Raw genomic sequence first — 72,089 nt, 5'->3', positions numbered from 1 at the left:
CTATCCCCTGTTATAGCACATACTTGTTGGACCAATCCTGACACTGACAGTGGCTGGAAGTGAATTGGTGGGTTCCAATCCCATATTATCACTTGTGATGTATACAGAGTTTGCCGTGTGACCTACAGCAGTACACACATAGAATACTATAAGCATTACTACTGCTCAACAATACATCACTACAAGATAGCTATTTCCACTATATGCATTGATTACATTGTAATTCTTACAGAACAGGTACTACATACACATACATACTACATGTTATACATACCTTCTTAGTAATCAGAGGTGTTATTGACTAGTATAATACTCATTTTTGGTTCATCTTTCAGAGTTTTGTACTGTCCTACAGATAGATACAGATGGTTTGAATGTGTGACAAGGCAACCTTTTATAGTTACAGATCAGTAACATGTGCTATCCTGATAACCAATTGGTGTTCCTAAGTAGCTAATTACATGCACATCAGCTGCGCTGCTACTGCCTTAGCCAATACCATGGCTACAGTGGAGTATGATTGAGTACTCCACTATGGCATTGTCCCTTTGCCTTGCTTGTGAGGAAGACAGCGTGGAAGTGTTGTTTGGAATCTATTGCAACAGCTGTATGGAGACGAACACTAATATATTATGTGTAATGACTAGAGGATTTGGTCTAAATGTGAGTACTGTTGTTATATTTCTGAACATTGCTACTTGTGCAGGGTTTGCCTGTACCTAATACTGCTGCATATGTTTCAGTCTGGCCAGGTTGTTTGACCAGCTCAAGGCTGCACAGCTATGCATATAATGTTAGGGTGTTTACAGTGTGCTTACCAGACATATTTAGTTTGACGTTACTGTGTATCAGACTGTGCTGATAATCAGTACTTGGTAACACTTCCTGGTGTACGAACCTTTCAAACCTCTGAAACGGGATTAGTTCATACAAACCCTGTTACATCAGCAGTTGTTCAATTGTATAACAGCAACTATTTCACATAAGGCCATGTTAGTGTGTCTGTGTCCAGGTATGTTACGGTTTCAGCAGATGTTGTACAGTAGGTGAATAAATGATTATGGTATGACAGTTTGTATTGATGTAATTATTTTGGTTGTGGGGTAAATGTTGGTGGGTGTACATAGCACATGCAGGTGTGTAAGAACCCCTTTTATAAAACGTCTATATGTGTGTAGGTGTTCTTTCCCTATGTGAACACCTATCCCTTAGTGGACTAATACTATGGTAATTGCAGGCTGATTCATTAAGTCACTGTTAAATGCTTCCTGTATAGCCTGCAGGTACTGTTAGTCCTTGAATCATTTTGGCAATACATTGGAAGTAATAAAGTTTTAGAAAATGAAAGCTGTCTGTGTATTTCTGTCATGGATATTTGCAGTCATTGCAGTTGTGTTGGTGACTGTGTCCATAGAACATATTTGTAATAGTGTATTGACATATACTCTTCATGTGTTATGTTCATATTGTTTGGGGGGAGGAATGTGTGATTGCTATGCTCCATGTTATACTCAGATAGTTATGTTCATATTATTTGGGGGGCAGAATGTGTGATTGCTATGGTCCATGTTATACTCAGATATAAACACTTCGGATGCTGTCTAGTATGTATGTGTGTGTGTGTCTATATATATATATATATATATATATATATATATATATATATATATATATATATGTGTGTATGTGTATATATATATATATATATATATATATTTTTTTTTTTTTTTTTTTTTGCATATGTTTATCTGTACCTCCATAGATGTGTAGATGTTTTTAACCTATCTATATATCTACATATATATGTAGACCTGTATATATCGACATGTCTCTATGTATCTCTCTATATATCTATATATCTACATATCTATATATGAGCATGCACCTTTAATTGGGTACAAGGAGGGTTGTCCTATTATTTCAACACATTCCTCCCTTTTGTGCTTTAACCTGTCTGCATACACAACTGGGATAGGTACATCCCAGGTAGCTTAGTGTAAGGTTACTCTGAGGATGGAGTACATGATTGCGGGTTTTACTCCAAGAAGTTGTTATTATTTTACCTCTCAGAGTAGGCACAGGTAGGGAAAGTGTGAATAATGCACATTTACGTGGCTGTAAGCAGGTTTGCCTGTGGTCTGCGCAATGTTAGGCAAAGGTTAAACCTGTGAAGTGCTTTTCCGTTTACTGTGTTTCAGCACCGCTTACCATCGCGCAAACCCGCTTACAACTGTTTAAGAGTGCTTTAATCGACCTGCATCCAACAGCCCTTATTCTGGCCCTCAAAATAACCTAACAGCCCTTGAACCCAGGACTATGAACACCACAGTCACTGACTTTACCACTAAGGCATCTGAGATATGTACAAATGTTATGGTGTTCAGAATATACATTGTACTATAGACATTCTTCACTACTGAAAACAAATGTGAAAGTCAGTTGGTGTACATATGTCTGATACATGTTAATGTTCATATGTTTGTGAAATTAGGTGTTGCAATGTGACATGACAGGGTGTATTATGAATGAGAAAGGTTCTTGTTTTGTGTCCTTTTTATATTGTCCCCATACTCCATGTATACCCCTCCAGTTCAGTTATTGAACATCTGACACAGCCCTCTTTGATGCATGATTGCATTACCCATCATTCCACCCCCACCCCAATCTTCACATACACAACAACCACCCCTTCTATGGTGAATTAGGTTAATAATAATTGTTATAATACCAGAACTGCATGTGTTTTGTGTACACTCCATTTCCTTTGGACTGCTTCTGTGTTACGATGTGTGTTCATAGATGTTTATATATATTGCTATTGATGTAACTGTATAATATATATATATATATATATATGTATATATATATATATATATATATCAATGTGCAGACATCACTGACATGTATACATATATATATATATATATATATATATATATATATATATATATATATAGATATATTTCATATTAATTTGTAACAGTAATACATATGTAGACTGGAATGTGTTGGTTCACAAACTACAGTACATTACAATGTACTGTACATATGTACACAAAGTGACTCCCATTTGTGATCATTACAGTGAAATGCATATGGTATAAGGTATAGTCTCAAGACCATGAAACATGTATACACCTTGGATGGCTTAGTGGTAAGTCCCATGACTATAGTGTGCATCGTCCATGTTTCAACACCTGTGATGCTTTACAAATGTTTTTTACTCCAGAATAAGGCTCATTTAAGCAGCTGTAAGTATGTTTAAAAGTGTTTGTGTGACATTATAGCAGCGGTTAAACACAGTTAAATAAACTTTGTAACGTATAACCTGTGCACGCAAACACGGCCACATCTGCTAACTATTCAGGCTATATACATGTTAGTGAAGTAACATCTCACTATGTGCTGACATAACATTATATTCTCTGTTGACTGTACTCTCCAGCACACATGGGTTTATATGGGTGTTTCGAATGTTTATTATACAGACGATTACTACGTATATATGCAAGCTGTGGTTAAGGTATACTTTTGAACATGATAAACATCCCTGCCTTTATCAGGATTGGAACCTCGAATGCACAGATACTATGTGGATGCAGTAACCATTACACTGTTGACATTAACATTGCTTCCGCCTATTTCCTATTTAGATGATTTCTATGTGTAAGCTAGGCTAAGCAAAGGATGGAGGCCCCCAAACTCACTGAGCTTCACTTACTCTTGAAATAACATATAACAAATGTACTGTGAGACCATACATTACATTCCTAACTACATTAGACATAGCCCCTCACTGATACACTTCAAGGGAAACCTTGTTGTGTGAATGGGTAACAGGATATATACCCCTGGGATCATGTGTCCCAGAACCATACAGCCAGGGGGTGGGGGAGCATGTCCAGATTGATAGCTGTGAGACCTGTTGGGGGAATTGAATGGTGTTGAATTGTCACATTAACATGCCCTCTTTAGATCACTAAGTACCCCTATCACCCTCCAGAACCCCAGTCTTTAACAGCTTCAAGCAAATCTGCCTGGAATTGCTTCATTGGCTATGCTTGACAGAGGCTCAGTTACTTCCTCAATGGTGTGGGGAAAGCCAACACACTGTAGCTATGCTTCTAATTGCCCTTGGGCAGATAGGTAGTATGCTATCTGTGAACCTCTAATGTGCAGGCCATCACAACCATAATATGTGAATAAACAGACCTTCAGATCACAATATACAGTGAGAAATCACCATGTAGTCAGGAAACAGTTAAGTACAGCAAGAACATACAGAACACTGATACTTAGTCACTCCAAAAGCCTATCTTGGAAGCTAGAAGACTTGTATAAATTTAAGGCTTTCTAATGTTTACCAGTAGGTTACCTACAGGAGAGAGGAAAAACAAGCACATATGGGGAACATGCATGCAACAATACCATACCGGCCTATGTGTCAGCCTTAGGCTTTGGAATACTGGCCACGGCTATTGGCACCCCCATGGTGCCTTATTTAGGAGAGTCTCAAAGGTGAATACTAGCTCTGTAAACAGCACAATAGCAGATTCAATAAGGGCTATGCTACTCAACACCAGGGGTTCTGATCACAACATGCATGCACTCACAGCACTCCTCAGGATGGACAACATCAACAACTGTGCAGTAACCGAGATCTGTCTTAAGGCTCCTGAGAGCACACCAGCACTGCCAGACTACAACCCATACCACACATTTCAGCCACAGAACATGGTCTGACACAGACATGGAGGGGCTGTATCCATATTCATCAGGGATACCTACACCTCCAGGTTAGTGAGGCAGCATGATACCTCTGAGATCATCCATGTGCAGCTAACATCAGCCACAACTGCAATATAAACTGTGGCCTGCTATGGATCACCCTCCATGACCCAGGACCACCACTCCACCTACCTGGAGACAGTGGAGAACAAGACAGTCCTAATGCACACCCTGGCATTGGTCGATGTCAACTACCATACCATTTACTGGGAAACTTACTCCGGTACTCACTTCCAGGCCCAGCGCTTCCTGGAATTTATCACCTCATATGCCCTGTATCAGGTGGTAACCTCCCTATTGTGGGGTGGAAACTACTAGAATTGGTCATCACCAACATGGGCAATAGGTGCACCACAGCGGAGGTTATCCGGCCACTGGTTAGATCTGACCATAAACTATTCACTGTTTCCACACCCAAGCATCTCCCTCACCCATGGATACCACAGTGTATACCTTTCCTACAGCTAAATTTACACTACTAGTGACAGGAGTGGGAGGTTTCACAGCCCCCATGCTAAGGGGAAACACTGCTCAAGATACAGACAGATTTACAAATGCAGTCTATAAGCACATACACAGATGTATGGATCATGCCATCACTGGTAAACAAAGACGCACTCCTCCTAGACAAGGACACCGGTCTGGTGGACCTCTGCAATAAACAGGCTATACTACAGAAGTAGGACTGTGTTCCAGACAAACAGCAAATCCCACGTAGGGCAGACATCTGTGACAACTATTAGTATGATACGTAGGTCCCTCATGACATCATCCAAGGCTAACATCAGCAGGAGAATACGCAAGGATTCAAAAGATAACCACAAAGCCTTCTTTGGCTATGTGAAGGATCTACGTGGTGACACACAGATTTGAACTGTGCCGGTGAAATATCGCACAAAATATGCTGACCCTACTGATATCACCAACATCCCTGCAGATACATTCAGTGTATACTTCACCCCCTAAAGAGCCCACAACACTACCCGAAAGGTACGGTATCCCACACATCAGAGACACATAGGTGGAAATGGCCCTCTCTAACAGCAGAGCACAGCATCAATGGAGGCAGATCTTGTCCAAGACTGCATCTTCCAAACTGTACAAGACAACCTGACCCCCCACCTAATTAAGCTGTCCTACCTTAGCCTCTCCACAGGCTACATTTCCATACAATGGCACGTGGCAACAGTTATTCCACTCCATCAAGGTGGAATCACAACTGACCATGGTAACTACCACCCCATAAGCCTGACTAGCCTGGTCTGCCATAGTATGGTCCACATCCTCATGGCACTCATTAACAAAGACATTGGTAACCTCCGAACACGTGACCCAACCCAGGTCAGTTTGGCTGAGTGCAGTTCATACCTACTGAACCTGTTTGACGTCTTACATACAGTCACCAAGACATTACATAATGGGGGAGGTGGTTCACACATATTACCTGGACCTTGACAAGGCTTTTGACATCATGCCCCACTTAGGAATTATTGATAAACACACCAGCCTGTACATACACCCATACATTACAGGTTGTGTTGCCAACGGGCTTACACACAGAACCCAAATGGTACGACTACCAGTCTCCAGGTCCAACTCCTGACCAGTCATGGCTGATGTCCCACAGGACTCAGTCCTGGGAGCCCTACTGTTTGGCATATACATCTCAGAGGTACAGGGAAACACAGGTGGACTACGGCAGACCATGTTTGGCAATGACTGCGAACTGGGAGCCATGATTGATAGTCCAGCTGACACAGACATCCCTCAAGGGACCTCACAGAGAACGTCACAGGATGTCAACATCATGGCCTCCAGCTAAGTGCCACTAACTGCATGGTCATTTCATTGTGGAATTGGCACCTACATATTAACACATAAGTGGCAGCCACTTTAATACAGATGAGGTAATGGGGTATCTGGGGACTAAGGTAGATAGTGATCTCTAGGAAATACAACACCAAAGCACCAAGGTGCAAGGAAGGCACCAGTACAAAACTTGCTTCACCACAAAAACGAAAAAACAGGAATCCAGTAAAAAGGTTTATTTCTCTCTCTAGCCGCCACCAACAGCCTTCAAGGAGTAACAATTAATACATACCCACAGTATATATATATACACACCATCAATTAACAATTAAACAATTAAACAATTAATGCACTCAAAATTTAAAACCATACAACACTTTTTAAAGAAAGCTCTTCCAGCAAAATTCTACATTCAAACGTTTCGGTGCCAAAGTATCATATTTTAGTATAAAAATAGCTTCTTTTTTTAAAAGCAGACATTTAATCTTGTCTTTATCATAATCACAGACAAAACCTGTTGTAAAACAGTTGCTTTTAAACCCACAGGGTTACCATTATGATATTCTTTAAAATGTTGAGCCACAGGACTCTCATCCCTATTATTCCGAATGTCTCAAATGTTCCAGTAATCTCACTTTAAACATTCTTTTGTCCAATATAAAATTTTTCACAATCACACTTTATTACATAAACTACCCCATCCGTTCTACAATTATATACACCGTTAGCTTAAAAAGGAATATTATTAATATAGGGAAATACATTTTCTGTGTAGCAACATATACTACATTTCCCACAAGGCTTAAAGCCTATTTCCTGAATCTGCAAGGGCATTCTATTTACAGGTCTAGAAAACCTAGTATGAACTAACAAATCTTTAACATTTCTTCCCCTCTTGTAGGAAAAAACTACCTTCTTGTTAGCTAGACCTGTTAATTCTTCAAAATTCCTTAGAAACTCCCAAAATATAAAAACAATGCCTAATGTCCCTGCTACAATATTATATGTAGAAACTACAAAAATTTTTCTAACTCTACATTATTACACACCCCATTATATTGCCTATTCCTAAAAAATCTCCTATATCTATTCTTATTATATCTAATATTAAATACCTTTTGGATATCTTTATCAATTACTCTAATATCATACTTTCTAGTGATAAACATGTTTCTTGTTTGTTCAATTTCCTTCAAAAATTACTTTCATCATTACATAATCTAGAAATTCTTAGAAACTCTCCATATGGTAAAGAGTCCATAGTTTGTGTAGGGTGACAGCTAGTGCCCATTAAAAATTCATTAAATGTACCAAACTTCCTATGAATACTAGTAATGATATTCATTCCTATTTGTCCACATAAATTGATATCCAAAAAAGAAACTTTCGGACCATATTGTAAACCATCAAAAATTATGCCAAATCTATTAACTTGAATTTCCTCCACAAAGGTATGTAATAAATGAAAACCATCTTCACATAAAAATACTAAATCGTCTATGTATCTAAAATAAAGCTTAACATGATTTTTAAAAAACAATTTATTATAAATACATTCCTTTTCTACTAAGCCCATAAAGATATTAGCATACATGGGTGCAAATGGTGCACCCATGGCTGTACCTTGAATCTGGTGAAAAACTTGATCTTCAAAGAAAAAATAATTATTCTCTAGGCAGAATTTCACCAAATCTAATATATAATGTGTAAATGGAGTATTACCCATCTGAAGCAATATTGCCTCTAATCCAAAAACATGTTGAATATTTGTATATAAACTTTGTACATCTAATGTTATCCAATACATATTCTCATGCCATATAATGTGTTTAATTTTATTCAAAAAATCAAATGAATCCTGTATATAGGAAGGGAGTTGTTTAGCTTCTTTTAACAGAATGCCATGCAAAATAACTCCTAAATTGTGCAGAAAATATTTACAAGCTGAGACTATGGGACGTCCAGGTGGAGTAACATTATCTTTGTGAATCTTTGGTAAACAATAAAAATACGCTGGACTTGTATTCTCACATGATAATTTGTTCTTAACATCCTTCTCACACCAGTAACCAAGTCTACAGCCCCTTTGAATTAATGCAGCATAATTTATCTTTGCTTTCCCTATCAAATTAATACTAACTTTTTTATATACTGTTTCAACTGTTAATAAATCAAGGCACATTTTTAAATATTGAGTGTAATGCATTATTACTATTTTATTACCTTTGTCGGAAGGCTTAATAATCAATTCTTTTTGTTTAGAGAAATTAATCAAAGCTAACCATTCTTTTTTAGCTAAATTATATTGAACCTGCTTTAAATCAAAATTCCTAAACATCATATCATATTCAAAATCAATCATAGACTGAAATTTCTTAATGCCCTCATGACTAGAGGGTGGCATAAACTGACTGTTATAGTTCACTGCAGAAGTATCAATTTTACAATAGGCATTCAAATCACTATTACAAGAAACAAAAGACTCATCTGAATCTATATCAGAAAAATACTCATCACTACTAAAAGTATTATTATTACAAGTGTTGTTGGCACTTAGTGATCTCCCCTTTGACAATCATATCTCCACAGCAGTTAGGACATCCTTCTATGTAGGCCATCTAATTACTAAAGGATTCCCATCTAGACATACTGGGGTTATAGTTACCCTTTACTCATCACTCATCAGGCCCATCATAGGGTATAATAACCCATGTGGGATGTACCTCAGAAGACACTTTCAACAGCTGGGAGGTCCATGAATGTACCTCACCAAGGGAAATACTGGCCTCCAACATATGGCCTATGCAGCCAGACTGAATAAACTCCTTCTTTACTCAGTGGCATCTCGTTTACCCAGAGATGATCTCCGCTGGCCAACACAGCCATGTCAAACTCAGGCTTGATGGATATGCTCCACCTATGGGAATCCATGTCACAGTGATCCACACACTGTAGTGAGCTGAACCTTGCCACAACAATAACTGGAAGATGCTGGAGGGACAGCTTCCTGTTACAGACACTCCCCATTCTTTGGAACAACATCCCTAACTACATTTTACAGAGTCCCTCACTAACACTCTGCAAGAGAAACATGGAAGAGTGGATGGGGAACACTAGATGCACCTCAGGGATCCCGCCATTGGCTCTGCTCCACAGAGGGACAGTTAATGAATCAATGAGGTGGAAAAAGCTGACACATTTTGGCTGGGCTTATGAATGGCCTCTGGCAGTTGACCAAGTACCTACCTATGAATCTATACATACAGTATCTGCATATGCTGATAGCTTAATTTACTGTTCATGTGTTGACTTACCTTGTGCCAATGGCAGTTGTGTGTGCAATAGCTGAGGGCTGCCTATGTTGGATGCACACAATAGACTGCCTATACATGACAATTTACAGGTAGTCTTGTGTGTGTGCCATCCATTTTTACTGTGTGTGCAGGTTGAGAAAGGTGTCAGTCCCTTGGTGCCTACACTGTCAGTGTGTGTGCTATACGTTCCCTCTTTGTCAAGGCATGGGCATACTGGGCACGCCTCCATCTGCCTACTGGGGCTGGCTCAGGGTGTTCGTGGTCTGAGTACCTCTGTGCCTGTGGGGCCTTTGGCAATGGTGGTGGGCTGTGAGGGCCTTCACCATTCTGTCCCTGCTGCAGCTGTTTCCACAGGACTATATTGTGTAGCATGGCACACATTATGAAGATGTGGGCACATGTGCCTGGAGAGTACTTCAAGGCTCCACCAGATATGTTCAAGCAACAGAACTGTGATTTCAGCATCCCAAACACATGCTCTATGATGATTCTGGTTTGTGCATGTACCTCATTATGGTTAGGGGTTCATACTAGGTTCATACTAGGGGAGGGCATTTCAACCCTAGCCCACAGTTCCAGCCCCACACCTTGTGGCTTACGCCACCCTTTAGTATGGGGAACTGCTGCCATTCTTTTGCTGTCCCCTGGTAAGAGCATGACACTGAGGTAAATCTGGGGGTCCAGATTGATCTCCCATCCATTGGTCAAGATTTCTCTTGAGGTGCTCACATATGTTCACATATACCGGATTTTATTCCACAGCATAGGGTGTCTTGGTGATCCCCATCTCTCCAGCACGTCTCTAATACGTAATAGAGAGGAGGTTTCTCCCGCCTGTGTTGTGGCTGACGGATCTAGATTTTTTTTTGAGGTGTATTCATCAAAATCAAATCTTTGCTTTTGGCCTTGTGTTGTAGGCAAAAAGGTCACTTGAGCAGAGTGGCGCACTGAATAGAGCTGGAGTTCTTCATTCGGGCAGCATAGTCAGGAGATGTTTGATCCCTTTTATCGTTTGGTGCTTTTGTTTTGTGGCCTCTCCAGCTGCTATGGCATTCCTGCATGGGTGTGTGTGCATTTCTAATGGGAGTCATCATCCATGGTTCCAGTGCATAGCCAGCATCCCCCATCAGGTGGCCATTTGGGATGTCCCCCCGGCAAATAACTGATACAGCTGTGAGGCATGCCAGATGTGGGAGTTGTGATAGCTTCCAGGGCTGCCAGCACACACAGCCACGATAATGCCCTGGGCATTGCATACAACCTAGCAGTTAATGAAGGGGTATCCCTTTTGGTTTATGTAGTGCCTACCCTGCTCACCGGGTGGTGACTTGATGTGTATGTGCGTGCAGTTTATTGCACCCAGTACCTCCGGGTATTCTGCCACACAGTGGAAGAGACGCATATTGCTGGCCAACTCCTCCTGCATTTGGGGGAAGTATATGTGCTCACTGGCATGTGGTAACATGGCATCCAGGAACTGGTGTAGTACCCTGGATGCTGATGCCTGTGAGATCCTCATGGTATCGCCAGTTAGTCTTTGAAAGGTACCTGTAGCTAGTATTCCCAGGCTTACACATACCTTCATATCCACTGGGATGGGTCCCCCTCTGTTTTTTCTGGCTCTGAGGCATGGCCGGTACAGCTCCACAAGTTGCTGTAGGATGTCCCTGTCCACCCTGTAAAGCTCTACTATCTCCAGATCATGTAGCCCCTGGTAGGTTACCCTGGGTCTGAACACTCTCCTCCTCCTCTGGTGCCTGAGGTGGTTGTGTGCATCATCCTCCACACCACCTTCAGTCTCCAACACATGCTGGTGGATCAAAGCTATGGCAGCCCCTAACATGTACATAATAAAAGTTCCCCGTCTGTATACACCACTGGTGGAGAGTGTATGGGAATACACAAATGTGTGTGAGGTGCTTTCACACTTTATAATATTGTGCTATGGATGCTGCTGATGTCAGTGGGTGTGTATGAGCTATTCCAGCTGCAGAGTGTCTTAATTATGGGTTTTGCAATGTGTACTGCAAGTGTGGGGCCTTTACTGTAGAGATCTACTTGCCTGCCTTGATTAATCTGTTGCCCTTTAATGCACTTTTAGACCTGGATCCCCTCCCATTATCAGGCATGCATCCACCTGTCGTCTTTCTTGTTTTGTACTTTCCCTACCCAGTCATGGCAAAATGTGCCTTGTAGCTAATATACTGCAAATCGGCTTTGTTCTGCTTTGACACTTTACTGTTTTCATTGCAGTACAGCCCCTCCCCTTTCCTTTTCTGCAGGTAGCTGCTTGCAGCCTTGTTAGCTGTTGTCCATGGCCCAATGTAGGCTCCTAGGTGTTAATTAGTCATTAGTACTCGAATTTCACTGCTGCAGCATTTCCTTATTTCTTTCCTATATCCTTCCTGTTTCAGCTGCAGTGCGCACTGCACATACCCGTTTACCGGGTTTACGCGCATTTTCATCTCCGTTCACATGCATACTCGGTTACCTTGTGTACTCTCAGCTAAGCATAGCTATGGCCAGTTTAACACACCCCTATCCTGCAGCTTTGCCTAGCTAGGAGCAAACTGGTTTAGCAATGCTCCAATGTGCTTACAGCAATGGCGACACTCCCCTCTCTTGATGTCATCTTTATCTCAAGGGCACACCTCGGTGTTATAATGCTATGCTGTGAGGTGCATCCTTACACCAGCGGGGAATCTGTGATTCACTATTACTCCTCTCATTTGCATGGCATTGCCTACTAATTCTTAGCTACTGTGCATAACACTGTCACTGCCTCTTAGCAACCCTTACCCCATAGAATGGTGTAGCATGCCTGCCATTGACTATTATGGGGAAATGATATGTGTTTCATTGCGGTTTTATTCTATATTTTTATATATTCCTTGCGATCCCCTTTGCACACCGCTGCCCTGCGCTTCCACGTCGCGATACTGCGACTATATATATATATATATATATATATATATATATATATATATATATTAAATGTTAATTTTATATTTTGTACATGTTTTTTCATGTCAATGGCTACATATTTAGCCATTGGCGTATATTAACAGTATAATATATGTGTTTGGGCGGCTGTCATGCCTCCGATTTTATGTTTGCAAAAATGTAAACCGTTTTCTACGGTTTACATTTCTGCATGCTTACACTATGCCTGCACCACTTTCTGAATCGCTACATACCTTCATTTGCATGCTACATTGCTGCACATGGGGTAATTATCATACAAGTCTCAGGAGTTGTGCAGGAGTAGCATACACAGGTAGTGCACTTGGAAACAGCTCGTACGTGAATTGCTCGGCGGCCATATTTGGTGTTAGAACGCCGATGCTAAGCCTGCACCTGGGGCAAGCCTCATGAATCCCTGGGATTATCTGCTCTTTGACAAAATTGCTATCTTCAGTAGTACTGTTGGAAAAACTTACTGTACTGTTGCATACTACCCCCTTGCCAGACTCTCATCTTAGGCACAGTCTTTGAAAAGTATTGTCCCACTGCAAGGATTTTTATTTAAATATTTTTTTTTTCTAAAAGCTTTAATTAGTGAGTGAGATATTTATCTGTATTGGCATTGATGTTTGTAGCACCAGCATTATTGTGAGCAAATTGGTCTTTGGTTTACAAAGGGCTTTGGAAATCTCTAATCTTGCAGTACTATCTCCAGAATTCATAACAAAGGCTTGAACAGTGACTCTGGCATTGATTTTGCTAAATGGGGTGAGTATTTCAACTGAGATTGAGCCATGTGTGAGTTTTATAGAGTATTAGATTCAAATCCTTTAATATGTCCATGTGGTGAACAATACTAGTAAACAACAAAACACTAAAGAAACAAATGCGGTTGTAATTCTGTGCATTAGGTCAAATAAAACAATATAAACAGAAAAAGGAAGATAAGATATAGTTTATTTTAAATAATGGAGTGTTTTCATCATCACAGTAAACTAGACTTCATCAGAACCAAGCCGTATTAATTATATTGCTGTTAAATATAGCTCCCTATTGAAATGTTGGCACTCGTAACACTGAATACTGACAGACTGAAAAAAGATAAAAAAAAATCCAGGGGAACAGTGAATCTCAAACGTATCTCTTCTTCTTGAAACTTTTTTTTGCAGGATAGCAAGCCCGCTGCACCTCCAATGTGAAAGCATGTCCCCATGTCCCCCTAAACTCAGCTCTGAGATCACCATTCCTCAAAGAAAAAGGAATATTTCATGAAATGGCAATCTCAGACTTAGTACTGGTAAGTCTGTTTTTTTTGGCAATTCAGCCTCCACGTTTCAAGACTCCTTATAGCAGGTCCCGACATTTCAAATGGTTACTGTTAAATATTCAATTAAAAAAATCATATGTCCACAAACAACTAGTTGGACTGCTGCACATCAATGTAAATGTGATCTTTAATTTTGAAGTGAAAAGAAGAAACTTATTAACTATTTGCCAGACAGACATGTTTTGTTCATGAATGCCTGTATGGTGAATGCTTAAATAGAGAAGTGGCTTAGGATAGGATTCAGTTGGTGAAGGAAGTCAGGAAGAAAATAAATGAAATAAGGGTTTGATTTTGGGTAACGGGGGCTGTAATATTTAAGTACAAGGGAGCAGACCCTCACTGTCTTTGGTGCAGCTGTTGATATGCATGATACAATTGCCAGTGTCCAAATGACTGACAAGTCAGGTCAAATGAGATACTGAGGAATGGACAGTGTAGGTAATTATAGATAGAAAGGAGAGTTTTTCAAAGTTGAGCTGTGTTAGTGGTGATTTAGTGGTGATTAGGCTACAGTTTATGAAAGAGGTAAAGGGCCAAGTAAATGGTCACTGGTTAAAGAAGCAGATATTGCTGGAAGTGGGAGATTAGGTAGCTGATGGCTGGAGTGACAGAAAGGAGAGGGAACTGTTATTGTGGTTTCTCTTAGTGGGCAGATTGAGCAGTTATGGCTTATTATTAGTTATGCAGCTTTTGATAGGTGATATAATAAATCATACAGTTAATTGTTTACATGAATATTTGGAGAATGACTTACCCCTCATCCATATCAGTCATATCCCATAGAGCACATCACTAATTGTAGACATATCTTCAGTGAAAAGGCAGGTGAACTCCCAATTTAAGCCATGAAACTACATGACAGTTGAGTGAGGGAGCCAGTTCCAATGTTTTCAGGATGGTGGCAGTGTGGTCTCAACCACAAGGTAAAGCAGAAGCAAGATGTGCATGACATCTATACACTGATATCACAACATCATGTTAGGATGTACCATGGAGGGGAATTAGTTACAACAACTGCTATGACATCTATACACTGATATCACAACATCATGTTAGGATGTACCATGGAGGGGAATTAGTTACAACAACTGCTATGACATCTATACACTGATATCACAACATCATGTTAGGATGTACCATGGAGGGGAATTAGTTACAACAACTGCTATGACATCTATACACTGATATCACAACATCATGTTAGGATGTACCATGGAGGGGAATTAGTTACAACAACTGCTATGACATCTATACACTGATATCACAACATCATGTTAGGATGTACCATGGAGGGGAATTAGTTACAACAACTGCTATGACATCTATACACTGATATCACAACATCATGTTAGGATGTACCATGGAGGGGAATTAGTTACAACAACTGCTATGACATCTATACACTGATATCACGACATCATGTTAGGATGTACCATGGAGGGGAATTAGTTACAACAACTGCTATGACATCTATACACTGATATCACAACATCATGTTAGGATGTACCATGGAGGGGAATTAGTTACAACAACTGCTATGACATCTATGCACTGTTATCACAACATCATGTTAGGATGTACCAAGGAGGGGAATTAGTTACAACAACTGCTATGACATCTATACACTGATATCACGACATCATGTTAGGATGTACCATGGAGGGGAATTAGTTACAACAACTGCTATGACATCTATACACTGATATCACAACATCATGTTAGGATGTACCATGGAGGGGAATTAGTTACAACAACTGCTATGACATCTATACACTGATATCACAACATCATGTTAGGATGTACCATGGAGGGGAATTAGTTACAACAACTGCTATGACATCTATACACTGATATCACAACATTATGTTAGGATGTACCATGGAGGTTTATTAGTTAGAACAACTGCTATGACATCTATACACTGATATCACAACATTATGTTAGGATGTACCATGGAGGTTTATTAGTTACAACAACTGCTATGACATCTATACACTGATATCACGACATCATGTTAGGATGTACCATGGAGGGGAATTAGTTACAACAACTGCTATGACATCTATACACTGATATCACGACATCATGTTAGGATGTACCATGAAGGGGAATTAGTTACAACTGCTATGACATCTATACACTGATATCACGACATCATGTTAGGATGTACCATGGAGGGGAATTAGTTACAACAACTGCTATGACATCTATACACTGATATCACGACATCATGTTAGGATGTACCATGGAGGGGAATTAGTTACAACAACTGCTATGACATCTATACACTGATATCACGACATCATGTTAGGATATACCATGGAGGGGAATTAGTTACAACAACTGCTATGACATCTATACACTGATATCACAACATCATGTTAGGATGTACCATGGAGGGGAATTAGTTACAACAACTGCTATGACATCTATACACTGATATCACAACATCATGTTAGGATGTACCATGGAGGGGAATTAGTTACAACAACTGCTATGACATCTATACACTGATATCACAACATCATGTTAGGATGTACCATGGAGGGGAATTAGTTACAACAACTGCTATGACATCTATACACTGATATCACGACATCATGTTAGGATGTACCATGGAGGGGAATTAGTTACAACAACTGCTATGACATCTATACACTGATATCACGACATCATGTTAGGATGTACCATGGAGGGGGAATTAGTTACAACAACTGCTATGACATCTATACACTGATATCACAACATTATGTTAGGATGTACCATGGAGGTTTATTAGTTACAACAACTGCTATGACATCTATACACTGATATCACAACATCATGTTAGGATGTACCATGGAGGGGAATTAGTTACAACAACTGCTATGACATCTATACACTGATATCACAACATCATGTTAGGATGTACCATGGAGGGGAATTAGTTACAACAACTGCTATGACATCTGTACACTGATATCACGACATCATGTTAGGATGTACCATGGAGGGGAATTAATTACAACAACTGCTATGACATCTATACACTGATATCACGACATCATGCTAGGATGTACCATGGAGGGGAATTAGTTACAACTGTTATGACATCTATACACTGATATCACGACATCATGTTAGGATGTACCATGGAGGGGAATTAGTTACAACAACTGCTATGATATCTATACACTGATATCTCAACATCATGTTAGGATGTACCATGGAGGGGAATTAGTTACAACAACTGCTATGACATCTATGCACTGATATCACGACATCATGTTAGGATGTACCATGGAGGGGAATTAGTTACAACAACTGCTATGACATCTATACACTGATATCACAACATCATGTTAGGATGTACCATGGAGGGGAATTAGTTACAACAACTGCTATGACATCTATACACTGATATCACAACATCATGTTAGGATGTACCATGGGAGGGAATTAGTTACAACAACTGCTATGACATCTATACACTGATATCACAACATTATGTTAGGATGTACCATGGAGGGGAATTAGTTACAACAACTGCTATGACATCTATACACTGATATCACAACATCATGTTAGGATGTACCATGGAGGGGAATTAGTTACAACTGCTACACAGTGGTACATATTTAAAACAAATTTATAAGGGGAAAAGAAGGACACCAAAACAAGAAAAGAAGTGTAGTGGGGCAGCTCAGTGGAGGCTTGAGGAGGGAAGTGAGAGATGGCAGTGCTGGTGTGGGAAACCAGTTAGGCATGCAGACAAAAATACAAAAAAAAAAAATAATAATAATGATGATGAGAGGTAGGTTTCCATGAAACTAATGATGTAGGACAGCTAGTCAGGGAGGTTATCTGATGCTGCACCTGTTCAGTTATAGTATGTGAGTTACTAACTCTTATCTGTAGAATAATTGAGTGAAATATGGACACCTACAAAATTACTGGTAGCATTAGAGAAAGAAAACTCATAAGATGGAAAAAAGTTACTGAACGCCTCCTATTAGTAATAGCTGCAGCTAGGGAGTTCAGAGGATAACCAGAAAACTCACAGAATGGTTGAAATGTGGTACTTCAAACTTAAGATTTCTTGATGAATTATTATGATTGAGGGTACTCCCCAAGCACAGCTGTCACACTTGGTAAACATTTAAATGATAACTGCAACCATGGAACTCAGGGAACCATGCAAAGGTGCAATATTACACTATCATATTAGTTGATGACTAAGAATGGTTAAGTATTTTCCTCGGCTGACAGAAAAGAAGATAAACAATGAAAGGAGACAAGGATCGATTTGGGCATTTAATACTCTAAACAAGGCACATTTCTAGTAATATATATATATATATATATATATATATATATATATATATATATATATATATATATAGGAATGGGAAAAGCACTGGCTAAAGAGATGTGAGATTGTATTTGGACCTCACAAGGAAAGGAAAAAAAGAATTATGGTTGGATTATGGCAGCAATCCAGGTTTTCCTTATGAGGAGGAGGAGCTTGTCATACCTTGCCGGCAAATGTGCACATAGACGTGCAGGAAGGCGGGCCAGGGTTCTTGCTTCCTCTGGGGCTACAAGAGCATAACAGGGCAATGATGGTAGGAAATACAGGCATAAGAGAAGAGAGGAGTTCCTTTAGATGACAGATGGGTCCAACTCCCCCTTTTGGGGAGGGGGTGGATGACTGGCAGTGACACTCCTCAATCAGGTTTGAATTGCTGAAATTCTGGTTAGAGTGTTATCCTGATAAGACCATTGCAGAAAAATTAATTGAAGATTTCAAGTGGGGGTTCTCTGTTAGATCACTGTCCAGGGATGTGAGCATGTGAGCAATAATTTAAGGTCAGTGAATGGTAAAGAGGATATTGTGCAGCTTCTGTTAGATAAAATGTGGGGGTCTGGTAGATTATTTGGCTCACTGTGTTTCCTATTTATCAAAAATATAGGATTTCTCCTTTAGGGTCAGTTCTCAAAAATCAGCTGCTAGAATATCAATTGATATATGACTTCTCCTTTCTAGAGGCGTTATCAGTTAATAACCACATTGACAAACAAGAGGCAAATGTGCAGTACACATTAGTGGATGATGTTGTAAGAGTGATCTGTACCTTCCAAGACACATGGTTGGTAAAGTGAGACATTGAGTCAGTTTTTTTTTATGCATTAGACAGGATTTTATTTAACATTCATTTACTAGGAAGGTCCAACTGGGACAGAGCCCATTTTCAGTGAAGGCCCAGGGAGAAAAGCTCCATGATGACTAACCTGCGCTGGGGATGTATCTCTGGGTTAGTTTTTATTTTGGAAAAACCATGCCCATAGATTTCTCGATAGCATGTGTGAATTTAGAAATGTGTGTTTTAGGCCTCCATTAGAGTTGGGAACAAAAAGTTTCGGGGCAAAGGGAAGTGCATTACTTAGATGATTTCTTGAAGATGGGTGAAGCAAAGAGGAGTATGCAAGGTTTCTCAATGTTTTTCAGACCTGCGTGAGGTGTTGGGGGTGCCACTGGTGAAAGATAAACAAGAAAGAGCAGATAAAGTGTTAATATGTCTAGGTTTTGTTTGTAGATGTGTCAGTAGGCCATTTTTGCCTCCTATAAAATAAATTGACCAAGTTGTGGGAGAAAATTGACAACACAATGTGAAGGTAAAAGTGAAAGTGAGAGAGGTGAAAGAGTTGTTTGGTTTGTTAAGTTTTGATTGTAGAGCAGATGGCCCAGGCAAAACATTTAACACATCCTTAGCAAATCATTTACAAGGTCATAAAAAGAAGCATTGCTTGGTTAGTTTGCTCAGAAGAGTTAAAGAGGACTTGTTGATTTTCTGTCCCAAAGAATCCCTTGCCTGTGGAATAGACTCCCTATCCATGTCAAGCAAAGTACCTCTCTAGCCATCTTTAAGAGGAACCTGGATGACTGGATAGTAAACAGAAAATATACTTCTGGGATCCCACCTGTATCCCTGCTGAACAGGAGAAACAGATGCTGACTTTGAGGGAACATGGGTGGAATTTTTGGCTAGGCTTATAAGGGCCTCCGGGCCAATAGCCTAGTATCATCCTATGAACCTATGATTATGTTTTTTGTGAGTTTTAATGGATTGCCTATATGACAGGAAGATTGGCTTCATCAGATGATTTGCTGCTCAGTAGAGATGCTGCAGTGGGATTAGGCATGCAGGGTTACTTTAAAGGTAAATGTTTTTGGTGGCTTGTTCACGGGATTGGTCTGAGTCAGGAAGAATGCACATTACCTTTTTGGAATTGATGGCAATTTGAACTGCAGTGGTAGTGTTGCAAGGGGAGTTTCCATGAAGCAGTGGTACAAGAGTTGTTAAGAAAGTCAACAAGGATTCGTGCAAGCCTCATATTGTTAAAGCAGCTGGTATTACTTTAACTTAATATTGACATCACAATTTCTGCAAAGCATGTGCCTGAGAGATTAAATATAATTTCTAATAGCTTGACTCACTTTCAGTTTTGCAGGTTTCAGGCAATAGTCCTACAGACAGAAGAGTTTCCAACTGTGGTCTCAGAAGATGTTTGGAAGATTGGAAATTTATAGTCAGATAGTTTATTCAGCCATCCTGGTCTGAATCCACCAAGATGTGTTAACGGACTGCAATGTCATCTTTCAGAGCTTTTGTGGGTAAGTTGTTTTGCAGGATAGGAGCTGGTCAGTTTGCTTGGTTTCTACATCTATGGTGCATGTATGTGGAAAGATGCCTCATTAAGAATCATAAAGGTACATTTACCTGCTCTAGGTACAGATGCATGGTATGTGGAGAATTTGGATTCTACTAAGCCTTGGTCAATTGTGAAAATGTTAAAAGGACAGGAAAGAGTTAAGGGCACAAAGATAGATGGAAAGATGCCAGTTGGTAGCCACTTGTGTCAGGTTGTGTTAAAAGGAATTCATGCAGTGTCTCCTACTCTAGAGTTGTATGTGCTGTGGGCAACTCTATCTGTATGCTACTATCAAGGTGTGTTTAGGATTACTGAACTTTTGAGGAAGTTAAAATGTGCTGACATATGTTCAACGGTTGAACAGCATAAGTTTAGCTTTTGAAATCTAAAACAGATTAAGTTGTTATAAGACAAAAGGTAATTTTGGGAAGGATATGTGCACCAATTGTATTTGCTGTGCTATGTCTTTATTCCATGAGGAAGGCAAATGGGGCAAGTCATAATGATATATATTTTTTCATTCTGAGAATGATAGCTGGTTTTGCCTAATCAATTTAATGTAGTTTTGAAACCAGCCTTGTTTAGTCAGGGTATTGTTATAGGAAAGCATTCATCACATCTTTTGCAGACAGAGAGAATGGTGGATTTAGCTTGGTATGTTAAATCTACTGATTTTATAAAGAAGATGGGTAGCTAGATATCTAGAGCTTTCAAATCTTATATAAGGTTGTTGGTGCACATGGATGTCAACAGCTTCTAAGTTTATTTACGGTAATTAGGGCTTTTGTCTCAATATGGTAGTGTTTTGTTTTTGTTTTCTTTGTAGGACAAGGAAAAACGTTAATCATAGCTCATTTTTTTATATATTGGGCAGCTAGAAAAGCTGCAATCAGATGAGTAGAAAAACGTGTGGGCCTCAATACATCCTCATTTGGAAACCAAAACAAGGTATATTGTTGAGGCAGCTGCTACCATGGTTGAAAAAGTTCAGTAGTACAGCATCTAGTTTTAAGGTTATTGTAATTCACTTGGGGGCAATGATTTGAGTTCAGTACCAAAATGGAAATAGTTACACTGGATAAATAGGCATTTGCTTCTTGTTCAACAGAAATTTCGAGGGGCCATAGTGGTTTGGTCTGCCAGTATCCCTAGGCTTTATTGGAGAAGAGTGGATGATAATTTGACTGTACAGCTGGCTAGGCACTTGATTAGCCACAGGTTGGCAAGGGTGGCTTCTTCACTGGGACTTTCAGTAGTTGTGCACTTGGATTTTGTGGTTAGGAATCGAGTTTGGTATAAGCATGATGGCGTCGATTTAAGTGATATTGACTTTGATATTTTTAATGTGCATATATAATTATTTTTAAAGGAGGTACTTAGTTAGATGTACAAGACGTTGAATTATTGAGAAGAAGTCTTTTGGGATGAGTGGGTGGGGGAAAAGGGGATGAACAGGCTGCCAGATAGGCAACCCGACTGGTGGGTTTATGGACCTAAAGTTATTTTTGCCCCTTTTTAAGATCAGTAAAAAGTCTGCATCAAGAGTGAACAGTGATGGATGCACTCCTGGAAAAATCTTCTGTGTTCTGGTCTAAGAGCGGCTGTCTGTAATGTGACATTCATAGGTGAGAGTTCTGCAAACACTGCCAATTTTCATGTGAATATTATGTCACTCATTGTTATGGTTGCATTTGTCTTGTTTTCAATACAGTAATTTATTATGCTACTGAGTTTTCACAATAAATATGTTGGACATATTTTGGTTTTGGTGTGGTTATTTGTGCCTTTGCTAAAAAGAGAGAAATTAATGAATAATAAATACTTGCCAGGCAGACTTTTTTTTTCATTAGTGCCTGCCTGGTGAATGTTTAATAACAGCTGTGGGTTTGGGTAGGTTTTAGTAGGGCACATGAAGTAAGGAAGTGAGGTAAGGTGATTATAGTGAGGAAGCTTTAGTTTTTAAGGACATGGGAGCAGGCTTTCATTCTCTTTAGCACATGTATTTGTATGTAGTCTCCTGCTCTCTCTGTTTGGAAGAGATTTATTACTGGTGATGTTGCAGGTGGGTATATGGTTAAAAAGTTGCCCCCCCCCTTCCTAAGGTTAATAATAACATCGGATCAGGAGTGAGAAGTGATGGATGTGCTTCTAGAAGTTTGTCCTGCATTCTGGTGTGAGGTGAAGTTGTCTGTAATACAGCTCTTGGGGATAAGTGTTCATTGAATGCTGGCAATTTCCATGAGCATGTAATGTTATTCATATTTTCATGATTGCATTTCATTTGAGTTCAGTACAGTGATTTATCCTGTTATTGTGGTCTAGCAATAAATATGTTGGTTATGTATCAATTTTGGTGTGGTTATTTGTGTCTTTGGTAAAAAGAAAGGGGATTCATGAACAAATAGAGTTACCTCTGCAGTTTGGTAAATGTGCTATTTTATCTCTGCAGTTCTTATTTTAAGATAGTATTGCTGAGTTTTGCCAAAATGATGATTTTGGTGTAGTCAGCATAGTTGTATGTTTGCCTGGCAGTTGGTTTAGGTGATTAAGAAGTTGTCAACAAGCTGTTTCCTGTGGCCCAGTAGTGCAAGGTTTGAGTCCCTCAGCTTCCATTGCATAACTGTATGATTCTGAGTGTGTCACTTAACCAGGACAGTGCTCTACTCCAGAAAAAAAGTAAAGTAAAATGTATTAGTCAGTAAGTTCAATTAGTTAGTGATGCTTGATGTGTGGTGTATGAGTGAAGCTGGCTTCTTATGGAGGGGGGGGGTTGTTTGCTTGGAGCAAAAGTTCTGCCTTGTATGCATGCAGTATAGAAAGGATTTTGTGGAGTATTCTTGGAGACAACTGAACAGCTTTCTGAAAAGGGAATGAAGTGGAGCCTAAGAAGAAGAGTTTTTGCCTGACAACACCTGTATGTTGGGGATACAACTCCTGTGCTTTGCTGAAGAAAAAATTGTAGACCTTTACATGAGAATGACTGTTTAGTCCGTGTTTTGTGGGGACAACTGGACTTTGACAGAAAATGTACTGCAAAGCAGAAACAAAAAAGTGAGGTCTTTCAGTTTCATTTCAGAAAATATCTTTCTGCATTCCAAAACCTTTTACCAGGACTATACTACGCTGGAAAAATACTGTACTACTGCTTTCAAGTTTTGGTTCTAAAATAAAACTATACATTTGTAGAACTCTAGACTTCAGTACATTTAATAGACCATGATGTATTTTCTGTATTTGCACTCTTATGGCTTTTGCCATTTAGACCAAGCGACTAACCAAGTAAACAAGTGTGAAACTCTAAATAAATAAAATAGGTAAAGGAATAAGGAGCACTGACATCTCTAGAAAGAGAGTAAAAGAAGTCAGAAATTGACAGCATTGACAATGTAGCCAATGTATATAAACGAATAGACAAAACATATGGAATCATCATTTCTAGGCCTTATCATATTATAAGAACACAGAGTACATTGTGGGATGAGAAGAACAAACTGAAAAATACAATTAAGTCAGTATAGCAGCTCCTAAAATATCCCATTCAGTTGTAGCAGACCATAAATTCACAAATCTTACAGAATTAGAGTGATTAGTACTTTATGAAAGATAATGATATAATGAATCGTGTATTTTTCAGTTTTTATGTGTTTTTTTAACTCTCATTTGTGCCTATTTTTTTCTTTCAAATAGTAAGTGATGGCTATCTAAAACTGGAGAGCTCTATTTTATGGTTCAGGGTTATTTAATGAAAAGGTATTTTGGAGGAAACATTTTTAGGGATTTCACTTTATTATACATTGATATGAGGACACAAAGACTACAACCTTGTCAATAAAAAAGTTTCCTTTATTTTGCATTTGTGTGCGTGTGTGTGTGTGTGTGTGTGTGTGTGTGTGTGTGTGTGTGTGTGTGTGTGTGTGTGTCTGTGTGTGTAACCATGCTTGCATGTTGTGTGTATGTGCATGTGTTATGTTTTGTTTGTGTTTATGTTATGTGTTGGGACACTAACTTAAAAGTTCAATACAGGCTGCCTCACTTAATTATCCATACTTCATCTTCATTATCCACATCTCCTGTTCAGGTCACGATTATTAAAATGTAAAAATATATCAAGTCATCTAACCACAATCCACTTTTCTCATTTTTGCACATGGGGTTGGAGTGTCACATATACAGTGACAATCATCTACAGCCCACGTTCACACCTGGTGGCTTGTAAGAATAGTAACTGTTGCTCTGAATTGTCTCAATGTTCATGCTCTCATTTCTTAGCTGATATTGTTCCCTCATGAACACACATTCAGCAGTTAGCATCGGTCTCAAGTGCTGTTTCATTTTAACCAGACTTCTGACTTTAGGACTTTCATGCGGTGTCTGGTTTGGACACATTACAGATAATCTACACTGAAGAAATAATCATGCATTTCAGACCACAGAGTATTATGAGTACAGTTCAGTGGAATAAAAATAAAGGAACACTTGAGCCCTGCACCCGCTTCCCCAAAGTCATATTCAACTGACTAGCTAACTTACAAACATATCAGCATTCCACAGTAATCTGAATGTTGTCTAAATGCCAGTAATGTTCATTAGGGCTTTCCAAACGAAGTACAGATATTTTTATTACTGTCACAGAGTACCACACAGTCTTATATATAATAATAATAGAGGGTAGAGATAAGCACAGATGCATCCTGGTAAACTATAAGATACAGCTAAAGACACATTTTTTTGTGCAGGTAAACTATAAATCTCCTTTTTATATATTAGGTGTTTTATTCTTGTCTTTGCCTTATGGGCTTGTTGTCATAGCAATATCATGTAGAAATTTATGGTCCTCACAGTCTGCTGCAATTTGGAAATTGATTTTTTTATCACCTATTTTAGTGGACATATTTATGGAAGATGCTGAAGAAAACACTCCTAAATCAGGTATAAACAGACTGAAAAGTTATTTTAGATATGTGTATGATATATACTCAGTAATAAAAGCAGTGATGGGAAAGAAGCAGTACTTCTTGAAGGATTCTTATTTATACGTAAATCGATTGTAGTCTGAGGGACTGGACAACATTTTCTGACAACATTTGTAGACTTAACAATTACCCACATGTACATGCCATATAACCAACATCTGAGTAAGGCATTAACAATTACCTCAATAAAACCTATTAGAATACAAGGTAATATGATTTAAAAAAACATACTTGAAGATTCTAGAAACATACATGGTACTGTTAAACAAACGAGGACATGCACTCTACAAAAATATAAATTATAAACTCACTGTTTAAAATGTATATGCTCCTAACTATAGTACACTTTCACAGGGCTTAACAATATATTCAGCAACATTAGATATACGCACATATACCTGTTGCTCAGTGCTGGGCATATATGTACTTAATATGTGTTATTTCCTTCCCCCTGTGATTGGCATAATTGTTAAGGTTTTTTATATCACAAATGCAAGGTACAGGGTTTGATTCTGACCTCTGGTTGATGGCTATTCTTGTAATAGTGTGCAGTTTGATAACCTAGGATTTACCTATAATGTGCCTGTACTGGCCGAACACACTCTTTAACATGCATCTATTAAAATGAAGTGCACCACAAAAAGAGAAGTCATCAAGACAACACTATGTAACAAATATGGCATTCGGAGATGTACATGCATTTTCTGGGATTCTAAAGTGGAAGGGCATTCGGGTTAGTACCATTATAAATGATTGTATATAACATATTATAAAACAAGCATATTCAGTTTTTAGCAGGACAGAAATTATCTATTTTATTATAACAATATGCCAGACATCAGCTGTGCTATACAATAAGTATAGTAACAGAGATGAAACAACTGAAATTGAGATCTTTAGAAAAGGGTAGGAGCAAACTACATAGGAAAACAATTGGAATTGTGGGAACAATACATACAAGGGTGGAATGAGGTTTAAAAGGTGGCAGGACTTAAAAGAGCTATGTAATGTTTGAGTGAAAAAGATTGGGTAGATTATAAGTGATGTAAAATGCTTGCAACTAGAACTGTGTCGTGTGGTTTGTTTTCATTTATTTAAATGTATGATTACCTATGCAGTAAGTAATGGCTTAATAAAGATGTTTCTTGTTTTAAAAAAAAAAGGCATAAACTAAATAATGTATGTAATGTTGCTTAGGTTATATGATATATAGAAATTTATGTGAAGTATAATGTTTGTTATGTTAAGATAGTTTGATTACTTTTATATCAATGTAAATTTGCCTATGCCACAAGTGATAATTCAATAAAGGTGTTTGAAAAATAAACTTAGCATTAGTTCTTGATACTTTTGGAACAACCACTGATACTGAAGCCACAAATGTGGTTTACCCATAAGTTGGGTTGTCCACTAGTGACTCGTTAGAAGGGTGAAGCACTATAGGTTCATGGGTTTATAGGAATATACTAGGTTAACAACCACCATGGCCTTTATAAGCCTAGTCATGCAATCCAACTTAATTGTGTCCCTGTGTATCATGGACAGTTATTAGGAGAGGGTTGTTAGTTAGGAAATTTCTAGAGGTTATGAGGGGTGGGTGGGAGTATGTTTGCTTGGGCATTACTGTCTGCCTCTGTCTATCAGTGACATAGGAACATGACCTGGATGAATTTCCAATCTTCCATCCACTGGTCAAGGTTATGCTTAAATCGGGCTGAAGTGGACACTGCTTCACATAGATGGGGAACCTGTTGCAGACCACAGGGATCCTCAGAGACACACATCTGTTTCACCAACATGTCATACGTATGTCACAAGCAAAATTTAAATCCATGCATCTAGTGGTTCTGATGTTGTTCATTTTGCAGATGTGCAAAAGAATCATCAGAGCTGATTCTGAGGATGCCTTGTATGCCAGGCATAGATCGCATTTCAGTATACTATATAGAGATAGGGCTTTAAGGTGACCTGTATAGGACAATGTGTTTATATCCTGGATTCTCCTGGTAAGGAACCTTTGTGGGCATGCCAACTGTTGCATATGTCTGGTCAGGTACATGCCAAAGGGGGTACCATACTCATTGATACATCTGTTAATAAAGTGGCACTATGACTTCCTTGGACCTGGATGTTATGCCCTTACTTTGGGTGACATACAATGATTTTCTTACTACCTTGGCCACATGGTGGTCAAAGGCCAGATTACTGTCTACAGATATTCCCAAATCCCTGACTACTGGGTCAACTGCAGGTGTCTTATCAATGGAGAAATTAGCTTGGGTGGCAATTTTCCCAAAAGCACTATAAAGTATTTCTTGGCACTAAGTTTTAGTCTGTGACTTTGGCACCAGTCATTTGTCTGTGTTATACCCTCTAGTAAGATGTTAGTGTCATGGGGGAGTCTATGATGGCTCCCAGTTTGAAGTCATCTGCGAACTTGGTCAGCCAAAGGACCTTGACATTAGTCTTTACCTCCAAGAAGTAGATGCTAAATATGAGTGGTCTCAGCTTGCAATCCTGTGAATTATGTATTGGTTTATGCCCAGTTTGATGAGTTTCTCAACTATACCCTAGTGGGGTATTATATCGAATGCCTTTGCCAGGACCATGTAGATGGTATGCACCATTTTCCCTTCATCCATTGTGACCTTCTAAAAGAAGTCCACCAGATTTACTAAGTATGATTTTTCCCTTAACATAGCTAAACTAGACTGATTCCAGTGTCTGAAGGTTGCCTATATATTTGATGATAATTTCCATGATAATTCATTTCATGGCTTTGTATATTAGACTAGTCAGACTAATAGCTCTGTAGTTTCCGGAGTCAGCTAATGGTTCATTATTGTGAAGTGGGAAAACTGTTGCAGTCTCCCATTCTCCTGGTACAAAACCTGTTTTGAGGCTATAGTTGAAAAGTGATTCAAGTAGTCCTTGTAGACCATGTCTCAAGCTATTTAGGAGGCATCCCGGAATATTTTCAGGGCTCACTTAGGCTGTGTTTTTGGCCTTAGTGAGCATTACCAGGACCTGCTCCTTGGGGGTAATGTTAGTAGGCATTTCATGGGAAGAGGCGGGAGGGAGGGGGGTGAAGTTTGAGCTGAATTTGTCAGCCAGCAAATTTGCTATGTCATTCTGCTCAGTGAAGGTGGCATCATTAACCACAGCTTGGCACACTGGTGTGTCCTGCCTTTGAGGTTTTGGACATAGCTGTAGAAACCCTTGTGGTTGTCTTTACCCTGCAAAGCTATTGACCTCATAATTGGTCTTGAGCTTATTTGGTCCTCTTAGTTTCCTGCTTAGTTTAATTATAGAGCTACTATCATTGTGAGAGTTCCTCTTCCTGATTTTAACCATGACTTTATTCTTTTTGTTTTATACCCTATTAAGGTTAGAATTCCACCAGTGTGTTTTGTTTTTAGAGTTTGTGTTGGGCTTACTTCTATTAGGTATAGTAGCCTTCATATAGCCATTTGCATGGTTGTATAGGGTGTCTGTGAACAATTCTGCATAGCTTGCTGAGAACTCAGGGTTGGGAGGGGCGTTGAATTTTGACAAACTATTGCTTAATAGGAAGAAGTTTGCTTTGGAATAGCTCCTAACTGTTACAGGATTTGCTGGGATTGCAGAGTTGATTTTTATTTTGATGGAGACAGCTTTGTGGTCCAACCTCACCAGTGAGGACATGCCACTGGGGGGGGTGCAGATCTTTCCCATATTAATGAGTACCAGGTCCGGTATGTTTGAATGGTCTATATTATATCAGCAAACGCTTAAAAAAGTGAACGCTGAGTGATCGACCTTATGTAAGTGAAAGCTTACAATCTCGAACTGTCAGATCAGCGATTTTTTTCCTAGGGAAAAAAATTGCTGATCCAAAACACATACACACAACACAAGTACACCAAACAAACAGAAATCCACACACATACACCTAAAATCTGACACCTAACCCTACACTAAACTATGCACACACCACTAACGATCCACTTACCTTAACCCAAACCCTAACCCTAAGGTCCATCACTATCGCACACTCACCTCACCCGCTCTCTAATCCTAACTCACCTAAATCCACCCTAACCCTCATGTCCACACAATCTCATACATACCTAACCTGAGCCCTAACCCTAACTCACCTAAACCACCCTAACACTCACATCCACAGAATCACACACTTACCTGAATCCGACCCGTAACTTTCCACCACAATACTGAAAATACCGAAGAAACAGAAACACACAACCAAATTCTTTCCCTAGGAAAAAATTTGGGTTTCTGCTGCTTCGATATTTTTCACTTTCGTTAAAATAAGGTTGATCAATCAGTGTTTGCTTGTTTAAGAGTTTGCTGATCTAATATAGACCCTGTTTGAACCTCTGGTGGATGTGTGCACTACCTGATCAAGGGAATTTGCGTTAATAAAGCCCAGAAATTGTTGTGCCTGCAAATATGAGACAGTGTTTGTTTCCAGGTCTAGAGAGGGCTAGTTAAAGTCTCCCATGAACAGGGTATTTGATTTAATGGTGAGTGTCTTCAGTAGGACTAGGTATGAGCTACGAGATTCTATGGATATATAATGTGACTTATAGCCTGCTAGGATATGGTATGGAATTTTATCTATGGTGATTTGCACATGGATAAATTCCAGGGCATCACCCTGTTCAACCAAAGCAGAGTTATGGTCCTCCAGCTTTTGTCCCTATCTGAGCATCTGATGGTCTAAATGTGTGGAAGGCACTGAAGCTTTGCACTGCTGGAGTACTTTCTGTGGATTTAAACCATTTTTGGTAATGGCACAGATGTCTATATTCTTCAGAGTGAGGAGAGCTTATAGGGTGTGAAGTTCTCATTAGGCTCCTAGCATTGAGTAGTAACACCTTTAGGTTTCTTTGGGTTTTATTTGTTATGTCAGCAGGTTTGTCAATTTTCCATTGCCTAAGAAAAGCTCTAAGTGGTGGATAAAGTTTTAGCCAATATTTGGAAGCCTAGTGGAGACAGGTGCAGACCATCTTTTGAAAAGCAATGTAGTTTGCTAACCATGTCCTCCCATGCTGACAAATATTGAATCCTCCTAAAAGACACCAGATGTCGATTGTTGAAGTCAGTCATCTTTTGTTCGCACTATGGCATCATCCTTTATGAAGGTAGAATGCTGCTCAATGCAAGGCACATACCTGCATGAGACACATATTTAGAGAGATCAACAATGTTTCTCTTACACAGAAAAACATGTCAGGACATCAACACCCACATGGACTATAATAGAATCGTACAGGCACCTGTGGTATAGTAACTTGAATTCATGTGCAACTTAGTGGATCCTGATTCTAGATAATCAGCTATCTGTTATGTTCTCCTTATTCAAGTCTGGTGAGAGGGACATCTGTGTGCTGTACTATGGAGTCACCTATGACAAGTGTCCTGGGTAATGTGTCGGCTTGCCTTATGGGCTTTGCTCTTGGGGCCCCACTGGGTGTAGGCATGTGTGTGGTGTTTGGTATTGCTCTGGGTGTGTGCTTTAGAGATTGCTGAGGATGTGTTGCCTTTTATAGACTTAGAAGGTCTTTGAGGTTTGAGAAGATTGCTTTTAGTGCCTCACCATATGTTAGTCTATGTGTGAGGTGGACACTTTGTTGAGGGGGTCTATATTAGATCACCGACCGCTGAAAAAAATAAACGGTGATTAATTGACCCTATGTAAGCAAAAGCTTACAATCTCGAACTGTCAGAACAGCAATTTTCTTTTCCTAAGGAAAGAAAATCGCTGTTCCAAAACACATACACACAACACAAGCACACCAAACAAACAGCAATCCACACACATACACCTAAAAATCATACAACTAACCCTACACTAAACTATACACACACCACTAACTATCCACTTACCTTAACCCAAACTCTAACCCTAAGGTCCGTCACTATCGCACACTCACCTCACCCACTCCCTATTCCTAACTCACCTAATCCGCCCTAACCCTCACGTCCACACAATCGCACACATACCTAACCTGCACTCTAACCCTGACTCACCTAACCCGCCCTAACCCTCGCATCCACACAATCGCATACTTACCTGATCCCGACTTGTAACTTTCCACCACAGTGCTGAAAATACAGAAGAAACAGAAATGGACAATCAAATTCTTTCCCTAGGAAAGAATTTGGATATTTGTTCCTTCGATATTTTCAGCTTTTGCTCCGTAGGGTTCGATATTAGAACATTCAAAGATTTTAAACCTTGATGTTCTAATATAGACCCTGTTGAGGATGTAGTGTGTGTGTGTGTGTGTGTGTGTGTGTGTGTGTGTGTGTGTGTGTGTGTGTGTGTGTGTGTGTGTGTGTTAACAACCTTGTTTGTATACAAGATTTTTGCCTGCAGTTAAATTGTGTAGAGGCTTTATTGTGCCCCCTGCAGCACTCATTGTCATTTTAGTGTTTGCCTTTATAAGAAGAATAGATTTTTTTCTGAAGTTTACTGGGAGGATTTTGTGAGGAATGTTGTATGATGACCTCTGCCAGCTACCAAGCTGGTAAATAAGTCTTTTACAAAATTAAGAACTAGCTATCTTGTTTTTCATACACAAATCTGGTTCAGGGTCTACTCAATGTATTTACTGGCTAATTTTCAGCAAGTTGCCCTACTTTTTGTAAGTTGTCATAGTTCTACTGGTAAGGTTTTGGTCTGGTGATCAGAAGGTTAGAGGTTTGGGGCTGAAATCAGCACAGTTATAGTTTAGTTCTGTGTTTGACACAGTACTTGTTCAAGTTAATTTGCTTTCCTGAGTTCTCAGTTATTTGGAGCCTTTTATTTGACTTGTGTAGTGGGTTATTTATGCCTGGACTACACTGGACTTTATATGGCTTATGGGTGAACCAGTCTGCTGTTACAAAGGCATGACTGCAGGACACTCTATACGGGCTTGGCTGTAACAATTGGCTATGTCTCAACTCCATCCTCCATTATGTAAAACTTTTCTCACTTGTTGGTGATAGACCATTTTAGTAACTCTACATTTTTTATTATGGAGGTAAAATAAGACCACGATTGGGTTTAGCATCAATGGGCTAATGCATGTTCTTCATTACTGGATGATATGATCAGCAAGTGCAATGGTTAACCCTCTCTTGGTTTTGTTGACCTGTGCAATTTAGCAAATGTTCTAAAAGTTCTGGAGTGCTCACAGCAGCAGAGCATCCAGGAGTTAGTCTGCTTTCCTCTGTGTTTAGTGAGGTGCAACAGGCGCAGTTTAGAATGTCTGGAACAGTAGACCATCCAGGAGGTGGTTAATTTCCTCTCTATTTCTGTGCAGTGTTGCTTGAATTTTATTTAATCACAAAGCATGACCACAGTATATTTTCATCAGTTAGGCAGATTCTTAATCTTAGACAGGATCAATGGGATTTTTCACCCCCTGGACAGCATTAGCACTCCTTTTAGGCTTAGTTCCCAACAGCTGGTATAAATTTAAGAGGGAGTCTGAGGGCTACATCAGTTTGGGGTCAAAGCTGGATGCAACAACAAGAATTTGGGTTCCTTATGAGTTTAGTACCAAGTGCTTGGGACACTGGCAGAATAAGAGCATTGGAAGTAATATCCCGTATCTGAAGGGAAGCATCTTATATCCCTAGCTGTTTCAGTGATGCATTTATTTCACAACTCTTCTCCTAAGGCACCTGTTTAGTTGGGATAAGAGCAGTTGGGCTATGCTGGATTCAAGTCAGTGATTCATTTTATTTCCATGTACAGTTAGAAATATATAGTGTGATAAGCTATTCTAGCCTCTTGCATTCACCATATCCACGTTTCCTATTATTATTTCAAAGAGACCTTTAGCTTTGCTGTGCCAGCCAGAACTGTTCAGCTGTCTTGTTCCTCATTAATCACAGCTCCTAACAAAAATGAGAGAGAGAGAGAGAGAAGAGTGAGAGAGAGAGAGAGAGAGAGAGAGAGAGAGAGAGAGATGAAGAATAGTAATGACCGATAAATAGTAAAACATTTTTTTAGGAAGGCTATCCATGGAATTTCTGAATGGTTCAAGCTTTTAACTTTGTACCTCTGTTTCTTTTCCAAGAATTTCCTCTTTGCAAGTTTTGAAGGACAGCTCCATCATTTAACCCTCAAAGCTCAAGGCCTATGTTCAAACTTGGAGGTAGCACACTGTCAAGAAGGAAACCCCGCCAATGGAAGGAGCATGCAGCCTTTCTTGGAAGAGGAGCATTTGTCTGATCCACCATTAGACAAAAAACCCAAATAAAGGACTAGGAATGATTCTAAGAATTACACAGATGCATCTGTGGCAGCCCCAGAGATCATGCAAGAATCCAAAGGTAAAAGAGGCTGAGGTGTCTGGTTTACCACTGATTGTGAGGCAGCAATCAGTACAAGAGTATTTAACAGCATTTTTAGATTTTTTGACTGCTGAAGGCAGGTCCAGAGTTTTTGATATAGCTTTGGATCCACTCTGTGCAATTCCAACAACTTAACCCAAACCATAGTCCTCACAGAAGGTCAGAACAGATGCTGAAGTCCCTATCCCTCTCTCTTAACGATGCTAGGCCACAGGATCCAAGCCTTATCATAGCTCAATTTTTAATCCCCAAGTCATGGATAACTCTTCTATATACATTAAGCCTGGGTCCTACAACACTGCTCATGTCCCTCTGAATATTAAAGAGAAGGCTATAAGAGGGGAATTCATAGATGTTTTTGACTTAATTGAAACAGAAGGGATGTGGATGATTATTGAGATCAACAACATGAGAGTCAAGGACCTTGCTGCAGCCTTTGCTGCTAATAGCAAGAAAGTACTTGTAAGTCAAAACCCAGGAGCTGGGATGGCTGGGTTTTGTCTTTTTTTTTTTTTTTTTTTGGTTTACATGGCCATCCTCGTAGAGAAGGATCCAAATCAAACCCTACCACTTTTGGCACACTTTCTATCCATTAGAGAAGCCCATCATGTCTACATGAGGGGTGGCTTGGTCATGGTATGAACAAAGGTTTAGAAAGTTAAAGGCATCAGACAAAACCCTCAGGTGGATCAGTAGCACCCAGATATTTGGTTAAGCATCATGCTGGACAAATATAACCATTTGAATGATTCCTCAGCCGAGAACCTAAGTAAATGTATTTATTTATTTTTTTATGGCCTTCAATAATGGGAAATGCTCATGGCCTACTTGCAGTTTCTGTCATTATGTTCTTTTTGTGGGAAAGGACATACTGTAGCAAGGTATTAGGCAAAACTAGGTCAATCCATCCTGAGTTGTAACCTCCTTTATTTGATAAAACTTCTGGTCAATGAAAAGAGACTCCAGATAGAGGCAAGCATCTTTTTCTTGGCCAAAGAGGTAAGTTTTTACGGGGCCAGTTACATCCTCAAGTCATTGCACCCCCCAATTAGGTTAGATAAACTCACAAAGCTCCTGTTGGATTATCCTGATATGAAAGCAGGCTCCTTTTTAGTCAAGGGTTTTTCTTTAGGTTTTCCCATTGGGTCTTCTGTGTCTGAATTCCATGCTAGTCAAAAACTTTTCTTCTGTCAATGGTAATGAAAAAGAGGCCCTCAACTTAAATGAGAGGGAAGCTTTGATACACAGGATTATTGGGCCATTGTCTCACCCTCCTTGGCCCACTTATATGATACCCCCCTTAGACTTCGTCCCCCAAGAAGAAAGCAGTGGAGTTTCATTTAATTCATCATCTCTCACACCCAGCTGGCTGGTACGTCAATTATTTTACTGACAGACAACAGACTAAGGTCCACTATTCATTACCAGATGAGGCTGCAGATGTCATCAAGGAACTCTCAGATCTTTGGCTCCGCAAATTAGATATCCAGTCTTCTTTCTTTGTTCTTTCCATTAGGGAGGAGGATTGGCCCCTACTAGGTTTTCAGTTTGTGAAAATTGTTTTTCAGCACTGCTGAACCCATGGATTGTTCCTGGGCTTGACAGGATTTGAAACTTTTAACTCTGCTTTGCCCCCAAATAAGTGATTACCTAGATGATTATGTGATAGCAGGCAAAGGGAGGTCCACGGCCATAGAAGGCAGCAGTATAGCAACTGAGTTCCATATTTGGTAAAGAAAACGTTCCCTATTTTATGGACAGTATGGAATGCCACTAGTAAAACATCATTGTAAAAAAGAAGAAGTTACATGCAACTGAAATAAACAAATACCACTCTGTTATAATTCTGAGGCCTGTAGATGAGTGTTTCATAGTTATGAAAAAAAACAGGGAAACCAAATGAAAATAGCTAATATAAAAAATCAAGAGAATACACTTTGCATCAGTGTTCTCATACTTTACTTAAGTAAGTCCTTATTTTCATACATTCAGTATCAGTATTCCAGGAGTTACACTTGCAAATCTCAGAATTTAAAAGTTATATCTAAACAAACTAATGGGTAAATATATTTCTATATCATATCCACTTTAAAATGACTTTACACCCTCAGTCAGTTCAAAGGACATTTATATTTCAAGAGCTGTCTAAAGAATGCAAATGTATTTGCAGTGAGCATTACGGCCTCTGCCATCATAGTAGGTAAAAAGCCTGTTAAAAGGGAACTAACTCTGTGGATGTGGTGTAGGTTTAGAGTTCCTTTGTGCTTTTGAGTTTCCCATTACCTGCAGTGTGAACAAACTGCAGAAGGGGTCACATAAATCTAATTCTTTCATCTATGCTTCCTTGTGTTGCATAGTTGTATGATAACTTTCAGTCTTACCAATGTAAAATGTAGTGTGTTTGCTTCTCTGTGAGTACCTCTGATCCTCCATTGTGGCTGCTGTGCACTCCTTGTTTATCCCTACTGTACAGCAAGCATGTAGCTATGTTATGCTATCACACAGTTAGCCATGACAGGGGATTTTCTCCTTATATCCAGCTATCCGTTCCTCTGCACATCTGTAAGGACTCAAGAGGTGGGTCTGCAGCGTGTAACACAAGGACTCTCACTTGCCCCATCATTGATGTAAACCTCAAAAAGTCCTATTAGCAGAAGTGGTATTTCATCTCAAATAGTCTGCAGGAAAATTGATGAAGTACACACCATTAGCTATACAAACAAACATCTATCCTTTTAGAGGAGAGCAGGCAGTGCCTTGTAATTTCACTTTATTCTCAGGATGGTATTTCCAGTGTCCTGGCCTCTAGTTCAACTCAAATCATTTGGGTTTTAGTCAGGGGGTTAATTCTTCTGTGTCACTGAGTCAGCACTAATGCAACTAGATACTGGCCTTACCAACCTTACACTCATTTCTTTATTCTGATCTAATGATGTTCTGTCCATCTGTCACCTTGCTTCTTGACATAATTGGTAACGTCAGCAGGTAATTACCCTTTACCCTTTATGATTTGTTCACATATATACTGATTGTATCTTCCATCCAGCTTGACATCACAAATCTCACTTATTAAACATACTAATTTAAATAGGTAACTGTGATACATACTGCATTGCAAGGTATATGTTGAAACTGTGGATCATAAAGTTAGTTTTGGAGATATTTGAAAAAGGAAATTTGTGATAAAATATCTGATTAATTCAGTTTACCATTTGCTGTGGTTTAATCATTTATTCTTAGGGACTAGTTGAGGACATTTATTTTGTGACTTGGGGGTGTTAGTGGGATTAGGGTGTGTTGTCATTAGCTGGAGAGTTGTTTGACTGGGGCTATATACATTTCTGTTCACTCTTATATGGGTATTGAGACTGCTTTGCTTGGGTAGGGCTAATGTATTAATATAAGGTTTAAGTTATTTTTATGTCCTCTTAATGTGAGGTGAAATAGCAGGTTGTTATATCTAACTATGAATTGGAGATATTTATTTTATTTTATTTATTTATTTAACATTTGTTGACTGGGAATGTCCGACTAGGTTCCACAGAGCCTGTTTTCAGCGGAGGCCCGGGGAGAAACGCTCCAGATGCATGTCTTTGGAATGTGGGAGGAAACCGGAGTACCCGGAGGAAACCCACGTGAACAAAGGGAGAACATGCAAACTCCACACATAAGGCACCCCAGCCGAGAATCGAACCGGAGAACCTCTTGCTGTGAGGCGACAATGTTAACCACTGCACCACTGTGCATATTATTATATATATTATTATGTTTTCATTCAGATACTCGGTTCCCACAGATTTTGTATACTCTACAGTGTAATGGGAAAATGAATCATGTATTTGAATATGGCATTAGATTAAAGTGGAGGTTGGGCCTGTTTTTGGGGTTCATAGGTCCATAGGTGTTTGTTAGGCTAATGACCACAAGGGCCTTTTTAAGCCTAGCCATGCATCCCAAATTTCTGACAAGTTCTGGTACCCTTGATAAGTATAAGCAAGGGCTTCATAGTTGAAACATTTACAAGCAGGGGCCCGGGAGATGAACCATTTACAGGTTGCCTGTGTCCATCAGAGACGCAGGTGCCAAGCCAGGGATGAATTTCCTGTTTCCCAGTTTATGTGAGGCAATAGGCAGAAAATACACAGTTTTAAGAAGATTGAGGGAATAATTAGGATTGTGAGAGGAAGGTTTCACTGTAAGATTCATTGTCTGTTGTTAGGTAAATTGACATATTTATGCTTATACAGCCTTTTCATTCATCATTTGGCACAGGTGTTTGTGTTACTAATTTTGTAGGATGATTGTTACTTTTTATTAACAATCTTCACTCCTCCTCATTACATGCTTCAGTCATCCTGGGCGCTGATGAGTCAACACTACTCTGTTCCTCTCCTTCTCTCCATGAACTGCAACTAATAACACAGGCTTCTTTCCTCTCTGTAGAAGAATGGCTTACCAACTCTCAACTAATACTAAACCCTAATAAAACCAAACATCATATTTCCACCAACTATCCTCAATACTCATCCACTCACTTCCTCTATCACATCTCACAATAATACCACTATCTCTCCTGTCACCCGCACCAAACTCCTTGGTGTTGAAATAGACAGCAACCTGAGATTTGATTATCACATTGCACTCACCATTAAAAAAGTACATAAAAAACTAGGAGGGCTATATAGAAACATGCAATTTCTCACAAATACCACTAAGGCAAAAATTGCACAACCACACCTTCTGTCCACTCTCTTATATGCCTCTCCTATCCTTATGTATCTTAGAAAATCTGATATTGCTAAACTTGAAACCTGCTATCACAAAACTGCAAAATTCGCCTCTAATAGTTCTCATCTCACACACCACTGCTCAGTCCTAAAAATCCTTACTTGGCTCAGACTCCCCCATCTTCTCTTCTACAACCAACTCATAATTGCCCACAGAATACTTTACTACCCAGACCAAATTCCTGCATTGCAAAACATAATACATCCCTACTCCAGTACTAGAGTCCTACGCTCCAATAATAAACTTATCCTTCAAGTACTTAAACCTTACAACTCTGCTGGATATTCCCTATACTCTAATTTTATAGCCAAAAAGTGGAACACTTTGTCCACTAACATAATTGCAATCTCCTCCTTAACCCTATTCAAACAATCCCTAAAAATACACTTACAAGCCAACTGGATATGTAACTATAACTATCCTGGCTAGACCTCTTATCTCACTGGTTTACCACTTATACCTTTCTATCAGACATTTTTCCTCCCTTCAACCTGAAATTCTTTCTTTTACATCTGTAATTCTTTCTTGTCCTAAGCCTAAACCCTAGAATATTCTCTGTATCTCTCTTCTACTCCACCTTTACCGCATGTCTTCTAACTTATCTACCTAAAGTATGTCTCCCTTCTAACAGTAATGTCTATCCTAAACCATCCTAAAAGCATTACATTTACCGCTTCACCTTTAAACTGTTTAGCTTCTCTTAACTTACTTAGTTACTTATGTTATCAGTTATTGACTACCATTATGGTATTGATGTATTGTGTAATTTATCCTGTTCTGTGTCTGGGAAATGATGTAAACGGTAAAATGTCTTACTTCTGTAACTGTGTAATTGTAATTGATTATTCTTACATTGCATGTGCTTTGTTGTATCTGGAGAGTTTCTCCCGGGGCATGTGCTGAAAAAGGACTTGTGTCCAGTCAGACTTTCCTGGTAACCAAATGTAAAATAAAATAAATAAAATAGTTAAATGGTGCAGTTCATGGAGAGGCACTATGTTGTTGTTCTTCTTCTTTTGGCTTTTCCTGGTTAGGGGTCGCCACAGTGAAACTCCGGTCTGATAATGACTGGCAGTAGATTTTTTACAGTGCCGAGGTGCCAGCCCGATGCCCAACCTTCAACGAAGGCATGCCCATTCATGCATGTCTTTCGAATGCCACTCGACCATGGAGAGTAATGCAGACTCCACACAGAAGGTGCTCCAGCCGAGGACTTATACATACACACTGGGCAATATTCAATAAATATAATATATTAACACCTAATTTTTGCAGTTGCAGCTCAGGTGGCATGCAGAACACATTTGTGGTTAACCATCAAATAACAGAGACTGGCTTTGAAGGTAGATTTTTCCAGTGACCAGGAAGGCATTAGCAAGAATTGCCAGGTGCTGTTGTTGCTCTTACAACAAAGGTTTACATCTTTTAACTGAGTGCCTGTTAAGCTTTTGTTCTATAAATGTGAAGAAGGCAAAGAAGCAAATTATATTTCATAATATAAAATACTATGCAATGATACAAAGTACAAGAATTAAGATTTTAAGCTGCTATTTACTTTGAAATCTTTGGAGCCTTTCATGTTTTACAATGCACTTAGATAGCTACATTCTAATGGAGATATTGTACATGACTCTGGCTCTATTAAGGAAGGAATATAAAGGGGCAAGGACATCCTTTGACCTAGAAGAAATGCCTTGACAAATAAGCTGCAACAGGCCAAAGGAAATTTCTAACCACAATGGTATCAAGGTTGTTAGAAATATCTCATTACCTATGCAGAAGCTGAGATATCTAACCACAGAGCTTATTTTGAGAGTAGTACCATTGCTAGGATAACAAGAGCAAACATAAATTTTAGTGAAGATAACTATGTTAGGGTGAGTCTATTGCTAATACATAAGGCTATTGTCTGAGCCAAGCTCTGTTGAAAACTCTGGGTATCATGGGAAAATGACAATAGCACCCAATTTGCAGTAATCCAAAAGCTTGTTTATTCCCTTCTGAGAAGTAAATGATTAATACATCAAGACGAATAGCTAAGGTGAACAAACATTCTGGAATATTATCAGGGCCCATGGGATTAATGTTTTTAGTTTTGGATTGTGCTTATGTGACTTACAATAATGTCATTATATGTGGGATACTAAGGAGAAAAATTAGGGGGCTGTGGGAAGTGTATGATATGTGAAATTGAAACTAAGATCTTAAGCCAGAACATTGACTATAGGCTGGATTTATAAAGGTTACCACACAGTCTACACTATGTGTACATTTGGTGGGACTTTCTGCGTGAATAGACAGCACAAGCATTGTTGTAGTGCTGCTCTTGAATTCAGAAATTGTACACAAAAGGCTGGATTCATTAAATCCTGCATGGATTGCTGAAACTGTGTTCATGTTGAAGTGTGACGTGCACATGATAATGCACCAATCTGTATTCAGTAAGCAGCTGTACATGATGTGTAGAGTTAAACAAACACAGTAAACATAGTGGCATGTTAATTACTGCATAACATCTGAATCATATGCAAATCAACCAATCCAAGATGGCTGAGCTATTCAACAAGCTATAAAGCAAATGTATACACTTAGTGTAGCTTTTTCCTTGTACTCCAAAACCTACTGTAATACAGCCACAGAAAGTACACTGGAGGGAAAGAATGTTAGGGGTGGCTGCTGCTCTTCTGCATGTGTATATGCAACAGACTTAAGTCGGTGCTACTTCTGCTGATAGACCTCAGGTAAGGAGGAGAAGGGTGTTTAGACCCCTTTTAATTTCTCATGGTCTGCATGAGGTGGAAATAGTAGAACACTACAGGATGGATAGAGACACACTCCAAGAATTCTGTGACTTCTGTTGTCCTCACCTAAGAACAAGGACAAACCAAGGGGAATCAATACCTGTGGAGACAAAGGTATTTGTAGCACTTACAATATTAGCTACTGGAACCTTTCATTGACCCACAGTGGACATTCTGCGAGTGTCACAGGCATCAGAATCCAGGATGCTATACCAATTCCTGAATGCTATGCTACAGCATGCCAGTGACATTATGTCCCCCTACCTCCAAGGGCAGAGCTAGACTTATGCAGAAGTTCTTCCCCATAGCACACTTTCCTGAAGTCTTGAGTGCCATAGACTGTACGCACAATGAGATCAAAGCACCACCTGGGGAACAGGGAAGGGCATACATCAACAGAAAGGATTTCCACTCCATTAACTGTCAGATTGTGTGTAATGCTAGGGCAATCATCCTGAATGTGTGTGCTGGCAACCCTGGCAGTTACCACAACTCCCATATCTGGTACATCTCACAGCTCTACCAGACATTTTCCAGGGGTGATGTCCCCCAAGGTCATTTACTGGATTATACAGGGTATGCACTCAAACCATGACTAGTGATGCTCATCAGAAAACGCATACACATCTGTAAAAGAATGCTATAATGATTAACATGCTCAGACAAGAAATATCATAGAGCATGTGTTTGGGCTGTTTATGTCATGGTTTCATTGCCTATATGCATTGTGGGGTTCGGCAGTACAGTCTCAGTACTTGTGCCAAAATGATCACAGTCTGTGCTTTCCTTCACAATATCATCCTGCAAAACTAGCTGCAGCAAGAACACCAAGGGCAATGAGCAAATATTCCACCAACACTGGCAAGGTCACTACATCTACATGCAAGGGAGGAGTCAAGAGGTGGAACCCCCAGCTGTTGTGAGTGTAGGTAGATGTAGGTATGCACAATATGCTCTCACCCTGGCCAAGAGGCAACAGATAGTGCACATGGTTACCACCTAAGAGGTACCCCTTTAATCCTATGCATAATCGTAGAGTAAAATTGATGCCAGGCAATGCTCACAACCTTTACTTACCCATGTAATGGCTCTGTACTGCTAGAATCAGGAAAAATAAGCCCTGAATGATAACAGTTGTAACTGCAGGGCTATTAAGGTAAGTGTTGAACCTGTAATAGAAAAATAAATGTATAAGGAAATGAATGAATGGCAAATGCCTTCATACCATTACTTGTAAATGTACCTAATTAGAATGTGTGTGAGTTGTCCAGCAATGATATTAATACGTGACATGACTGACTTCTGTAATATATATTTATCCAATTTAACCACTAGCATGCCTCATGAATCTAAAATACATATAGAAAAGTATAGAAAAAAACAGCCCAAAGTCTACTTATCTCTACATTCTCACAAGTGGAGAAATAAGCATGACTGCAGTATCAACAATTTCAAGGTAGGATCACAACACTAAAATGCTGTAATAAGTTAGAAAAAATTCCAGTTTACATCACCAATACATATCCTAAACAGTCAGTTAGCTATTCACCCTGTGCAGCAGACATATACATATGTAACCCTGAATCAAAAAGATAGAAACAAGGTGATGGTACAGTTATCATCAGTTGCACAGAGTGGGAGTTGGGGAGGCAGGAGGCCAAGGCTGATGTCAAAGTAGTGAGTATATGTGAGAAAGAAACACAGACAGGGAGGGATGTAGATAATATCAAAGGGCCACTGAGACAGGATGACCTGCAACCCTCATTAATGTCTCATGCAGCTGGTATGTGTAGGGGTCTGTATGGGCACTCTTTGTAAAATGTGTGTGTGAGTGCCTGCATGAACAGCCAAGCTTAGTGATATCACTGTGGCCTGGCATGCTGGACAGGTGTGAGCTGTGCATATTAAAGGTATCAGTTCAGTGTAGTTACCTTTGATCGAAAGAACTGGCTCTGCCAGGAGTTGCACTGGCATGTCCATGGCCATGGTCAGAAGTGGTGGTGCTATCTGAATGCGAGTGATGTCTGCTGAATGAGATTTCCTCATGACTATGTCCATGTTCATGACCCCATGGCCTACCACACCTGGATGTGGACACCTCAACCACTGATGGAGCAGTGGAAGTAGTGCCACTACAGGAGTGTGCTCAGTTACAGCCATGCCAGCTAACACCAGATGATGATGCAGCCTTAATGCCACATGGATGCTGTCCCCCTCCCAGCAGATGTTCCATCATAGACACTGCCTGTTCCAGTGAGACATTCATCCAATCCGTTGAGTAGGCCATACTGTAGAGGCAGACATGCATGTCAGATTGTGCTACATTTAGAACCCTAACTATGTCCTCTGAGGCTCTAGTGGAATTTGCCTGTGTCTCCATGACAGCCCTATACATACTTTGAGTGGAATGTAATGGAGGACAACAGGCATCCTTCAAGCACCACTACCACCCCTCCTGTGTGGCACCTCGCCCATACTTTGGCTATGACCAGAGTCAATGAGAACTGAAATCGCTGTAACCACACTACCTTGATCAACAGTGTCATCCTCAGCCTGTCCACTGTCTGTGGGCTCAGAGGAATGGGTATACGTAGGCATACTGACTGTGTCTGAAGGAAATCAAGGGGATGTATGAGTCACAACCTCAGTGTCAGATTGAACCTCTGCACCCCAAACTGTGCCTCCATTTTGCCACCATCATCAGAGGCTTTTGATACTCTGACTTCTGGCAGTAGGAGTTCTACACTACCACTGTCAGGATCACCTGTGCTAATCAGCAAAGAATAATAGCATTAATAATGCGATAAGCATCAAACCAATTCTATGTAAAAAACAACAAAAAATACATTAGTTTAATTGATTGAGATATTTATATTTTGTAAATTGTACTTTAGGTCTTTTTAGAAATTAGCATATTCTTTTATATATATATATATATATATATATATATATATATATATATATATGTGTGTGTGTGTGTGTGTGTGTGTGTGTGTGTGTATGTGTGTGTGTGTGTGTGTGTGTGTGTGTGTGTGTGTGTGTGTGTGTGTGTAGTTTTTATATATGTATACATACATTTTTTATATATGTATATTTTTTTTCCATATGTTTTAGATATTTTTATTCTAACGTTTCTATTGGATGGGCTGTGTCATGTGTTTTACTGCTGTTGCTATTTATTTGAATGGATACTCAATCTTTGATATGTTAGCACTGTAGAAGGGGAAACCTGAAAGCTTTGCTGTTGCTGAAATAAAGTAGAGAGAGTTTAATTGAGCGTTTCTGTTATCCATTTTTTCTTCTAATCAGCAAAGAACACAGGAATGAAATTCCTACTCCCCTAAATATTAACCCAAAATATCTGAACACAAAATAACACTGGTAACATAATTGCAGATAGTATAGCAATACAGACAATCATTATACCCCCCTCACACATACAGATAATATATCTAAACAATGCTTAGTAATAAGAAAAGAAACGTTTGCTTACCATGCGCAGAAGTATCAACACTTTGCAGGGAGGATGGCCCTGAAAGAAAGGAAACAATGAAAGGAAGGTTATTAAGCATCAAAGTGGGAGTAATACAGGGACAGCGAATAAACAATCAGCTATATGCCCTGTAAGAAATAGCTGTAACTAAAATTTGTACGAGACATCCCCCCACTCTGTTGTATAACTATGAATTATCAATAGCTACAGATATAAAACATGTATCACAAGCAGTAGCAGCCAATTTATTTATTTATTTATTTATTTTACATTTGTTAACCTGGAGAGTCCAACTGGATATATGTCCATTTTCAGTGGAGACCTGGGAGAAAAGCTCCAGAGCAGTAAAATCATTAACAAGAGAAAGACATATTAACCAAAAGGTTCATTAAACAATATATAGAGTGCACAATCTTTATTCTTCTTATAGAAGTATAGTACGTATAAGATAGTGAGTTAACCAAAGAGTGTATTTGCCAACATTCACAGGCTACATTAATATATACATGTTACAGAAGTGTTTAACAGCAAGTATAGCAGGAAGATAGAGTAGATAACTTCATAACTCATTTCTACACATGAGAGACATGCTATGTCCTTTAGGTGTCTTTACAGTGCTCAGTGATACTATTACCTCATGCATACATTACAAAAGCAGTAGATAAGCGGTTACTCTAGTTGCTAGAAACAGAGATATATGAGTTACTATCCAGGGGTAGTACAGGTACATAATCTGTGATTCAGGAAGTGTGTTTTGAGTAGTTTTTTGAATTGGGTGTGGAGTTGTTATTTATTATGTGGGTTGGAAGGGAGCTCCAGATTATACAGATGAAGTGGCTATAAACGGATCTACCTGCCTCATTTTTAAAGTTTGTTACCTTAAGGAGGTGTTGGTTACTTGATCTCAGGGATCTGGTAGTGGTGTATGTCTGGAATAGTTGCTGCAGGGCTGGTGTGTTGCCAGGATGATGTAGTACTTTGTGAGCAAGTGCTAGTTGGCTGACTTGAAGGGTCAGGGGGAGTTCTAGTCAGTTGAGTTTTTTGAGGCCTTCACAATGGTGGGTTCTAGAAGGAGATCCTGTGGCAAATATGGCTATTTTATTGTAGCAGCTATCTAGTTTGTTGACCTCAGTTCTTCAGATATTGCTAAGCATGGGAGGTGTAAAGTACCCTATGTAAGCCTACCTGGAGTCTACTCCTGACACACACTTGATCATACAGCCTCATCAGGACCAACATCAATCACATGGTGCGAAGAATCCCCTGAGTTGTCAGGATCTCAGACAGTAGACAGGAACTTTTCAATTGGTGTCACTGGTGGATCTGTAGAAGGACCCCTCCCAGTAGTCAACTGTTCCCAGACAAATGCAGCTGCCCTCCTCTGTGACAATGAAATCATGTCAGTGGCCCTATGCTACACTTGATCATAATTGTGGCCACAACCACCAGCTGTCTTGACATCAGTGACTACCTGGTTCCATATGTCCTTTCTGGCAATCATATTCTCCTGTCCTCTCTCAAATAGGAAGGCTCCATGGTGCCCCATACCCTGGATGATGACCTTATTCTAAGTCTCGCTAAAAGGGGGTGACATAATCCTATGTGACATAAAACAGAGAAGGACAAAAATAACATAAGTAATGTATGTTTCCAAATAAATAATCAGGCTGTGTACTCATTGCCAACATAAAGCACTTGAAACACACTTCTCATTTAGGAATACAGAATGTTAGGTTGTACCCCCCCCCCCCACACACACACTCCACCACAGATGCAAAGTTCTGGACAAACATCCATTCTGTCAATATTGCTATAATGCAGAATGTTGTTATGTCATTGATTACTGGATGACAGCTATCATTGTTAAATTGTCAAATAGTACAAATTAGGAATGCCAGTAAATTTTCAGTGTACCCACCACTGTTGTGGAGGTTGTGCTGGGGCATCAGAGAAGCCTAATACCACTGACATCCAAGTGTACAACCACTTGTATTGGATGAAAAACATAATTACAGTTGTCTGCAATCCCATTTGAAATTGCAAAAGCAAATAATAAGAACATACTTGTGCTGTAAGCATAACCCATGTATCTCACAAATATGAAGCCCTGTAAAAACTGCCTATGCCAACAATGAAGTATAAGAAGTGCACACAGATCAACTTTCATTTTTCTACTGGCTATATAAATACATTTCTAAAAGGTTACAGTCTAAATGTCCTTGAATAATAGAAATATACGTTAGCAGAATAAGTGCTTGTCTGCAGAAAAATCTCCTTCAGATAAATACCAGTCTTCTGTTTTGTCTGAAAACTAGTCTCCTCATCTCCAAGTCCCCTATCTACATGGTTACCTTTTCATATTGTAGATTCAGCCCTTTGTACACTCTGGGGATGCAAATGCAAAAACACATTAGAATTTCTGAATACCAGACTTTTTACTTTGTGTAGCACATGCAAACATAGTGTAGCGTCTAAACCATTGTTAAGTGCTAACGGCTTGCAACAGTGAATGATTAGTCTGAGTGAAGGAAAACACAGCAGCAATTCAGACACCATTCCCTGCAGTGACTGTGTCAGTGAGGATACACTTGCAAAGTGTAGAACTAACTGCAGTGAGCTTTTAATAAAACCAAACACCACACATGCATAATGTTGGCCATAATAACACAAGCCTCCTACCTTTGCTGAAACTGTTCACTGTTATATATTTGGATCACACCTTGTAAGAAAAAGTGTACGAAGTGCACTACAGATGGTATGGCTAACAGTGAAGCAGAGATAAGGGAAGAATGACCAGAGTATAGAGAGAAGACAGAGTTGCATTTTTGGAAACATATTCATAAATAATTTTTTAATCACTCATTGTACTAAATATGTTAGCCACACATGTACAACCAACTGATAATGTTCAACTTGATGAACTGTTAATACTGGATATGAAATGTGAATTGCATGCTTGCAAATGATTTGAGTGGCATTGCAAAGCTGTGTCTGTGGGAAAGAGAGATAACCCACTGCAACCATTTTGTGTAAGTGCAATCATCTAATGGCTCAAATCAAGAGCTTTCTAATTGTTTAACCATTGTCTCTGTTTTGTATATAGAGAATATAGGTGAAGAGAAGTTGGAGTTGTTCAGTAGTTATTTTTACTGAGGAAGGGTCATAATGAATATTTATATAGGCAATATATTGTCTTTTACATTTGCACATTACCTAGCTGTGCACAGAGTAAATGTGAAAACATTTCAGTCACCTTCCTTCACTCAAAAAGGTTCAGTGGTGATGTGCAGCTGCCAGCACTCTGGACAGTTTTGAGTGTGGAAAATACACCTGTTGCCCACCTTTCCATGTAGCACCAAGTATAAGTGTGGTGAATTTATGGTCAGAACACAGGTGAGCCAAGTGTCAAATTCAGCACATAGCAGAAAACACACTATAACAGCAAATAAAATAAAAAACACCAGAAGTAGAAATAACTGGTTCAATGCTTTTCTACTTTTTAATACGATTTCTGGTACCTCGACCTTTCACCTTCAAAGGATAAAACACCATAGAAACAGCCACTTTTTATACAGGTGCAACCCCCCATTAATTACCTTCAATTATATTTTCGCATTAAAATTTAAAGTGCCAACATAGCTAATATACAAGTTTAATACTTCCTATAATACACACCAGTACATAAATAAATACATACCATAACCATTTAACTTATATAAATACATTTTTCTATAAACATTTCTACATCCATTTTTTTATTATTTATTTTTTACACTGTAAAAACTTGTTAATTAACCAAATTCACTTCAAGATTGAGACCTCTAGGATATAAAGCTCTATAATTCAGAATACATTTATTCTCCAACTTATTAAGCTTTTTAACATCACCCCCACTGTGCAAAATAGGCTGTGCCAATACACTAAAGAAAAAAGAAACAGCATTCCCTTTGTGTACATTCACAAAATATTCTGCAACTGTACTTTTCAAATTTTTATTGCGGATGTCCCCCAAATGTTCCATAATTCTCATTTTAACAGATCTCTTTGTTTGACCAATATACCACTTTGTATCCTTGCATCCACACCCCACAATGCAAACTACCTACATGAGCTGCAATCAAACCTGCCTCTACAAATAAACTTTTTTCCATTAATGCAGGTACCTGAAACATTTTTAATACAACTACAAATTTTACAATGACCACATGTAAACACACCAGCAGACTCCTGGGGAATGCTAGTTAAGAGCCATATTTAACAATTCTTTTACAATGGCATAACGTCCATTGGAAAACTTCACAAATTTTGGAAACAACCCGAAATTTCATCTTCATAAACAATATACCACAAATCAAGAATTGCCTTTTTCATCACTTCTGAAAACATAGAATGTCTTGAAACAAAATACAAATCTCTTCCTCTAACCCCATCACATTCAGATGTAATTTTTCCAACACCATCCTTCCTCATCCTAACATTTGTAACCATACTTTTACCTCCTAACACTTCCACAAGAGCCTGATCAAGATCATTTTCCTTATAGCCTCTTCCCATAAGCCTTTCTTTCATTTCCAACAAAAACTTCATTCTCCAACTTTTTTTCTGAAGTATTATGAGAAATACGCTTAAACTCACCTGGGGAAGAGAGCTTAATAAGTGTGTGGGGGGTGCATACTATCAACATTTAAAACATTATTCACTGCAGTGGGTTTCCTAAAGGGCTTGAACTGAATTTCATTTCTAGAATTTATATAAAATTCCACATCCAAGAACTGAATGGAGGTTACCTTTCAACACAGAAAACTTCAAACCATGCCCATTCATATTTAACTCAGAGAGAAACAAATCCAATTCTTCAGAATTACCTTTACACAAAAAAATAAATCATCTATGTAACGTTTAAGCATCGCCCACATGATTTTTATAAAATTCAGAAATATAGATAAACCTTCTCTCAAAATAACCCATATATAAAATGACATATGTAGGGGAATATGAAGCCCCCATCATTGTTCCTTTTTTTTCTGAAGAAATAGCTCATTTTCAAATTTAAAATAATTATGCGTTAAACAAAACTCAAGAAATCTAACTACAAAGGTGATCAGTGGCGGCTGGTGACTTCAAATCACAGGGGGGCTGCAGGAGACAGCTGAATGGGTGGGGTCAAGGGGAGGGGGTATGGTCAACCAGAAAGGGGAGGAGCTATGCACAAAACCACAAAAAACTAACTTTAATTAAATACGCTGCCCTGGGTGGCAAACCATCATTATGGAAGTCCAATCAAGACAAAAATAAGTGTAGAAGAATAAAAATATTTCAATGCATTGGCTGTATGACAGCTTACTTAATATCTAGATGGAAACAAAAGGTTGTGAGGCATGAAAAATAAATTACTTTTAAATACATTACTGGAATGCCAGTCAAAATCAAGTATAAGAAAAACCAGAAGCACTCAACTCAAACCACTTCTCCTTGCACTGCAGTCCTAATTATAATATACTCAGCTTTATTAAAGTACCAAGTAACATGCTGAAAGTAGAAATCTATGTGATGCCCCCAATTGTAAAAATGTTTCTTATCCAAAAAAGACCTGCTGCCTGACAACTTGTTTCATGGGGAAAACATGATAAAAGTAAAAAATGAAAAGCAAACAAGAAACAAGCTCAAGATACATTGCTTAAAGGATTATGGACCACACATGATTGGCATTCTGTTTAGTTTACGGGTAAAGTCTGTAGAGATGACTGGAAGTCTCCAACAAGTGTATTGAGCTTGTTAAAATAATGGAATCCTGTCCTTTAATACCCAAGGCTTATCTAGTCAAGTATTCTCTGCATGGCAACAACAGAAAGGCTTTCAATGTTGGCAATTCTTTAACAGTGTGCTTATTAAAGCTTACTTGCATCTTACGATCTCAGACAAGCTTACCTTATGGTCATTAAAGCATTGCTACTTAAAAACACAGAGCAACAGGCACTTTGAGTAATAAGCATAAATCTGAGTAATAAGCATAAATCAACAGTACAAAAATATGACAGAAACCAGACCATTCTGCAAAATCAAGGACAGATGAAAAGCCACTGTAGTACTTATGCAGTGTGTCCTCCCCATCCAAGGTAGATACAACTACTCCTTGCCTTGCTTGGACACATCCAGAGTCACTACATGGGTGAGTGGGGTGCAACAAGCATGTCACAATTTGAAATCTCTCTGGCTGAATGTGATGGCCCTGACACATTTGTCATACCTCTCAACCTCAAGAGCAAGAAATCTGGACAAAGCCATACACAGAAGTGGGACAAAGGCCCAACAATAAGGACATTTTTTAAATATTGCTCTAATAAACTTAGAAAGATAATAGAATAGGTCTTGCATTAGTATGAATTTTCTGAAGGGTATAAAATCTGAAACTCAAATGTCTGTCATTTTCTAACTTCAGTCTTTAGTGATTTGTCACTAATTTGCCAAAAACACAATTTTATGAAAAATGGACCAAAAATGTGATGCAAAAATATAAAATAGACACACAATACAGCTGCTACCTGTCAAAGAAGGGACACTTTAATATTAGTACTGCTACCTTGAGCAGCTGACAAAATATAAAAGAATCTACATGCATTTCAAGTAATCTATAACTTTGATTATTACAGTTATTTCTTAATTGTAAACCCTCCATGTTTTCTTCCAAAATTGCTATTTTGGAGGGATTATAAGGGGAAGAGCAACATTTTGAGCCAAAAATTGGGGACAGTTGAGAGGTTGGCTATGCCTAATTCTATAAAGCAATTTATTTGCATGTACCTCTCAACCTGTTAATGCAGTAAATCTGAGCAAGGCCAAATATATTGGGGGCACATATAAACAGTACTAAAAATTGCTCTTGTATAAATTGAGAAAGTTGATAGAACAGCTCTTACTTTAACATGCATTTTTCTGAAGGTTATGAAGTCTGAAACTTATTATTGAGTGACTTCTGGCAAATCATTTAGGAATTAAAACTACAAATTTTATGAACAACAAACCAAAAATAAGAAGCAAAAATCTATTCATTCTTTGAAAATCTGGACAGTTGGGAGGTATAGTTCAGCTGGGCCTGTCTGAGTTTGCTTCCCTCCCCCCCCCTGACAAAATAATGGTTGAATGGAGCCTCTGCTGCCATTCCAATGAACCATTATACTTGGCTATTTCACTCCATTTACCATAAACACTAATGTGCATACTGCTTTACTTCTATGATGAGTTGGACTTCATTTGAAAGTTTTATTTTGTATTTTACAGCACAAACACTAAGTCATCTGTTAAACAAAGCAATGCAGTCTCACAATGAAAACTTAGCATTAAAACTTCTCTGCCCTTGAAACTCACATTCATTGAAACAGCATTGAAACCCACATTCAAAGAAAATACATTTTGCCAGTGGCAGATAAAGATTAATTTTGGGCTGTTTTCGAATCATAGGCTCCTTGCATATGAAACATACATGTGCTCTTTGATACACCTTCCTCATTGTACTAAAATTATATTCCTTGTACAATACAGTACACTTGTTAGAGGGTGTTTTAAATTTGTTGAACATTTTTCCAGTAAGCAATGAAACAAACCATATGCACCCATAATGGCAAAACTGTCCAGTTGAGAACATTTATCATAAAAAAATCTACTCAGACTTCCACAGTCCACCATTATTAGTAAATATACACAATTCTACAGTCCACCATTATTAGTAAATATGCACAATTCCACAGTCCACCATTATCAGTAAATATGCACAATTCTACAGTCCACCTTTATCAGTAAATATGCACAATTCTACAGTCCATTATCAGTAAATATGCACAATCTCTGAAGTCAGTCATCTAAATAATTCCACATTAAAGAAATCTGTAACTAATGAAGTGGTTGCTGCTAGCAATCACCTTTATATTTCATGGTTTCATCGAAAAATAAAGTGTCTGTTGCCCCTCAAGAATAAATTGCCTATATTACATTAAAAAAATGATAAGCTAGTAATAAAATAATATTGCAAGAGGAAATGGATGGCAAACTGATAACGAACTCATAGTTAGTATCTTCACCAAGGAGAATATTCTCAGTACGGCAGCATCCACCCCTTGTGGGAGTAGAACCCACAGCCTTCTGCATCAAAAGCAAGTACACAACCTGTTGTGCTATAGTATTAACTTGGCAAAGCACTAAACTTCTATTCCCCTGCAGCTCTCAGCTCCTTGTAAAATCTACTCAATACTCAACTGCATCTCAACTTCAGCTCAAAAAAACTGGAAAAAGCCAAAATGTATTGGGGGTCAAAAGCCCAAAAACAGGGACACATTAAACATTGCTTGTATAATCTTGGAAAGTTGCTAGAATAAAATGTTGTGTTGCCACCATATATTTTACTGCCAAGGTCCCTGAGCAAAAAACAGTCAGAGTAACATACCACTATGCCACATCAGCTGCTTTGTAAAAGACAGGAAGACTGAAACTTAAATGGCTATCATTTAGTGAATTCAGTTCTCACCATAGCTGTCAACCTCTTAGTACAAAACACCTGTACAAACCCAGTAATGAGGGAATACAGCCCTCAAACATATTCAGTGAATTCAGTTCTTGCCATAGCTGTCAACCTTAGCACAAAAACCTGGACGAAGCCAATAATGGGGGAAAAAAGTCCCAAAAATAGGGACAAATTTAAAATATTCATCTTATAAACTTAGAAAATTGCTAAAAAAAAAGGTTGTGCTACTATGTATTCTGAAGAAGATGAAGTTGGAAATTGAAATGCCGGTCAATTTTACTGCGGACAGAACAAAAACAATTTTCAGCAGAGACGCAGGGATTAATACTGCAGACACGTCTTTGTAAAATGGCAGGGCACCAGAGCAAATCCACACACATACAGGGAGGAGATGCAGACAGAAACCACCCCAACCAAGAATCAAACCAGAAAACCTATAGTTGTGAGGCAACGATACTACCACTGCACCATCAATTACACAAGGAGTTAAACATTCAGAAACCTGAAGTCTGAAATTCAAATGCCTGTCAATTTTACTGCGGACAGAACAAAAGCAATTTTCAGCAGGCGGGGGGAAGGCTAGGCCCATCCCTGGAGATGAACATAAAGGTACATCTATGTATGGAAGGACAAAAATAACATAAGTAATGTATGTTTCCAAATAAATAATCAGGCTGTGTACTCATTGCCAGCATAAAGCACTTGAAACACACTTCTCATTTAGGAATACAGAATGTTAGGTTGTACCCCCCCCCCACACACACTCCACCACAGATGCAAAGTTCTGGACAAACATCCATTCTGTCAATATTGCTATAATGCAGAATGTTGTTATGTCATTGATTACTGGACAACAGCTATCATTGTTCAATTGTCAAATAGTACAAATTAGGAAAGCCAGTAAATTTTCAGTGTACCCACCACTGTTGTGGAGGTTGTGCTGGGGCATCAGAGAAGCCTAATATCACTGACATCCAAGTGTACAACCACTTGCATTGGATGAAAAACATAATTACAGTTCTCTGCAATCCCATGTGAAATTGCAAAAGCAAATAATAAGAACATACTTGTGCTGTAAGCATAACCCATGTATCTCACAAATATGAAGCCCTGTAAAAACTGCCTATGCCAACAATGAAGTATAAGAAGTGCAAACAGATCAACTTTCATTTTTCTACTGGCTATATAAATACATTTCTAAAAGGTTACAATCTAAATGTCCTTGAATAATAGAAATATACGTTAGCAGAATAAGTGCTTGTCTGCAGAAAAATCTCCTTCAGATAAATACCAGTCTTCTGTTTTGTCTGAAAACTAGTCTCCTCATCTCCAAGTTCCCTATCTACATGGTTACCTTTTCATATTGTAGATTCAGCCCTTTGTACACTCTGGGGGTGCAAATGCAAAAACACATTAGAATTTCTGAATACCAGACTTTTTACTTTGTGTAGCAGATGTAAACATAGTGTAGCCTCTATACCATTGTTAAGTGCTAACGGCTTGCAACAGTGAATGATTAGTCTGAGTGAAGGAAAACACAGCAGCAATTCAGACACCATTCCCTGCAGTGACTGTGTCAGTGGGGATACACTTGCAAAGTGTAGAACTAACTGCAGTGATCTTTTAATAAAACCAAACACCACACATGCATAATGTTGGCCATAATAACACAAGCCTCCTACCTTTGCTGAAACTGTTCACTTTTATATATTTGGATCACACCTTGTAAGAAAAAGTGTATGAAGTGCACTACAGATTGTATGGCTAACAGTGAAGCAGAGATAAAGGAAGAATGACCAGAGTATAGAGAGAAGACAGAGCTGCATTTTTGGAAACATATTCATAAATAATTTTTTGATCACTCATTGTACTAAATATGTTAGCCACACATGTACAACCAACTGATAATGTTCAACTTGATGAACTGCTAATACTGGATATGAAATGTGAATTGCATGCTTTCAAATGATTTGAGTGGCATTGCAAAGCTGTGTCTGTGGGAAAGAGAGATAACCCACTGCAACCATTTTGTGTAAGTGCAATCATCTAATGGCTCAAATCAAGAGCTTTCTAATTGTTTAACCATTGTCTCTCTTTTGTATATAGAGAATATAGGTGAAGAGAAGTTGGAGTTGTTCAGTAGTTATTTTTACTGAGGAAGGGTCATAATGAATATTTATACAGGCAATATATTGTCTTTTACATTTGCACATTACCTAGCTGTGCACAGAGTAAATGTGAAAACATTTCAGTCACCTTCCTTCACTCAAAAAGGTTCAGTGGTGATGTGCAGCTGCCAGCACTCTGGACAGTTCTGAGTGTGGAAAATACACCTGTTGCCCACCTTTCCATGTAGCACCAAGTATAAGTGTGGTGAATTTATGGTCAGAACACAGGTGAGCCAAGTGTCAGATTCAGCACATAGCAGAAAACACACTATAACAGCAAATAAAATAAAAAACACCAGAAGTAGAAATAACTGGTTCAATGCTTTTCTACTTTTTAATACGATTTCTGGTACCTCGACTTTTCACCTTCAAAGGATAAAACACCATAGAAACAGCCACTTTTTATACAGGTGCAACCCCCCATTAATTACCTTCAATTATATTTTCACATTAAAATTTAAAGTGCCAACATAGCTAATATACAAGTTTAATACTTCCTATAATACACACCAGTACATAAATAAATACATACCATAACCATTTAACTTATATAAATACATTTTTCTATAAACATTTCTACATCCATTTTTTTATTATTTATTTTTTACACTGTAAAAACTTGTTAATTAACCAAATTCACTTCAAGATTGAGACCTCTAGGATATAAAGTTCTATAATTCAGAATACATTTATTCTCCAACTTATTAAGCTTTTAACATCACCCCCACTGTGCAAAATAGGCTGTGCCAATACACTAAAGAAAAAAGAAACAGCATTCCCTTTGTGTACATTCACAAAATATTCTGCAACTGTACTTTTCAATTTTTTATTGCGGATGTCCCCCAAGTGTTCCATAATTCTCATTTTAACAGATCTCTTTGTTTGACCAATATACCACTTTGTATCCTTGCATCCACACCCCACAATGCAAACTACCTACATGAGCTGCAATCAAACCTGCCTCTACAAATAAACTTTTTTCCATTAATGCAGGTACCTGAAACATTTTTAATACAACTACAAATTTTACAATGACCACATGTAAACACACCAGCAGACTCCTGGGGAACGCTAGTTAAGAGCCATATTTAACAATTCTTTTACAATGGCATAACGTCCATTGGAAAACTTCACAAATTTTGGAAACAACCCGAAATTTCATCTTCATAAACAATATACCACAAATCAAGAATTGCCTTTTTCATCACTTCTGAAAACATAGAATGTCTTGAAACAAAATACAAATCTCTTCCTCTAACCCCATCACATTCAGATGTAATTTTTCCAACACCATCCTTCCTCATCCTAACATTTGTAACCATACTTTTACCTTCTAAGACTTCCACAAGAGCCTGATCAAGATCCTTTTCATTATAGCCTCTTTCCATAAGCCTTTCTTTCATTTCCAACAAAAACTTCATTCCCCAACTTTTTTTCTGAAGTATTATGAGAAATACGCTTAAACTCACCTGGGAAAGAGAACTTAATAAGTGTGTGGGGGGTGCATACTATCAACATTTAAAACATTATTCACTGCAGTGGGTTTCCTAAAGGGTTTGAACTGAATTTCATTTCTAGAATTTATATAAAATTCCACATCCAAGAACTGAATGGAGGTTACCTTTCAACATAGAAAACTTCAAACCATGCCCATTCATATTTAACTCAGAGAGAAACAAATCAAATTCTTCAGAATTACCTTTACACAAAAAATAAATCATCTATGTAACGTTTAAGCATCACCCACATGATTTTTATAAAATTCAGAAATATAGATAAACCTTCTCTCAAAATAACCCATATATAAAATGACATATGTAGGGGAATATGAAGCCCCCATCATTGTTCCTTTTTTTTCTGAAGAAATATCTCATTTTCAAATTTAAAATAATTATGCGTTTAACAAAACTCAAGGAATCTAACTACAAAGGCGATTCTTGGGCCATCACCCATAATGCCCCATGTGGCTTGCAACTGTCATCTTAGTCGGATATTAGTATACAATGAATTAACATCCACAACAACCCAATAATAATCTTTTTGCCAGTTGATTTTCCTGACTTCCTCACATAGCTCTTCAATATTAGTAACATGTGGGCATTCTAACCAGATATTTTTTTCAAAAGGGAATCCAAAAATAACCCCACATTTTGCAAAAAAGAACTGACCCCTGAAACAATAGGTCTACCTAGTGGGTCCATTACATTTTTATGTAATTTAGGTAACACATAAAAAATCTTTTGAAGGTGAAAGGCTGAGGTACCAGTAATTGTATTAAAAAAGTAGAAAAGCCTTGAACCAGTTATTTCTGCTTCTAGTGTTTTTTTTATTTCAAATTCAACACACTCTGGTTTTTAGTAAAGGCGTCCCACTGTAATTTTTCGCAAAACTTTATAAAGATAGTACTACATGCCAATAGCTATGTATAGCAGGATGATTGACAGAAAGGTATCATTACTGCCTGCATACACATTCGTAGGTATCACATGTATTATGTGTGTAACTGGTTTAGCATGACAATGATGATTATGTGACACAAATGCAGTTGCATATCTCTGATGGGCAAAATACTTTACTGGCAAATCTCTACAGCCACCCATAACTCAAGTATAACTGTAAAACAGAATGTATTGTGAGGTATGTATCATAACTACAAACCCGATTGCTAAAGTCATGCAAGTCTATTTTCAGTACATTGTCAGACATTAGTCCTGCGTCACACCTGAGAATGCATAAGCCAGGACCTTTTAATGTCACACACATACAAGCTTAATTAAAGCACCAGTCAGTCTTTAAGCTATATATCTGGAATGACCATCGCTGACAACACTTATTTGTAGCAATGAGAAATAATCACCTATGTGGAAATGTATGCATTCTCTTTTACATAGGTTTGAATCCCATCTTGTACAGATTACTTTTAACAATGTGTAAGTCCCCACAAAATATCTGTTGATTTATCCTGTTGATCCCTCCAAAGTCATGGCTTAAATGCCAAGTCCTTTGGCATTTCAGTGTTGACCAGTGAACAAAGTGTGACCAGGTGCAGCAGCACAAATGCCATAAATCAATGCTAAATCTTATACCATCATTTCTGTTTCATAAACTCCCTTCCTCGTTGGCAATGTTTCTCTTTGCTTACCATCATGCAAATGCAGGTGGCATGGTTATGTGTGTTTGCGCACTGATCGTAAAATGCAGTATCACAATTTGATGGGAAACCATTGCATCTGTTGTTGGAGGACCTTTGCAGACAAGGTATGAGATGGGAAGAATGGTGTCAAACTGAGGGTACAGAGGTGGGGTGTGCAGGATTCAAAAATTGTTCTAGCACACTGCATGAAGTACTATAGCTGTAAGCTTCTGTAGGGGGACTATACCAGTTCTCAGTACAAAACAAGAAAATAGATGGGTACCTTCCACCAAAGGTTCTGCCAAACATGTCCCAGTAGAAAACAAGAATAAAGTCCAGGCAGAAACCACCAGACCAAGTCCCAAAAATGTATTTTATTAAAACAGACAAAATATAGTAAAAGTGCACTATGAGCACTTTTGGGTGTAACCCTTCATCAAATAGTACACAGATAAAACACATGTCCATTTTATACAACGGTCAACCAAACAAATTCAGATTCAATACTGGACCCTCATTTTCTTTAATGCTGGCCTTAAAGGAGCAACCCCATTTAATCCTGGGGCTTTATCAGCTCCCATTCTAATAATCCACTGCATTTCCATGTATTCAGTTCCATTCTTTAAATCTCCCATTCTTCTTCTTCTTCTTTTCGGTTAGGGGTCACCACAGCGGAACTCCGGTCCGCTAATGATTGGCAGTAGATTTTTTACGGGTGCCGAGGTGCCAGCTCGATGCCCAACCTTCAACGAAGGCACTCCCATTCTACTTGCAGTACCATGAATACAAATTTGCGTCCCTCATTCAAAATGATATGATTATACAGTTCATTATGTCTGTTGGATAATTTAATCAGACATATGTTTAAAAATTCTATCTTTTAGCCTACAGTTTATTTTTCCTACATAGTAGGCAGTACATTGTTGACACTCAGCTATGTATATAACATTGTGTGTTACAATCAGTATAAGTATTCAGAAAATATGTCTTACCTGTCTTAGGATGAACAAATTAATTTTCCTTCATAACATATACACAAGCTTTGCAACACTGGCCCGCATGCATATGTACCCTTTTTTACTGTTGTGAACCCCTTAGTATCACACAATATATATTATAATATATTACACCCGGAAGTGCTCATAGTGCACTTTGACTATATTTTATTGTCTGTTTTAATAAAATACATTTTTGGAACTTAGCCTGGTGGTTTCTGCCTAGACTTTATTCTAGATCTCAGTACAAGGCAAGGCTTGGAACAGCCTAGCCAAGGCAGTCTCCAGTGCAACTAGCATACCACACACTTGAGAGACGTGTAAGAACCACTGCAGTGACCTTAAGAGGTGCAAGTCAGCATAACTTGATGAATGGCTGTATGACATTTGAACTGCTAACACCCTCTAGTTGTATACGTACACACAGCAAGCAACTTGAAATTATATGCAGATGTGTAGATAGCCAAGACGGGTATGCAGAATGATTTTGTCTTTTTCTCTCGCTCTTTATTTTACAGCTGCAAAGGAAATCACAGTGAACAGGGAGGCACATGCTGAGAGACTGGAGCAACTCAGAGAGGCAAGTGGTATGTTTTCAGCACAACTGACCCTGATTGCAGTACATATATTGTGATTCCATAGCTCAGTTTCAACTTCAGCATGTATATCTTACCTATAACATCAAACCTGCATGCTTTTTTCTGTAGCTCTTGCTAACTGTATTAGGTGAGTTTGATATTGTATTCAAATTATATGGGTTCACTTTCCACAAGTAACCTATAGATTCACATTCAACAAGTATTAGTTTTAAATCTGAAATGCAGCAATATTGTCTTTAATGCCATGTTGTTAAGTTAATCTGTAGTATCTTTAAAAACAGGTATGGAATATGTGCATATGCCAAGGCTTACTTGTAACAATTCACAGTTATTTTTGGGAATGTGAAAACTCTATAGCTACTATAATAATAAAAGTATATTTATTGTAATAAAGCACAAATGTAATATATCATGGCTCTAATAATCTCTTTTCTTTTTTGTCTCACCCCACGTTATCTGTATCTTTTTTTTTTGGGGGGGGGGTACTTGGAATCACACCATTCTGATGTCATACCTTTCTCCCAATAAACCAAATTCATTTCAGTACAGGGAGGTGGGCCTGCCAACCGTCCATTGGCTACTGCAACAACACCCAGCACCTCTGGGATGCAATCTAACAGTACGGCCTCCACAGTCCTTGCCTTACCTGGTCCATACTCATTAGGTAGCATTACCCAGACTGTTGGTGCAGTGGTACCCTCTGGTAATACTAGTGGAAGTGGTAATTATTCACTTGCCATGAGCTCCCAGGGATGATGCATGATCTAACAGAGATTAGCCTTGGTGGTCACATCAGCCACCTGGAGAGGTTGGTCATTAAAACAGAAAAGAGACTGCTATGTCAAGCAGTCTCAGAGGCAATTGAGGAAGGGGACAGTGATAACAGTTCTCAGGGTGAGAACTAGATTCTCACTGTTCCCAGACTTGATGGTTTTGTGCCCCAGATGTCCTCTACCTAGCCCCACTCATAGTGTCCCCAAAATGTTTTGTATACATCACTATCCCTGTGTCTGTCTTGTATGTTCTGTTTGTCTGCATCTGCTTCCTCATCTACCCTACCTACCTGCCCCTCTTATTCCTAAGTCCCTTCCCCAATACTCCTGTCAATAAAAAAAAATCTGTCCCATACATAATTCTCCTCTTTGTATATGCGTCTTCTCAACACATTTGATTTGGTCCAAATGGCTATACAACATTATTGCATTGCTGTCACCCATCCATGTTGTGGTGATAGTCCAAATTTATTAAGTTTTGTCTATATGTCCACATTACTGTGTTGAAGAAGTGGATATCTATGGTTCTTTTCTAATTCCCTCCTACAAATTTCTGTATTGCTTCCCCTATGTTCTTCCCTCTGCTTGCCACCCTATTTCCCCACTTTCTATCAACCCCATTTTCACATGTTTAACCTGTTCAAAAAATAGAATCACACAGCAATCATGACCGGAAATAGCCCATAAAAAAGCTTTCACTTTTTGTCCTCTGCATTTGTGTGGCGTTAGGCATCACTCACCAATGCTGGGTACCTGTGAATGGCTGTTCATGTCCTATGACAAAACCTGGTGAGATTTTGCCATCAGCCACACTTGTTCCATTATCTGCACATAATACTGCGTAAATTCACTGTGCTGTAGGAATACAGAGTTAAAACAGAGTAAAAGCTTGACTTTGAAACAGTTACTCTGAAAGTTCTTAAAACTACTGGTCGTAACAAACTTCCTATATGGAGTGTTGACATAAATCACTTGACTGAAAACTTTTTTTTTTTACACATAGCATTAAGGGTTCAATTCTAGATGCATCTTGCATCATGTCTTAGTGTGATGTTATATGTCAGGTCTATATTACCTTATCAAAAATCCGTAATATCGAATGGCTTTTTATCGAAACGGAAAAGTCAAAAGCTGAAAATAGCGAAAACGCAAATGAGTGAATTCTTTCCCTGGGAAAGAAATCGCTAGCCCTACCACCAACTACACACTAATCTAAACATAAAGTGGGGGGCTTCGCCCCTCCACACCCCCTAATGTGAGGGTAAGTTGTGCCCCCCACACACCCCCTAACTAAATATACCAACTCTGAGATCGCACTACAGTGGGAAAAGGGCAAACTCACAAGAATGGCCAAGGGGTTTCTTTCTCAGGGAATTCACTCATTCGCATTTTTGGTATTTTCAGCTTTCAACTTTTCCAGTTTGATAAATAGCTGTTCGATATTATGGCTTTTCAATAAGGTAATAGGAGCCCTATATGTCTATGACATGTTTAATCACCCGCATCTTAACATTTGTCACAGTTATGAGTTCTCGTAGAGATATATTGAATACTGGCCAGAAAAGAGTATTTGAAGTGATATCCATCCCTGCAGCTATGACATATTTATCCAGCCTTGTTCCGCTTTTCATAAACCTGTATACTGACATGACTCTGCTGATGAATAATGCCAAAGTGTACATTGATTATAGTGTGCAATGTTTCAAAATCTGCTGTAGCATTCCCTTTGTGTCATGCTCAGGTAATACTCAGATGTATAAATGTACATTTGCATTGTGTCAAGACTTATAACCCAGCAGTAGGGAATGCTCTTAAGGATGTTTTGAGAACTCTCGTTCCTGTGTATCTGTTGCCTCTCCATCTGCCTACCATTTCTCCTACAAGTATGATACATTGTATCTGTTCCCTTTCTGTCTACCCCTTCTACTATATAAGTATGATACATTGTATCTGTTCCCTTTCTGTCTACCCCTTCTACTACATAAGTATGATACGTCTGCCTATCAAGTAAACTGTCATGTTGGCCACAATCGATATAACTGTCAAAAACTCAGTTCCCACATGGCACCATGATATTTCAAATGTCCCGCATCTTTTTCAAACAGATGAGTATGGATGTACTAATTATTGTCACTCTACATCTCGTCTATCCTTATCTCATGCAAATCATGCTACAGAGCAGGACATATTCTGATTGAGAAGATACGTCATACCAAAACACCATTAGGATGTTCATGAATTTTGACAGGACAGTACCTCCTATGTCCTCTATAGCTCTGTGTCCGTCATTACATCCTCTATTCATTAGAATATACTTTAGCATCTTTAGTAGGATGATGGAAAAAAAGTTAATCTAATATGATGTGGAAACTGTTCTTACTGTAAAGAGACATTCTGAAAACACTTTTCAGGGTATCTGGCCCTAAACAAATAGTTAGCATATCTGCTGAGTCATACTAATGATTTCAAAGGATGTATAGCTCATTGTCATTTGCACAAAGCTGTAGACACAATTAACTTGTGATTTGCAGTGAGTCCTGCAAAACAGTTACTACTTGCACAAGTGTATTGAGGTAGGCGTTACCAATACATTTTGTGGAAGACACATACTTTAGTGTAGTCATTAATAGTCATATTTGCAGTCCTGATTACATTTACTTAGCTAATGACATCCTGACACCATTTGTGAAGGAAAAGAGAATCATCTGGATTTGTACTCTGGCTCACCTATGCTCTGAGCAGGAGGTCACTGCTCTTAAACCCTGTGCCTCAGAGAAAGCAAGCCAGCAGTTGTGTTTTCCACACTCAGTACTGTTCAAAGTGCTGATGGGTACACATTACCACTGACCTTGTTTGTGCAGCGGAAGGAACACTATATTAATTTTTTTACTGTTTTCTTTGAATAGCCAACTGTGTTTGCTCAGCGCTTAATATCACACAAATTGGGAAGGCACGGCCTACAATTATTTATGAAATAAAATTTTACCAATACATTTTAAAGATAGACTACAGCATTCACATCATATTAGTTACCAACAACTTTTCCCATAACATATCTTGTAAGCCTGACACATGAAACCTTAACAACAAACAGATGTATTTTACAGTTACACCCAATCAGGTCAGTTACTGTATGTCCCTATTTGCACATAGCTTGCCAATGAGCACCAGTGGACACTGCTACTTCATATGTGCAAGATGAATTCCAGAAATTCGAGTCACACATGCGCTATTTTGCCATCATCCCACAAATCAGCTTCTTGGTGATGCCCTTTGGTTTCTGGGCTGTAATCCTTCAATACATGGAAATGCATTCATAAACACAAGAGAAGGGTAGTGATGTGTGTGTCTGACTGAACATACATTCGGATAGTCATGTGTGCCTTGCAGGAATGCACTTGCAAATGACATATCAGTACATGGGCCATTGCAAAACAGACTCCAGAATTACCTAGCCTAACTGCAGTATTACAGTTGGTATGGGATTATACTGACATTGGTCATCCATGATCATATCCCACTGATATTGTCAGGAACTTGTATTAATGTGGACATGCCTTCATCTGACTACGAAGACACATAACTCCATCAATGCATCACTGCTGTTTCCAAAGTGTGTGCTTGTGTGTGTGTGTGTGTGTGTGTGTGTGTGTGTGTGTGTGTGTGTGTGTGTGTGTGTGAGTGTGTGTCATCCACACAACATCCTGAGAAACAGGTACATTTCTATCTCACTTTTGCAATATGCATTCATGACACCTTCTTTCACCTAGGTTGCCAGGATGTATTTATATGCACTTTTGAAAACTGCTATCACACAATCATATAACTCCTGGCTTTGCATGCAAGTCCTCTAACAGTACATGTTATCTGTGACACTATGATGATATCATCTCTATAAAGTGCACTATGATACTGTCAAAATTAGACTTGAGTCTAAGTGCTGTGTTGTCTAGATTGTGTAATTAGATAAGTATGGGTTCTAATATCACAGCAGTCTACTTTTGTTTGTGTGTCTATGTCTGAGTGGGTATGTGGGTAGTCAGAAGAGCATGAGTCCAGGTCTTGCTGCCCTCATTTAAATAGCATTCAAAAAAGATACTTTTGCACTGATACATGACTCCACAGTAATTTCATACAACCTTCCTGACATCCTCTTCTGAGCTTACACTGATGCTGTCATCCCCTATAAAGTACACTGTGACCCTACAATAAAATGACTTCTGAGCTGGTGTGAGCATCAAATACTGTGCTCTCTAGTTTGTGTAATTAGATAGGTAGGGGTTCTAATCTCACAGCATTCAACATGAGCATATGTTTTCATTCAACTAACACTCTGGAGACAATTTTACAGCAGGATGTGAGTCCACATCTGTGTGAGACACTTCTATCAGCATCTTCTCAGTATGCACTGATGATGTCATCCTCTCAAAAATGTACTCAGGGTTAAAAACAAGCTTTAGTGGTGGTACTAGCACTAAGTACTGTGTTCTATAGTTTGCCAAATTGGGTAGGTAGCTGTTCTAATCTCACTGCAGTCAACTTGATCATTTGTGTTTGTGGGTGTGTGTCTTTTTATTCAACTATTAATCTGGAGACAATTTTACACTAGGATGTCGGTCCCCATCTATGTCAGACACTCCTCCCAGCATCTTCTTCTCAGCATACACTGATGATGTCATCCCCTATAAAGTTCACTCTGCCACTGTTAAAAACAAGCTTGGTGGTGGTGCTCATGTTATGTACTGTGTTGTTGAGCTTGTGTAACTAGATAGGTCAGAGGTGTAAACTGACAGCAGTCAACTTGAGTGTGTATGTTCTTTCAAGTATCAGTCTGGAGACAATTTTACAAGTGGATGTGATTCCATAGCTATGTCAGACACTCCTCCCAGCATCTTCTTCTCAGCATACACTAATGATGTTATTCTCTATAAAGTGAACTCTGAGACTACTAAAGTCAGATGTCTGTGGTGGCACTACTCTTACATTGTATGGCATCCAGCTTATATACTTACACAGGTGTGGTGCTTGAATCTGTCCTCAGTTGTGGTTGATGGTATGTCACAGTCATTGTATGATATTTTGTCTCTCTTTTCATTTGACTTCCACTCAGAAGAACCTTTTACATAGCCCCCTGAATCCAACATCCCCTTTTTTTCTCTGCCCACAAAATATCCTTTCTGTGGAACACTGAGGATGTCATCATCTCAAAAATACATGCACACACCATGAAACAGAGCCCCTCCATGACCCTTTGTAAACCATCTCCAGACCAGTAGATATGTGATTGCTAATTTTGTCATGGGGCTGTGCACATGTCACATATGGACAGAGGTAGTCTGTAATAAAATCAAACACATACACACATGCACACATATGCACTTACCCCTACAATCTTCCATCACATATATATAACAATTTGGATTTAAATGAGATAATATTTATTTATTTATTTATTTATTTATTTATTTATTTGCAATTTGATTACTGGGGAAGTCCACTGGGCTGAATTGACCCATTTTCAGTGGAGGCCCAGGGAGAAAAGCTCCAAGATGCATTATACAATCTAGATACAACTGATAGTTAATATTAAAGATATTATGTAGAATAGTTACTCATAAATGCATTCAGTATCATGCATAGTTAACAAATTCATTGAGCTTGAAGGTAGGGATCATACAGTTTCATTTGAAGAAAACAGATATGGGTTAGGTGTGGAAACAGTTTACATACAAACTTTTTAAGAAAATGTTAATACACTTTACATACACACATCAACAGTAGAATGCTATTTACAATATTTACATGGTTGGGCTGTGTGAGGGTAGCTGTTGGAGTTGTTGAGATCTTAGAGAAAAGCTATAGAAATTGTTGAGAGCTTAGATAGGCTCATAGGAAGATAACTATGAGAGTTGTAGAGCTTGGGAACCAGAGTCAGAACCCCCTTGGATTAGGTTGGGTGAAGGCAGGTACATTTCCATTTAGTGGACAGGTGTTTGAATAGTTGGGTTTTGAAGTTTACTGAGTTTAGTATGGCTCTTAGTGTGGAGGGAAGGCAGTTCAAATTTTTGCCTAGTGAGAAAGATAGGAGAAGTTGGCCAGCAGGACATTTAGGTTTATGGATAGTAATTACGTTCTGATTTTCAGATCTGAGAGCTCTGTTGAATGTATAAGGAGAAAGGATGTTAGTTAGAGCAGGACATTTTGTTGGGTGAAAAATTAGTCTATATGCAGTAGTGAGTTGGAGATAGTCTAGGTAGTTTGGGAGTTCAAGCCAATTCAGGGATTGTAGGGTTAGGCAGTGATGGGTGGTATTTTTAGATTTAGAGGCAAATTTAGAGATTTTGTTGTAGCAGTTTTCTAGTTGAGAGGCGCTAGAGGAAGACAGGTTGGTTAGGAGAGGGGCTCCGTATAATAAGGAAGGAAGAAGATAAGTCGAGGCCACAGTTTGCCTGGTAGAGTTGGAGAGAAAGCGATTATTCCTATACAGCATACCTAGCTTTTGGTGGGTTTTCTTAATATTTTGTTGAATATGAATATCAAACTTGAGGTGCTCATCTACAGTAATGCCAAGTAGTTTGGCAGATGGGACTACTTCTATAGGTGAGTTGGTCTGACTACAGACTTTGAAGTTGTTTTTATCATAGGAGATGGACTTTATGGGAGGGAATAGTAGAATCTTTGATTTATTTGCATTGCGATAGAAGTGATTTTGGCACATCTAGTTTTCAGTTGTTGAGAAGGCAGTTTGGGTTTTAGTCAGCAATTCGGAGAGGTTTGAGGCAGAGCAGACTAAGGTTGAATCGTCTGCGTATTGAATGATTTTAGCATCAGGAATAGCAATGTGAAAGTTGTTGAAGATGTTAAAAAGCATTAGCCCAAGGATGGATCCCTGTGGTATGCCAGTTGGAGTAGGTAGGAAGGAAGAGATGGAGTTCTTCCATTTGACTGCCTGTAATCTGTCTGATAGATAGCTGGAGAACCAGGATAAAGCATTATGTGAGAGATCAAGGTTTGAGAGATGACAGAGAAGGTGCTTGTGGTAAACAGTATCAAAGGCTTTAGACAGATTGAGTAAAACAGTAGAAACTAAGTGGCCTGAATCTCGGGCTTGATTGACAGTTTCTAGGAAAGAGAGTAGAGCGGTTATTCTGCTATGGCCTGGACGGAAGCCATGCTGGGTAGAAGTGAGATGATTGTTTTGGGTTAGGAAAGGCATAAGCTGGAGGTGGATGCATTTTTCTAGGATTTTGGAGATTGTTGAGAGCAAAGCAATGGGGTGAAAGTTTGAGATGCTGGTATTTTTGCCTCCTTTATGAAGAGGAAGAATATAAGCTGAGCACCAGAGTTTGGGGACGTATGATTCTTTTATAGATCAGTTGATAATGATGCTGATTGGGAGAGCAATGCCATCAGCAGCACATTTTAGGAAGGAAGAGGGAATATTGTCGGGAGCATTAGAGCAAGTTTTAAGTTTGAACAAAAGTTTTTTTATAAAGTTAGTGGAGATGGGATTGAGTTCAAACAGATGAGGTGAGTTAGAAGGGGGAGAGTGTAGAGCAGTTGGGTTATTATTGGGAAATGTCTTAGTAAGGGTAGTAATAGTGTCTATGAAAAATGAGTTAAATTCAGAGCCTAGTTCGAGGTCAGATTTACTTGGGTCAGGACAGGGATTATTCCTGGAGCCTGGATTGAGGAATGAGTTTATTGAGTTCCAGAATTATTTGGGATTTTTATTGTTATTGGACTGAAGTTTGATATAGAAGGATTTTTTTGTCTCTGGTGATTAGTCGTTTTGCACGGTTGCGGAGCTGTTTATATTGGAGCAAGGTTTTGGCCAATTTATTGTTTTGGTATAGCTTCCATAGTTTGTCTCTGTGGAGCATAATCTGTTTTGTCTCTTTGGATAGCCAAGGAGCAGTTTTAGTTTTTATCCTTTTGTTTTTTAGTGGAGCTAGTGAGTTTAAAGTATCAAGGAAGACAGAGTTGAAGTATTCTATAGCCTTGTCAAGAGGAAGGATGTTTAGAATTTGCCAGTTCATTTGTTTGAAAGTATTTGAGAAAGTAGTTGGGCTGGAGCTACTGAGGTTAGAAGTTTGAATGTATTGATGCTGGTGTGGGGAGGAACTAGTAGAGTGATGCATGAAGGCTGGGAGGTGGTCACTAAAGGTATCAGGAATTGTGCCAGAATTGGTTATTTTATTTGGATCTGAGACTAGGATCCAATCTATAGTGGATCCGGGAGGGTTTATTTTGTTAGGTCGAGTGGTGGAGAGGATTATTTGAGTGAAGTTATAGAGGTTAATCGATATGGAGAGAGAGGGGCAATTGATTTTATTCCAGTCAATATTCACATCACCAAGGATATAAGTTTCTTAGTTAATTTCAGTAGAGGCCCATAGGAGAATATTTTCAAGTGTAGAGATATTGTTACCAGGCGAGATATATAGGGCAGTGATGCAGATATTTTTATATTTATTTAGCTTTAGAATTTCAGCAGTTAGTTCAGTGTTCTGGAATTGAGGAATTGGAATTTGGAGGGGAATTAAGGTAAGAAGGTTGGAGTAGACTAGGGCAGTGCCTTCACCTTTTTTATTTAGTCGGTCATTTCTGAGACAATGAAATCCTGGGGCAGAATCTCAAAGTCGAAGATAAAGGGCTTGAGCCAGGTTTCGGAGATGGCTAAGATATCTAGTTGGTTATGGCTTAACGAAACTTGAAATTGGTGTACTTTGTTGTTTAGACTTTGTTCATTAATTGTAAAAAATCTTTAGGGTGTTGAGATAGGAGGAAGAGGGTAAGGGAGGAGTGTTGTTAATAAAGGCTGTAGGATCAGGGTTAGGATGGATAGCACCAGCTTGGACTAGGTTGTTGAAGGAGATATCCTTTAGCCATATTGGTCTACCAGGCATGAATTGTGGTAGATTGTAGATTGGAGCAGGTGACAGTATCTTGACTTTAGAGGAGAAGAGTTTAGGGTGAAATAGGTGCAGATGGTTGGGCTGAATGAGAGAAGAGGAGATAGAGTGGAAATGGGAGTAAGAGTGAGGGAGAAGGTGGGTTTGTATGGTAGTTGTCTTTGTAGGTGGTATTGGACAAGCATAGGTGGAATATGAGGTAGCACAGTATAAGGGAAATAGGAACAGAAAGAGGAGGCTGGGGGACTGGAGGGTGTGATAACTTGAGGAGAGCATGTTGGAGCAAAGAGAGAGTGGTATGAGTGGTTAAGAAAATAGAGAAGGCTATGAAGAAGAAAGGGTTTAAAAAGTGATGGACATATTCTAGAGATTTAAGGAAAGAGGAGGGGACTATAATTATTGGGTGGAGTACAGATTACAGAGTTTAAGAAGGATGGCAATAGGTGGGAGGAGTAATGTGGGGGAGCTGATACTGGGTAATTACGCTGAGAGAGTGGGGTAAGATAGGAATAAAGCTAGGAGTACTGGGGGCATGTGGGAATTGGGGGCAAGGTAGGGGAGCGGAGTGAGCCCGTAGGGTGAACGGAGCAGGAAAGAACACTAGAGGCGAGTATGGCAGAAAAAGTATCAGCAAAGAGCAGTTTAAAGGCTGTAGTTGGAAGGTATGAGCTAAATATTTCCAGCCAGAAAAAGAAGGCTGCCTTTACAGAGGGTGGTTTAGCAGCGGGGAGAAGATATTTACAGTCTAAGGATATTAACTCATAACCAACTGTTTGTAAAAAAATAAAACTTGTTGGGATTATAAATAATATCTAGGATTTATATTGGTAGATGCTGCCACCTAATGGTAGAAGGAGATAGCAAACAGCAGGGATAGTTGGACCAGTCTTAGGTTTAAATATATTCTAAGGTAGTGATAAAAGGAGGGGTGAGGGCAAACGGTCTGCGGTAGGCTGCTAGAATACACACACGGGAGGGCAGATTAACTCTAAAGATAGTACATCGTCTACATTTAATTAGTGTTAAACAACATACATTTACACAATCTTGTTGGTGGGGGGGGTGTTATCAGTAGTATTTTTTGAAGTACCAGGCATTCTGGCCAATTCAGGGTGTCTTCAGGTGATGTCCGGAGGTATTTCTTTTGCATTTAAAGCAGGGAGGAAGCACCCGGGATGAATTACTGTAGAGGAGATGGAGACAACACTGAGTTAGTTAATACTGCAGATGTAGATGGGAAAGGTAGAAGGTAAGGGATGTTTAGAGAAGAAGGGAGGGTGCAACAAAGCACAGTAGCAGAGAGAGGCTATGGTTAGATGAGGCTCAAGCAAGTATGTAATGGAAGATTAGGTTTAGGGGATTAACAATGGAAAGCAGCAGACATTATGCTATGAACAATACAAGTTAGGCAATATAGACTCCATTAAATAGAACAAAACATTCATTCAGCAGTTCAGCATGCTATCAGTGACCTTAGTCCATTTGAGAGGACAGGGTTATACAGCAGTAGAGCCAAATATAAGCAGCAGAAAGCAAGGAGTAAATGATAAAGTAATACTATAAAATCTCTAAACAGTGCAATATATAGTGCTCAACAGAATAACACAGTAAACTACGATATGTTCATGCTGTGCAATAACTTGTGCTGAACAGTTTTCAAAACAGTTTTCAGAACAATAGAAAAGCCAT

The sequence above is a fragment of the Protopterus annectens genome, chromosome 1.part2, assembly GCF_019279795.1.
Source record: "Protopterus annectens isolate FY-2018-M chromosome 1.part2, PAN1.0, whole genome shotgun sequence".
NCBI classification, from domain to species: Eukaryota; Metazoa; Chordata; order Ceratodontiformes; family Protopteridae; genus Protopterus; species Protopterus annectens.
The sequence above is the reverse complement of the archived record's forward strand: the minus strand, read 5'-3'. Positions refer to the sequence as shown.